Source organism: Pan paniscus, chromosome 4 (assembly GCF_029289425.2).
Source record: "Pan paniscus chromosome 4, NHGRI_mPanPan1-v2.0_pri, whole genome shotgun sequence".
In the NCBI taxonomy this organism is placed as follows: Eukaryota; Metazoa; Chordata; class Mammalia; order Primates; family Hominidae; genus Pan; species Pan paniscus.
This window is the reverse complement of record NC_073253.2, coordinates 65,487,250-65,559,338: the sequence shown is the minus strand read 5'-3', so window position 1 is coordinate 65,559,338 and position 72,089 is coordinate 65,487,250. Positions and strand designations below refer to the sequence as shown.

Below are 72,089 nucleotides of genomic sequence, written 5' to 3'. Positions count from 1 at the left end.
TTCAGAAAGGATCCCCTTGCCTTATCTACCACAGGCTAAAACCTTGCCTCCTCAGCTCTTGGAGAAGGTGGCAGAGAAACCTCATCTTCTTCCGTTTCTTGGCATTTAGTTTCCACAGTAGGGACACTGTGGAGAAATGAGGGTGGCGGACAAGTATTTGTGGTGGAGAGATTCTCTGACCTCACTCCGGTTTCAATTGGTCTCACCTTTTCTCCTAGCGTCCTATTCATATGATGCTTAAGTGCTACACAGACTTATTTTTTTCACCTTGCCCCAGGCTCTTTGCCTCCTCCAAAGTACAGTCTTGACTCTCTTTGACAAGTCAAAGGTACAAAATCCCCAATCCTTTCTCTAATATAAACATCTAATCACTTGACCTCTATGGCCTCTTGAGCAGCTCTGCAGCTCATCCCACACCACTGACCCCCATGGTATCCTTTCTTACACATTCCCATAACCCTAAGGGGCCCTATTTTATTCCCAGACACATTACACTATGACCCTTTGAAAACCTGAAGGTGTATCCCATTCCACCAGACCTCCAGGCCTCAGAAATCTCTATACAAGGAGAAGCACAAATATCTATGTTCAAATTGCAGAGGGTACATGTCAAGTTCTCCTAATTTTTCTCATACCTGAATAAAAGCAACCGAAGAGAATAGTGTAACATACTCTGAGATTTCACATGTTTATTCTGAGGATACTCTCATTAAAATCTTCCCTAGCATTGGCCTGAGTTGAGATTTTAGTCTCTGCATCTCAGCAAGTCTCTAGTTGAGAAAGACAAGACACCAAGCATCTCTTTCTGCAGGAATTCCCCAGTCTCTATGAAAGATTTACTTACAGTGCCTAACTTTGTTTTGGGGAGGCAAAGCAACATTGCTCATATATATTTATCAACTGAGGGGCGGCAGTAAGACTGCTTCCAATGTCTCTTGGCAAGCCCTGCAGCACTGTAGCTAGATTCTACTCTAGGCTACTTGGAGACATCTTTCTGAACCTGCAAAGTAGGGTGCTAATGACCCTTTGTTTTCAGTTTTATCCTTTCCCTACAATTTTGAAACAGAAAGAAAAGTCAAAATCAATATTTTGACTGAAAAGACAATTCACAATATAAATTACATTATGATAATCTATTCCTATTTTGTTTTGTATCATATTTTTGTTGATATTCTTATAACATACCCCAAATATTTATTGGAAAAGTGGATTACAAGAAAATTCCACCCATAAAACAGACATCTGTGTATATAGTATACATACACTATTTCTGCCCTCCTAAGTTTTCTTGTTTATCTGAGCTGCTTCTGGATTGGAGATTCACATGACAATCATAATCACAATAGTAGACCCAAGGTGGAAAACTGAGGATGAGCTAGAATACTATGTATTCCAAGTATATTTTAGATAACTTCTAGTGATTTTTTTGGTTCTCTTTAGAAGTCCTTTATTTTCCCAGGCTGCATCGATTCTCTACTCAATTTGTCGCCATAATGATGTGAAGCTTTTTCAACTCTCCTCAAACCCAGCTCAAATCCAATATTAATCACATATTGCTTCCTTCACTTATACCTCAGGATCTTTATTTTTAGTGTAAATAAGGACTACCTATGACCTTTGCTGAAATTCAGATTCACAAATCTCTGGCATATAAATTTTATTAGCTCAAGAATTTAAAAATTTTAACAGAATTTTTGCATAATTTGAATGTAAGTGATACATTGGGCCCTCTATTTCCCCACCCATATAAGGGGTGGCATTCTTCAAAGTATTATAAATACTTTGGAAGCAGCATAATCTATTAGATGAAAGTACTGGCTTTAGAGTCAGCCAGGTGTGCATTCAGATCCTGGCTCCATTATTCATTAAAGCTCTCTTCATTTTTGAAGGAAGATAGAACTTTGTTGACAGCTAAGGGCAATAGAAGGTATAATTGCCTTAAATATGATAAACAGAGTGTGAAACACTTCTGCAAAGAGTGAGATAGTAAATATTTTCAGCTTTTCAGTAAATATTTGGGCACAACTACCCAACTCTGTCGTGGTAGCATCAAAGCAGCCATAGAGAGTACATCAGCAAATGAGAGCAGCTGTGTTCCAATCAAAATTTATTTACAAAATCATGTGCTGAGCCAGATTTGGCCCACAAGCTATAGTTTGTTCACTTCTCTAAAAAAACATGAAAATGATAAAATCACATTTATGAATGCATTGATTATAAAATATAATTCAGCTATCATTTTGTAATCCTTTAAATAAGCTGTCTTAAATGATAGAAAATGAAAACAAGACTAGATTATGGGGTTATATTGTGGAGAGACTGAGCGCTACTGTGCCAGATTTTGTATCTCTAATTGCTACACATCTTTCCAATGATGTGGTGGCAGTTATTTTAAAAACGAGATTTGAGGTAGAGTGCATTACTTTTCTATCTGCAGTAATTGAATTATAAACCTATATTCTTTGGCATGTAGCTTTCAGTGCTTTCCTATAGTTTGTGGAACAAATTTTCCAACCCCTTGACTGTTTTTTTTTTTCTGTGACTTTCTTTCACCAGTGGAATATTAGCAGACGGGACATGAACAGAAGTTTATAAAGCTACTTTTGAACCTATGGTAGCACAAGAAGGATATGCTTAGACTAGTCTGCTGGTCCCACAGGAGGATATGCAACATGTGAGGCAGAGCCATGCCCAAGTGAACTCAACTGGTTCCAGAGTATGAATGAGAAGACCAGTAGAACCATCCATGCAAGACTGGCTTGGACAAATGTCAGCCAATCTGAAGATCTGTTGGATAACCGATTCAGCGTTTTAAGCCACTAAGTTTTGGGATACTTTTTAATGCAGCATTATTTTGGTCAGAGTTAAGTGGTTAAAGAGTCAATATTCTTATACATATTACACACAGTCAGATAGACAGACTGATACACACATGTGCACACACACAGAGAATAATATAGGTCTAATGGCTTAGAATTTACACTTTAATTTCCTTCTATTACTTGACACATTTTTTATTTTTCAGTTTCCATTGCTGGTTTCAGGAAATGATGCTAGAGAGGTAGGCCAGAACCAAATAAAATAGGATGTGCCAAGAAAGACAGAACACAAGTAGACATAAGAAGTCACTGAAGGATTTTAACCAACATCTCATATTTATACTGTAGTTTAAAGTTGTCATATTGTCAACCAGATATGCATAAGTAGAGTTTTATTTTTCATAAAAGAATTATTTGTACATACAGCTTCATATCTGCTAATGGAGAAAATAACTTAAACTTGGCCCTGCCAGGCAACCCATTTTCTTCCAGTTTAAAACTTAGTCTTTTTCAGGTTAGCTAGGCCAATTCCAGGTGCTCGTCCTACCTTCTTTCTCCCATTTCTACACCACCCTTCTTTTTTGTCTCTCCCTGGGAGATATCTGAGCTTAAGGAAAAATTAGTTAAGAGTGGGGATTGGAGAGACCTCTGTTCCACTAGTTGCCTTCTGGACATTTTCTGGTCTCCACTGTTGATGTATCCATCCCTTCTGGCCTTTGGTTGCACTGAGGCATCTTGCTATTGTCTGTGGTTATGCCATAGCTCCTAGTAAAAAGGCTCACATTCTTTTTTATTTATTTATTTATTTTGACAGAGTCTTGCTCTGTCACCTAGGCTAGAGTGCAGTGGCGTGATCTCAGCTTACTGCAACCTCCGCCTCCAGGGTTCAAGTGACCCCAGCCTCCCGAGTAGCTGGGATTACAGGTGCCTGCCACTGTGCCCAGCTAATTTTTAGAAACGGGGTTTTACCATCTTAGCTAGGCTAGTCTCAAACTCTTGACCTTGTGATCCACCAGCCTCGGCCTCCCAAAGTGCTAGGATTACAGGCGTAAGCCACTGCACCCGGCCAAGGCCCATGTTCTTAATACTTTCCTAGTCTCACTCCCATGTGTCTTCGGATCTGCTTTATCACATTTACATGCCCTTGGCAAATAGGAACTTATGAATGTTTCCCATTCACATGTATGCTGTAGGGAACTAGAATCAAGGGTTATCTTGAGCCCATTCTTTCTGCTTAAATACGTTGCATACATACAGGTGTTCTTTGAGATGGTACTTTCCTAAAGGTTGAAAGTAAAGGGAAATACAAACCCACTTTCAGCTGGGTTTGAAAGGTAAGAAGAAGACAGAATCTAAGGTAATGCCTCTCAAACTTTAACAACTTATGAATCATTTAGCAATCTCTTTAAAATGGAGACTTTTATTTAGTAGGTCTGTTTTGGGGCCCAGAATTCTGCATTTTGAACAAGTTTCCAGGTAGTGCTAATACTTCTAGTCCATGGACCACACAATGAGAAAAAAGGATCTCAAATTCTAAAGCACCTGAAGACTAACTGGAAAGCAGAGTTAATGTAGAAGAAAGGGCTTAGGATAGCTTACCACCCTCTCAATTGGCCTTGCCAACTCTTTAGAACTGTTCGACTTTCCTCCTCAGAAATCCTGAAACCCACCAAATTTACTTTCAAAGTTCACATTCATCACTCTGTATTGCAGCTGCTTTCTGTTACCCTATTTAAAACAGTTTTCTGTGCCTAATTCTTTTGGTACTGCTTTTGCCTAATCCAGCTGAGCACAGAAGATTCTCAATAAACGTATGAAGAATAGTCTGTACTCTCAAATTAAAAGCTATGGAAAATATTCCAGTATCTTTATCAAATATCTTCATAAGTTTAAACACAACAACAACAACAAAACTTCATCAACTAGTTTACTTGTACTGATAATGTAGAGTGAACAACCTAATCACCCACTTTCTGGTTACTAAATTTAAAAAAAAAAAAAGAAAGAAATTTATATAAACTTTGGAAAACTGAAGATATTATTGAGATTTCCCTTTCCCTCTCTTTTCTTCTCCATCCCCATCCTGTACTTCTTGCCCTATAATATCCATTGACTAAGTGTTGGAGCTCTAAAACTAAAATATTATAATCAATCTAAGATTGAATTTTGCTATATATTTATAAGATTGTAATTCATCTCACATGTTTACATACTATTCCTCTTAAATGATTAATAATATAAAGTAATATACATATAATGTGTATTATATATTGTATTCATCTGATTTACACTGCTGATAAAGACATACCCTAGACTGGGAGGAAAAAGAATTTTAATGGACTTATAGTTCCAGATGGCTGGGGAGGCCTCACAATCATGGTGGGAGGCAAGGAGGAGCAAGTCAGGTCTTACATGGATGGTGGCAGGCAGAAAGAGAGCCTACGCAGGGAAACTCCCCTTTTTAAAACCATCAGATCTCAAGAGACTTATTCACTCTCATGGGAAGAGCATGGCAAAGAATTGCCCCCATGATTTAATTACCTCCTACCAGGTCCTTCCCACAACACATGGGGATTCATGATGAGATTTTGATGGGGACACAGCCAAACCATATCATATATTATGGAAAATTTTCCAATATAATGCTTCTAGAAGTCTTTTTCAAAATATAAAAGTAATTATTATAGTATAATCTGTACAACATTCAACCAACCAGTTGGTGAGGTTGTAAATCAAATGAGAGAGGAGGAACTGATCCGGGTAGCAGGAACACATTTCCAAGTAAAATTTGCAACAGAGCATGTTGAGATCATGGTTTTAATTTATGAATGGCATTATTATCTTTAAACTATTATTTTCCAAGCTCATATATGGCCTTTTTGAAGGTTCTCTGAATGTTACATTTGATTTTAAGATCTAATCCAAAATGAAATATAGAATGTGCTTTGTTTTCTATAAAAATGCCAATGACTATCTCTTAAATTAGTCAAGGAAAGACAAATTACCAAAATTCAAACTTATTTGAATTATTTTTAAGTGATTCCAGGCAATAAATACATAGAAGCCATGGAAAGTTTTAGCTTCAAATCACAAAATTGCAAAAAAAAAATTGTAAATGGCTAAACATAAGGGGGGTTATGGAAAATATTTGGTCACCTTAATTATAGGTTTAAATGCCACAAACAATATAATAATAGTTTTAACTTACTTTTTTTGATTACTAAGCAACTAAACCAACTTTTCAAATGTTAAATTCAATAAACTCAATATCTCTTTAAAGCAGGATTTCTTTCTCTCCCTGGGCATCATTTGCTGATAGATAAAAACAGAGTAATAAATAAGTGGCTTCCTGAAGGCAGGTAAGGCAACCTCCATGCCAGACCAGTTCTCAATACAGTGACCAAAATTCCCCCCATTTTCTTGGTTTTACTCTCTATAACTGTTAATTATAATAAACCATATGGAAATGTTTTCCTTAAATGATATTCTTGCTCTATTGTATTTTCATTAATATTTTTACTTTATTTCATTTATTAATATGAGGATGAAACAGTTTGGCATCTCTTTTTCCACCACTCAGTGTTATTTTCAACAGATTGTTTTCTATTATTTGACAGTTTTCTGGAAACCACCTACTCATTCATGTTCCATGTGGTCAGACCACTGTGGTGAACTGAAGACTGAAGACCACCATTACTATTTGTTTAATGTTTACATTTTGTTTAATAGGGGTTTCCTATTTGAGACTACTTTGGGAAATGCATCTCAGATAATTATGGCAGGAAAACAGTGGACAAAAGTATAAATGATGCAACCCTAGACTGGAATTCTCAATCTTGTCTTCCAGTGAAGAAATATGTTTTTACTACATTTATGACTTTTTGTGCACTATTTCTTAAGTATAGAAATATTTTGTAAGGTAGACAAGAGAATTTATGTGTTTAGTCCTTACAGATTTTATTTTTATTGATTTCACAAGTTGTGACAATATTTTGCCTGAAGGCTCAGTTATATTATTCTTAGATTTCATTTGTTGGCAGCCACTATTAGTTTATTTATTTAAAAAATATTTTACGTAGAAAAAGGTGCTATGGCTGTATCCTGAAACCTTAGATGTTTCTCCCATTAGACTTATCTATTTTGTTTGTGACATGATAGCTTAGCAGGGCACAGTAGACCATTAGGAAAATAAGCAAATTCTTATCTGGTAGTCATTAGCTAGAATCACTCATTCTCATTTCTCTCTTGCCTGAAAGTTGGTTCTTTTCTCATCCTGGAAAATATTTTGACAGAGAAGTAAGTGCTGGTGAAAAGTGAATATGTGGCAGATGGACTGGAACGGAGAAGGGACTAAAACTACATTTGTCTATGTAATCATTGAGGGGGTTAACAAAGACAAATCAGTGACTAGCTGCTGGCATTATCATATTTCAGGGCTTAAGTTTTGATGTAGAAATAGCAAACTATGAAACACGTTCATCGTCAATCTCTTCTGCTTTTTTGAAGGGACTTCTAAGCTCTGTCAGCTAATAGCTTTAGATAACAGAGTTTTAATACACCGTATTGATAACAACTATTATTGTTATCAATCACGAGGACCTTTTATTCCTTTATCAATTTCAAGGACCTTTTATTCCTTTTACTAAAAATGTCCTAAACATTCATCATTGCTGATGTTAAGTATCTTCTGAGTGACAAAACCGGCAGAGGAGGGGTTTACAGTAGTTTCTGTTTAGTCCTGTGAATTAGAAAAATTAAGAATAACATGTTCTTTTTATAAAGTCAATATCACTGAAATTAAATTAAATTACAGAAAACTTAAAACTTAAGAAAACTAAACAAGTACTTGCTACTTACAAAAGTAATTTAAGTATTACTTGTCAAGCTTTAATAATGAGCAGATTCCTTTTAAAGGGAAAAAATGCTCTCACAGACCAGTGAATAAGAGATTCATGAATCCAAATTTGAGAGTCCTCAATTTAAGAAAATATCTTTCAGGTGTAAATTATCAAAGAGAAAGAAAATATTTTGGCTTTAAATATAACAAAACAAAGTTTTTAAAGATTAAGTTCAAAACAAAACCAGAGAAAAGTCCTATGGATCTTGTAGATCCCTAAATAAGGGCTCTAACCTGAATTTCTGGATAAAAACCTAGCAAGATACTTGGGAGCATATGACTTATTTAATAAATTGCTGAAAGAATTTATACATTTTCTAAAAATTGCCTAATTTAAAGTTGGTAATGTCACAAAGCCTGTGAGTGAATATGACTCAATCTGCATTTCGGAGAACTCAGTAATATACATAATTTGTAATAACATATTTATGTAGTAATTATGACATGTTCCAGCATCATCATTTTGACAGAGATCAGTGGGAGAAAATAATTAGATTATATTGTCAGTGTAGAGGAAATGGTCACTGAACCACAGCCAAATTTTATCGGGGCAAAGTATCATAAGATATGGGCCCAAATGATTACTTTTTATGGAAAGATTAATAAGTGTGGATATTGGCCATGGGAGGAGAGTCAGTGACTCTTTAGTTTAATAACAAAGTAATGACGAATTCGTCATCTGAATTCTTGCTGAGCTAGTTACTTAAATGCACCCATGGGAATGAAATGAGGTAATGGTGAAAGCCTTTTGAAATCCCCCAAATTGTCCTCATTTAGAAGAAAAAGTCCAGAGACCCTAATTTCAATTAACTATTTTCTAAAATACTGAGGGAAGAAGGTGTGGTTTGTTATATGGAGGTTTTTATTTTTCTCTAGCAAGTCTCAGTTTTCTGAGAGCCCCAAATTAAAAAAGAAATCCCAAGTTTAGTGTAAGAGGCAGTGAGGAGAGAAGCAAACGGATATTTAGCTACCTCCTTCCCTCATAATTCTATGTACAAACCAGAACCAAATGCTATTACCGCCACATTAAAGAAAAGAGGAAGAGTGGTTGGCCATGCTAATAGAGCTTCTATCAGACATTAACCCTGTGTGTGGTGGTTCCAGAAGCCAGTTCTCTAATTCTTGACAATTTTTTCATAAGCACTGACTAAGGAACACAGAAGGGGCCAGATATTGTGATATCACTGTAAATCCATCACTCGGTTTATTTAAACATATCTCAATTCTATGTAGACAGAAAGTACAAACATATTTGCAACCTGTTTATTAGTCATCATATTTGCTATATTTTATGGAATGCCCTTGGTATACCAGGTGCTATGCTAAAAGGCTTATATGTCTCATCTTAATTAAACCTTACACTAATGCTAGGAGCAGGTATACAGCCAAATATGTGCGATATAGTACATGAAAGATACAAGATTTGAAACCCATCTGTTTCTTATTCCTAAATTCTAAGCCACTTCATTATTCTACTCTTCCATTGTTTTTGCTTCTATATAGCCATTTAAGACTAGGTGATATATTCCAAAGGAGTTTGTTGACTCATAGGTTCATTTAGATTGTAGGTTTTAAATCTAGATGGTAATTCACACATTTGGGATTTCAAGTCCAGTCACAACTGGTCCGCTTCAGTTGTTTATTTTTAAAAATCCAGCAAATATGATTTTTCCTTTTCCTGTGCTATGAATAATCATGTGGACAGTTTCCACACGAATAAGAACTCATTGTATGAATAGTATATACAATGACTATATTATATGTTTTATATGTTTTAATACTATATATGTATAACATATATGTTTTATATATTGTATATTATTGTATAAATAGTATACTTACTATTTATACAATGAATATATACTGTAAAAATAAATATATAAATATATATGCTATAAAATATATATATTGTGTCGCAGTGGTGCGATCTTGGCTCACTGCAACCTCCACCTCCAAGGTTCAAGCGATTCTGCTGCCTCAGCCTCCCAAGTAGCTGGGACTACAAGCACGCACCACCACGCCCAGCTAATTTTTGTATTTTTCAGTAGAGACAGGGTTTCACCATGTTGGCTAGGATGGTCTTGATTTCTTGACCTCGTGATCTGCCCGCCTCGGCCTCTCAAAGTGCTGGGAATACAGGCATGAGCCACCGCGCCTGGCCGACACATTTATTTTGCTACTTAATCAGCCATAACCTAGATGTCATATCATTGCAGTTCAGTGTAAGGCTGGAGAGGTAGATTTTGGCCACACACATAAACACACACACGTGTATACACATACATGTATAAATGCACACATTCATCAGACCAGTGGGAATCTGGGTCACGGTATTTCATGGGCAAAAGGTTTGGAAAGATTTGATTAATAAAGTAGGTAATGACATTAGACTACAAAAATTATTCTGGAAATCAATGATCTCAATGTATTCTTGATTCCTCCAACTATCTGTTGTATCAAATTCCAGTTTGAGCATCATATTTTAAGACTATTGCAAGATGATGGGGACCTAAAATTAGTACTAATATTAAGATGGTGAAAAACTGAAGGTGAGTTTAAGAAAATGAAAAAGATGCTTAGTTAAATGACAATTTTCAACAAGTATTTAAAAGGTTGTTATGTAGAAGCAGGAAAGAACTTAGCTCTATGTGGTTCTTAAGAGCAGAACTAGGACCAATGGCTAAAAGCTACAGGGAAGCTTTTAGACATCAAGTTCAACTCAGGAAAAACTTTCTAGCAATTAATACTTTTCAATAGTTAAACAGGTGAACCTAAATTCTCACAGAATGGGAAAAAATGAAAAGTACCCTAGAACTCTTTTAGTCTTGTTTCTTAATTTTATGGATGAGGAAACTGGGGTTTGGCAATAAGTGATTTGATGAAGGTGATGAAAACTAACTGTGGATCCAGAGTTATAACTCTTTCTCTCTTGTTGTACAAACTAATGTTTTGGGATTTTTTCCTTTTTTTAATACTCCATGCCATCTCTAAAGCAGTGAACTTGTCGTTGTTTTTCATTTATTCATAAAATGTTTAATAACTAATCACATGCAGTCCAGTAGGGGCTTTGTAAAAACATGATAACTTTGAGCAGATTTTGTTGAAGGAGACTTACTCAATTTTTCAATTAGAGATGACTAACACAGAAACTGGCATGTAGCTATTGTTAAATCAATTGAACAAGACTGAATAAAATGGAGGATTATTCCGTACACTCCCCAAATCCTTCTGACTCTCAGCCTAATAGCATATGAACTAGAAAACAGAATTGGTTCAGAAACAGAGGTCTAAGAGTGAGACTATGGTATAGGCAGGGTCAGTAGAAGAGAAATGAGGGGAAAGAGAAGGACTCTAGAGAAAGCAGGAGGAGTAAAAAGCAAAATCATAACAGAGTCAGAGTTATGGGATCTGCTTTGGAAATCAAAACTTACATTAAGGAAGGTTTAAAGATAGGCATGCTGGAAAGTAGGGGGTTAACAATAGATTTCTTTCTAAGTCACATGCAAAGTAATTTTTTTAAATATTGTAGTGAAAAGGTAACAAAAAATAATTTAACACTCTCATTCCTAAGCTATTATTTGGGGATAAGACGAATTCTAGTCCTTAAAGCATCTTCTATGATGCTCTTTTTCATCTTATATTAAATCTTTTCTGGAGGAAATGTTCATTAGTTCAAATAAAGCTATTGTTCCTGGTTAAAAGAGTAATGCCAACTCGGAGTGGTTTTGTGGGTTTATTCTCCACTTGAGAATAGAGGCTTCAACTTCGTTAGCAAACCATATTGTTTTAAATTAAATTTTCAAATAAATATACTTGGGTGTGAATTCAACTGAAAATATTTTGCAAAACTAAAAAAAAATTCCCAAACTCTAAAAACATTCCAGTGGTTTTGAAAAACTGAAACATGTTGAGGTTTAGTTATTGCCAAGGATTTTAAAATAATGATTTCTAACCACACCGGCCCCACAAAACCTAGCTGCTGTTCAAGGCAACTTTCCCTCCCATACATATGTTAACAGTGACATCTTGTGGTCAGTTTTTACTTAAAAAATATACAGGCAAAGTACAGAAATACATACTTTCATCATTACAAAAATATCCAATTTCTCCTTGCTCTTCCAAATATTTCTATGGTACTTATCCATTATACAAATACTCTTTTATATTTTTAATTTTTTTAGGTACATACTAGATGTATATGTTTATGGGGTACATGAGATATTTTGGTAAAAGCATGCAATGCATAATAATCAGATCGTGGAAAATTGGTGGATAGCCATCCCCTGAAGCATTTATCTTTTGTGTACAGACAAACCAATTATATTCTTTTAGTTGTTTTAAAATGTACAATTTAATTATTATTGACCATAGTCCTCCTGTTGTGCTATCAAATACTAGGTCTTATTCATTGTTTCTATTTTTTTGTACTCATTAAACATCCTCACCTCCTCCCATTCCCCCACTATGCTTCCTAGCCTCTGGTAACCATCCTTCCATTCTCTGTCTCTGTGAGTTCAATTGTTTTGATTTTTAAATCCTATGAATGAGTGAGAACACACAATGTTTGTCTTTCTGTGCCTGGTTTATTTCACTTAAATAATGACCTCCAGTTTCATCCATGTTATTGCAAATAATCAAATCTAGTTCTTTTTTTATGACTGTACATATGTACCACATTTTCTTTATCCATGTATCTGTTGGTGGACACTTAGGTTGCTCCAAATCTTGGCTATTGTGAACAATACTGCAACAAACATGGGAGTGCAGATATCTCTTCGATATGCTGATTTCCTTTCTTTTGGGTGTATACTCAGCAGTAGGATGGCTGAATTGGATAGTAGCCCTATTTTTGGTTTTTTGAGGAAACTCCAAACTGTTCTCCATAGGGGTTGTACTAACTTACATTCCTACCAACAGTGTACAAGCGTTCCCTTTTCTCCACGTCCTTGTCAACATTTGTTATTATTGCCTGTCTTTTGGATAAATGCCATTTTAACTGGGGTCAGATGATATCTCACTGTAGTTTTGATTTACATTTCACTGACAATCAGTGATGTTGAGCAAATTTTTATATGCTTTTTTGACATTCGTATATCTTCTTTTGAGAAATGTCTATTCAAATCCTTTGTCCATTTTTAATCGATTGCTAGATTTTTTTTCCTGTAGAGTTGTTTGAGCTCCTTATATATACACTGGTTACTAACCCCTTGTTGGTTGAGGAGTTTGCAAATATTTTTTCCAGTTCTGTGAGTTGCCTCTATGTTTTACTGATAGTTTCCTTTGCTGTGCAGAAACTTTTTAACTTGATGTGATCCCATTTGTCCATTTTGACTTTGGTTGCCTGTGCTTGTGGGGCAAGAAATTTTTTCCCAGATGAATATTCTACAATGTTTACTCATAGTCGTTTCATAGTGAGAGGTCTTAGATTGAAGTGTTTAATCCATTTGATTTGATGTTTGTGTATGGTGAGAGATAGGGGTCTAGTTTCATTCTTCTGCATGTGGATCTGCCCTACAGGATATCCTTTCATAATTCTAAGTGGTATATACTGAGTGTTGTAAGTGAAAACTTTCCATACATATGAAATTGATATGTGAGTGTTGAAGGAGAGTGGGAAAATCATGTCTGTTAACCTCGTTAAGATGAATGAAGCTAAAATCTTCATTTTCCTGATCCCTTGGTATTTCTTATCCTTACAACATCACAGAGTACTAGGTAAACGTAATAAACATAATAACAGTTAAAATTTGTTGGACAGTCATGATGCATCTGTTACCCCTCTAAGCACTTTGAAGTGGTATTATTGCATTTAAACATAACAACACCCCCATCAAGCAGTTACGTCGTTATTTCCATTTTAAACATGAGTAAAGGGGACACAGAAAGGTAAAATGACTTCCCCAAGATGGCAACGCTAATCATTGGCAGAACTATCGTTTGCCCAAGGGAATCTGACTCCACTGGAGGTACTTATCCACTAATCTGAAAAAGAGATGCTGCTGGATCAGAACACATGGGTCATTATCCTCTAGCTAACCTACATTGCAGAGTGAATCATCACCTTAGGTTTTATTCCTAGTGTTCCCTGATAATCTTAAAGGCCACACTCATAAAAATTCCACCTCTCTTTTTATACGAAGTCACTGTAGTCATAGTGATATTTTCTAATTAATTCAACGTGCAACTAATTTAAGAACTTGAACGCAACAGACTGATTTCAAATCTCAAGAATGAATGAAGAAAATAAACTAGTTTTTCTCGTAGATCTCCAGGTGCTATAAATGCTAAGGATCTTTCTCATTCATTTCTTGAACTAGAAATTGAAGTCTCTTCTCTTTTGTGATGCACTAAAGTTCAATTTCTCTATATAAACACATTTTGAGGTATTAATAATTAAAAAATAATGTACAAAAGCCAATCATGAGAATGTTGAGGGCTGCCTGTGTGTGTACATATATGTGTGTGTTTGTGTGTGCATGTGTGAACTTATAAATACACACCCATAGACCCTGTTTTTATGCAACCCAAACCCCATTGTGCATTTTTCTAATAACTCAGTCTATAAACCTTACCCTCTCATCTTCTCTTGATGTTTTGCATAACCTTCTGGGATATCCCTGTCTCTTCTACTTCACTGCTGGAAAAAAAATTAAGCATTCTCTAGATTTCTGTCAGTAAATTTAAGTTTCTATACTTGGCTACCCTCTTAGCAATATCTAAACAGAGTTTAACCTAGAAATTTAGAGCAAAAAAAGTTTTAATACAGGAAATTATTTTGCTGTACAATATAGGCAGACAGTTTGCCTTCAGAAATTCAGAAATGCAGCTTTTAGAGGGAGGTCAGCATCATTGGTCTCAGCTACCTGCAATACAGAAGGAAATAATTTATTTCATAGGGAAAAACATGAAAAAGACTTATCTCACACCACACACAGAAATGAATTCCAGCTGAGCTAAAGACTAAAATGTGAAAAAAGACAAAATTATTAAAATTTTGGAAGATAATATATCATAATGTCGATTTGTGAAATATTTAACCAGGTTTTCTTAAATGAGCAAAACATAAATATGATCACATTGAAGTTTAAGAACTTCTCTTTATCAAATGTAATACTGAAGAAACTGAAAAGTCAAGCCACAAGCTGGGCAACATATTTGCAAACTATTTTTAAAAAAGATGAACAAATCCTGAACAGGCATTTCACAGCAGAGGAAATAAAAATGACCAATAATTGTACTAAAACAAGCTCAAATTCATTAGTAGGCATGGAAATGCAAATTAGAACCACAAAAAGATGTCATGTTACCCAATGAATGAAAACTTAAAAGTCTGACAAAACAATTGTTGCTGATAATAAATTGCTAGTAAGTGAAAGAGCTGTTCAAAATTGATATATAATAGTTAAAATAAAACACTTTTAGAAAACAGTTTGACATCTTACTAGAGTTGAAGATGATTCAGCCACTTTTATTCCAGCCACTCCATTTCTAGCATACACTACAGAGAAGTGTATATTTAAAGAGGCCTGTTTAAAATAGGTCAAAATGAGAAGCAATGCAAATGTTAAACAATAGGACGATTATCTACTGAGAACTATCCATGGAATGTAATACTATATAATGTAAAAATCATCAAACCACAGCTACAAAATTCAACATGGATATATCTCATAAACTTAAAGTTGAATGACCAAACCCATTACAGAAGAAAATACAAAGCATGCCTTCATTTATATAAAGTTCAAGAACATGCAAAACTAAACCATTGAAAAGCCATACAAATTGTTCACTGTGAAAGTGAAACATATGTTGAACTTTTAAAAAAGTAATAATAAACATAAAATTGAAGACAGTGGCTACCTCTGGTGGAGAAAAGGAGGGATAGGATTGGAGTAACAGCGGACGGGGAACTCTTCAAAGCAACTGGCAATGTCCTATTTCTTGTGTTGGAAGGTAGGTATGTGATTGTTTATTTTGTTTTATTCTTCAAATTTTACAAAAATTTATCAATGTCATATCTGTTCAATATTAAATTACAAAATTTAAAAGGACTCGCTGGTTCCACCTCCTCACCTGCATAGCCTGGCCTCTCCTACTATTCTTCACTACCATCTGAGTTATCTCGTATGCAAACATTTCTCTGCTCATAGTTCTACAATGGTTGCCCATCCCCTACAGGAGTGTATGTAAAATGTATGTAGCACACAAGGCTCTGCATAAAGATACAGTCATTAAAATATCATTAATTTTCCAGTTTATCCTTTCTAAATTTGAACTTGGGCACAAACTATTAAACTTCAGTGTAGAGAATCAGTACAACCAGAATTCGACTTTGGAATCTGTACATGATCAGGTTTATTCAGCAAGTAATTGTCCACTTGATGGAATAATATATAATGCATGTATTCAGATTCTGGTGAAACATTACTTTTCTTCCACATTTCTTACATCTAAATCAAGTTTTGTTCTGATTTTTAAAAGAAATAAGCTGACGGGCACGGTTGCTCATGCCTGTAATTCCAGCACTTTGGGAGGCTGAGACGGGTGGATCACCTGAGGTCCGGAGTTTGAGACCAGCCTGGCCAACATGGTGAAACCCCATCTCTACTAAAAATATACAAAATAAGCTGGGTGTGGTGGCAGATACCTGTAATCCCAGCTACTCAGGAGGCTAAGGCAGAAGAATCGCTTGAACCCAGGAGGCGGAGGTTGCAGTGAGCCGAGATCATGGCACTGCACTCCAGCCTGGGCAATGAGACCGAAACTGTGTGGAAGGGAAGGGGAAAGGGAAGGGGAAGGGGAAGGGGAAGGGGAAGGGGAATCTGTAACCAGTAAAGATAAATTAGAAATTACAAGGAGGAAAAATACCAATAATCCCATCATTTGCTTTCATCTTTTATTAATATTTTATTGCACTTCTTTCCTGGCTTTTTCCATGTCATTATGTGTGTATTTCTTATCCAATCATGTAGTTTATACATTTTTTTAATCTTGGGTTTTAAACTCATCTTTATTTCAAAACTATTTTACTATTTCAAAAATGTTATTTTAATGGTTTCATAGTAGTCTTAATTTAAATATACTACAACTTATTTTATCAGTCCTATACTATTAGGTAGATATATATCTATATATATAGATATATCTAATGTATATATATATCTATATATATAGATATATCTATATATATCTATATATATAGATATATCTAGATATATCTATATATACCCCTCACAATGATTATACAAAATCGGGCCTAGAGGAAGGGGAAGAGGCAGAGTGGTGACTCAAATGCAAGGGAGAAAGAAGTTTAGAGGAACAGGGTTTCTTTCACTAATTGTGAAGAGAGAGAGAGAAAACTATTCTGGACAGAGGACTAGGAAGCTGGATGGAAGAAACTCACCAACCAAGTGGTCATAGAAAAATGACTGCCCCCGCCTGCAGGTCAACAGCCCTGAGTACTTTCAACCCTCGTGACTAGGAAGTAGGGACTCAGATCTGCTGGAGATTGGGTGGAAATGATGGTGCCATGATTGGTGAGCTTCTAGTCCTTGCCCTGGGCAAAATTAAACTTTTTCCAGAGAGTAGAAAAGCAACCGTCACCATTAAAAGTTGAGTGTGTGTGTGTGTGTGTGTGTGTGTGTGTACTTAATATGTTAAATTATATTGAGTCACTCTGATTGACTTATAAATTTTTTCCTCAGGGTCAGAAGTAATGGACATTTTAACAGACTGAACTATATCACCAAAATACTCCCCAGAAAAGTGGTAACAATTTACTTTCCAATTGTGAATATCATACTTTTGATGCCTATTCATAAATTCTTTAAGACTATTTTAACTACTTGTGTTATTTTAGAAAAATATTAATTTTAGGCCAACTTAGATCAACATAAATTTGAAGGAAATATATTGAAGAATGAGAGGAAAATTATTGTTTTTCTCCTATGTCATCTTACAGACAAGTTTTCATTAAACTGGGATGACTTCACTTGCCAAAGACATTTGATATATCAAATGCAGCCATATGTTCTAAATATAACGGATTACTGCCATGTGCATGAGTTAAGGAACATTGTATTGTGTAAGTTGAAAGAACATTTAAAATACATGGTTAAATTTCAAATAATTCATGTTGCAGATGTGTTCATATTTTAATGACAGAGAAGTAGGAAAATACATAGCCTGGTGTTTGGGGTATAATCAGTTTGATGGTACACCTAAGCCATATTGAAATCTGGTCCTATCTCCAAAGGAGTATATTTAAATTCACAGGTAACTCCTCAGAAAGTCTTTGTTAGGGAGGAGGAAGCAGAAACTACATATGGATAGAGAGAACAGGATGCCAGGAAACTCATCGGTCTAATATTCAAGGAAGCATTGTGTGCATGACCTCTTGGTGCCTCACTTATGGACTGTGAATAGATTATGAGTGGATTAGCATTTCTATTGATCCTAATTTTATTCTGTTTTTTATGATTTTTGGCATTAATTTTGACTTTTAAATATATTATATTTTTAAATATATTTTATTTTATGTTGATTATTGAGTTTTTAAAACCCCTCCTTAAGTTTTGCACTGGTGGCAAGTAAGACACTCAAATTACTCCTGTCTCAGTAGACATGCCCCTGGCTACCTTTTTCTTCCCTTATTTGTCCAGAAGCTTAGCATAGTCATGTGGCTACTGAAAGTCAGAATTTTTTACTATATCTTCCAAGCCAGACCTTTCCCCTGTGGGCTCTTTTTTATGCTTCAAAAGGCCTCCCTCTTTCTTATCTCACAAACATGAAAAGAACTCTTAAATACATTCTACTCCTAGGTGTTCTTATCCTAGCTAGTTGTAGACAATATAATAGACAATACATTGCACGTGAATGTTGAAGGGTAATTATATTACTATTGCTAGGGTAAATGTATGTGTTAAAAAGAATCTACCTAGAGATAAACTCTCTTATCTATTTTGACAAAAATATGTATGCTTCTAGTGGTATGAAGATGGCTGTGAACAAGACATATAAGATTTCCATTCTCATGGGATTTAACTTATGGAAGATATACAAGCATAAAGATTTGATCAGGATTGATGACATCTCATGCACTTTGGCAAATAATGAGGAAGGAATAATAACAAAAATGCTGGTAACAGAGTCAGTACCCATAGGTACTGACTTGAAAAGATAGGCTTGTCTGATCTGGGTAAGATGGCAGAAAATGAGATAAATGTAAACTGTTGAATTTGAGTTTTAATGATAACTACAGAGAAGGGGCTGTAGCTTAGTCATAACTCATACACTTTGCTACACAGAAACTCAGTATGAATTGACAGTTTGAAATGGTTCCACCCCTAATTCAGATAATATGTAATATGGAGGTGGGTGTTTCCAGGGTTGTTGTTTCAGGGATGCAAAATCATTCTTAGATTTGATGATTTGCTAGGACTCACAGAACTCAGAAAAGTGGTGATATTCATGGTTATAGTTTTTTACAGTAAGTTAATACACATTAATATTAGTAAAGAAAAAATGTGCATAGGGTAGAGTCCTGGAGAAAACAGGTGCTACCTTCCAATTGTCCTCTTCTATTGGAGTTACATGGACAATGCTTACTTCTCCCAGCAATAATATGTGACAATTCATACAAAGTGTTGCCAACTGAGGAAGCTTACTTGAGCATTTGTATCCAGAGTTTTTTTTTACGGGTCAGTCACATAGGCACAGAGTGCTTGCCTGACTGACTTTAGTTACTTGTTCTCTAGTCTTTTCACAGGCCAATCTGATAATATGTGTTCCAAAGCCCCAGGTATACAAAGATACTCTCATCAAGCAGGATATACCAAGGGACTAGAAGTTATCCCTCAGAACCCCCAGGGCCAGTTATTTTATTTATTCATTCATTTATTTATTTTTGTAATGAACAGAATTTTAACACTCTGAGTCTGGTGAGTTAATCCTTTACTGCACAGTTGCTTAATTCAGCAGGACAAAAAATGTCATAAAGGAACCAGGATCATCTTTCCATTCTGTCATTCTTGGTGTTCCTGTGATGTCTCTTCGCATGATTGTAAATGGCTAAGACAATTCCAAGCATTACACGAAGATACAACAACTATTGTGGAAGATGATGGGGGTACCTCCCTTTATCAAACTGGAAAACCTATCCAAGAAGCTTCAAGAAAAATTGCCCTCAACCATTGTAACGCAGGCTAATCATGATATACCCCGTGGACTAAGGGGACTGTTACCTTTCCTGAGCACACTGGAGAGTAAATGCCTGAACACAATTCAGGTTCTACTAGTCAGGAAGAAGAGGACAAGAGAATGGTCATTGGATTCCAAAACGATTTGCCACAACCAATCCATGTTTTCACAGGAATCAAAATTGAATAAGTCAGAAGTTATAGGAATATTAAGCTCAATTTGGTGTAATGAAAAACACTAGATTCACACACTGCTTTTTATGTATTCTTAATGTAGTACCTATTACATTGTATTCAAATTATCTTTTCATGAAATGGTATTTACAGCTATGCTTTGCGGTCCTCAAGAACAGGGACAAGTCATATTTCTATGCCTAACACTTAACATACATTAAACATTAAATAAATCATTGATGAGAACATAAACGAATTAACAGAGTAGTCCAATAAATAAATAGGGATACTCTGGCAGTAGGTGACTTCATCATTCACTTGATAAGATACAAGAAAGAAGTCAGGTATTAAAATGGGTGCTGATACAAAATAACCTTTACATATGCTTCCAATACTAGATATTTTAAAAATGAAATTGCTATATCATGAGAATAAATTGGTTTCTAGTGCTAATAATGTACTTCCTCTTCTTGTATTACCACCCCCAAATAATAATATTAATAAGAACATAATGCTTAAAGAGCATTTTATTTAGTGACCCTGTGAGAAATCAGGACAGGCAATAATAATCCTACATAGATAAGAAAATTGAGGCTATGAGGCCTTAAGTAACTTCTCCAAACTCACACAACTTATTAAAGTAGAGGAGCTGTTACAGGAAAGCAGTCCTGATCCAGACCCCAAGTGAGGGTTCTGAGACTTCACACAAGAAAGAATTCAGGATGAGACCATACAGTAAAGTGAAAGCAAGTTTATTAAGAAAGTAAAGGAATAAAAGAATGGCTACTCCATAGGCACAGCAGTGGCATGGGCTGTTTGACCAAGAATATTTATAGTTATTTCTTGATTATATGCTAAACAAGGGGTGAATTATTCATGAGTTTTCTGGGAAAGGGTTGGACAATTCCAAGAACTGGGGGTTCTCCCTTTTTTACGCCATATAGGGTAATTACCTGACATAGTCATGGCATTTGTAAATCATCATGGTGCTGGTGGGAGTGTCTTTTAGCATGCTAATGCATTATAATTAGCATATAATGAGCAGTCAGGAAGACCACAGGTCACTTTCGTCACCATGTTGATTTTGGTGGGTTTGGGCTGGCTTCTCTACCACAACCTATTTTATCAGCAAGATCTTTGTGACCTGTATCTTGTGTTGACCTCCTATCTCATCCTGTGACTAAGAATGCCTAACCTCCTTTGAATGCAGCCCGGTAGGTCTCAGCATTATTTTACCCAGCCCCTATTCAAGATGGAGTCACTCTGGTTTAAACACCTCTGACAGAGCCAGGAACATAACCCAAATAACCTGATTCCAGAGTTCTTACCCCTAACCACTACACTTTACAGTATTGACTCACTCTTTCTTGCCCACGTTCTTTGCTTCCTTTCCCTGGGCCATCAAGACATACTTCCTGAAATCTTAAAGACATAATCTCTACTCTTATTTATTTATTTAGAGACAGAGTCTCACTCTTGTCACCAAGGCTGGAGTCCAATGGCATGATCTCAGCTCACAACAACCTCCGCCTTCTGGGTTCAAGCAATTCTCCTGCCTCAGCCTCCCAAGTAGCTGGGCTTACAGCAGCCACCGCCACGCTTGGCTAAGTTTTGTATTTTTAGTAGAGATGGGGCTTCACCATGTTGGCCAGGCTGGTCTCAAACTCCTGACCTCCAGTGATCCACCTGCTTCAGCCTCTCAAAGTGTTGGGATTACAGGCGTGAGCCACCACACCCAGCCTAATCTCTACTCTTAACAGATAATTATACATAAAAAGTCTTTCAAAAATCTCCACTTCACATAACTGCTAGATTAACTCACATACTCCATTATTCTGTAAGACCTACAAAACTGTAGGAGAGAAAAAAATAGTTTTCTCTAGCCTTCATAATTCTTAATTGAGACTTCCCTGTAACAAAAGACAGATTAACAAGATGTGAAAGGAAAATTAATATTGGGACCCCAAAATCTCTAGGCTAAAGGGAAAAGTCAAGCTGGGAACTGCTTAGGGCAAACCTGTTTCCTATTCTACTCAAAGCTACCTCTCTGGGCACTGAGATAAATGCATATCTATTACCTCCTTTGGTGAGGCAAATCAGAAACTCAAAAGAATGCAACCATTTGCTCTTATCTACCTATGGCCCGGAAGTCCCATCCCCGCTTCAAGTTGGCCCACCTTTTCAGATCAAAATGTTCATCTTATATACGTTGATTGATGTCTCATGTCTCCTTAAAATGTATAAAACCAAGCTGTGCTCTCGTTACCAGAAAGGGGTCTCGATCCACACCCCAAGAGAGGGTTCCTGGTTCTTGCACAAGAAAGAATTCAGGGTGAGTCCATAGTGCAAAGCAAAAGCCAGTTTATTATGAAAGTAAGGTGGTGAAAGAATGGCTACTCCATAGACAGAGTAGAGCATTCTTGAACATACCAGGACAAACATGTCCACCCTAGGTACAATATTTGTTTATATATAGGATAAAAAAGATATGGGGAGATGAGCTCTGCTACAAGAATTTGTGATAAAGGATTTATTTTCCTAATTACTATATTTTGCAAGAATTGATATTATTATCTTTAAAGCAAAATTAAGAATGCTTCTGTTCTCAATATTCGGGACATCAGGACACTCCTAAGTCTGGGTCTGTTTAGTAAATGTTATCAATCTGTTCCCTTAACCATGAACATCTAGAGGCTAGGGATATCTAACTTTTTGGGAATGCAGCCCAGCAAGTTCCAGCCTCATTTTCCTAGCCCTCACTCAAGATGGAGTTGCTCTGTTTCAAGTGCCTCTGACATATTTCCCCCCCTCCCTTTACAAGAGGACCCTTAATGCTAAGGGTTGCAGAGAGATGAAGATCTGTCTTCTCTAATTTCTTCAGGCTGAATAGGAGTGATAATATTCCTGCCTAACTACTGGGTCTCTTGCATTCAGGGTAGAGAGGGGCTCAGTCAGAAAGCATCAGTATGGTGAGGGCTATTCATAACTCTGAATTTCAACAAAAGGTGATATCTGAAAGATTAATAAGTGTTCAATTTAAGAAAACATTGAGTAAGCCTGTCTTGCATTCCTACACACAGAGTACAACCACAATACATTCCAAAATAGCAAAGCAAATTGAGTAAAAGTATCCCAAGTAAACTAAATTAGAAGGCTTTCCATGAACTGGGCAATTGTTGGAACCAAGCTGATATGGGGTTGCTAGCTGATTCCAATGTGCCCAGAATAAGGATATCAATCCAGATTTTTACATTGACTAACCCTCTTATTTCTTCTCAGTAGCAGCCAGAGATCACTGGTTGGTGCACAGGAATAAGCAGGGTTAGTCTAAATTGCAGAGAAAAACCTCAAAAACAACTGAGGAGACTAGAACCTAATAACAGGTGTATCATAGTTCTTGAAACACAATTTTTTCCTCTCTTCAGTATCCCATTTTTATTAAAGACAAATCATGATAAGACTGATTTGCTTTATTATACTTGGCCTGATTATTTGTGTAAAATATAGCAAGAATAATTATTTTTCACTTAGACTTTTTAGATTGGCTTTGATGGAACTCTCTTCCATAGAAGGAATCTCAGATAAGACTTTTTAAAAGTCAAGCCCTGATATGGGATTGTATCCTCAAATACCTATGAGTTGGGTAAATGTCTCTCCTTTTGAGGTCCCAAGATAACTTAGGGCTAATCAGCCTGTCAGAAAGTGATATTCTTTACTTAATACAGGTCAGGAATCCTGTGCAGGGACTGTGTAGACAAAGTATGAGGCCAGATTTCCTAAGGGGCTTTTGTCGCCTCTATATGTCAAGTTTAATTCCTTAAAGGAAAATACACCATTCCAGTCAAGGCCTTGGTAAAATAACCAGTTTCTCCAACTGTGTATTGTTGCAAAAGAAAATTGATTCTTATTGCACTTACACAAATAACTATACTGACATAAATTAAGAATACTCACAACTAGTTCCAAATTCTGGAGAAATCAGTTAGAGAGAAACAAATATGTTCCAAATTTTGTTCACAGGAGTATACTTTACTCAATTGCTAAAAGCTGTAAATAGCTCAAAAGAAACGCTTCCTTGACTCTGAAAAAACAAAACAAAGGATCAGCAACATTTTAAGCAAAAATATTACTTCAGTCTTCTTCAGTTCAGTCCATGCAGTTAACTCCTATTTGATATCCATGAAAATTTTGACTCTCCATGAGTCCTGAAAGTTTTTTTCTCTAATGTCATAATCTTCAAAGTCATCAGAAACTTGCATTTAAGAACATCTGTCAAAGTCCTGCAGCTGATTACAAACCACCTTTTGAAGAAGATTAAAACAAAACATCAATTGTCTGTGGATGATAAAAAGTCTTAGGATAGCCACTATCAAAGCCACAATTGATAAGAAAACTTGGTTACTTCTGTGGCATACAAAATTTTATGTAATAATTGTAATTATTAGTGATAAGCACACTAAGTTATATTAGGATTATTGGAGTTTCCCATAATTTTGGAACACATACCAATAACATATTTATACAAATATAGCCCAAAGAAAGCCAATTTTATATGTGACGATGTTTCCTTTATGATTTTTGTACTAAATAAACCAAACTTCACCTTTACATTAGCATACTGTTAATGTTAAACCCAAGTCCTAATAAAACCTTATAGACATATCTACCCAATTTTAATATTTGACAATGGGTAAGATTCTCATAAACCTCTTATAACCCTTCAAAATTTTTTGTTAAAGAGCAGATCAGTGCTCTAAGAAAAAGTATGCTTGTATTCCAATGTTTAATTTACAGAAAAACTGAATACTCCTTTAACTTTGGCCAATATGTTCACACATAGATAATTTTTTTAACAAGATTAATTTTTCACAAACCTTCCACAACTTGTTCAAACATTCAGCTTTATCCAAACTTAAAACAATCATTAACCCTTTAATCTAGGCAGAAACATCCACATTCCCATGCCCTCTTATAATCTTTTACCAAAAACACATTTCAATTTCTTTACACACCTTACATGTAGAACTGTTTCTATTTTCCAAAGATTACTTAAGTCACGTGACCTAAAAGACATTACACTTTTAACTTTCCTGACAAAATATTTGATTTAAGCTTATATTATTATTAAACCAATTAATCAAAGCTGTTTTAGATACAAATATCACACACCCAACATATATAAATATGCAGACAGAAGGTAAAGGACTCATTCCCTAAGCCAGGAATTGAACCCTGAACCCCAGCCGCCATTGTGATGAGGGAGACCAAGAGAAAGAACTGCCACGTGCTTATAAGGTCAAACTCCTGAGGACATACAAAACAGGAGGAAAACCTCATCCAGTACCCCCCCCCACCGAGGGACCTGCAGCAAAGTTTATAAATGACCAGTTTGCTGGGCTATCTTGAACAGTGGGCTTATGGGTTTCTAAGCCCGTGTTCTATCCTGAGGTACCCCTCTTTATGATAGAACACACAAGGCACACCAGATTCACTGCAGCTTAAGATAAGCCTCACAAATCCTTTTTTCCAATAATCAAAACTTAACGAAGGAGATAAACAGTAATTTTTACCATTCAATGAACCAGTTTGCACAGAGAGAAAGAGAGAGAGAGGAAGCATTGCCTTGGCAGGGTGAGGAAGGCAAAGACTCAGGGAGGTCAGAGAAAGACCCACCAATTGCTCAAAAGTTCAAGCAGCTGCTTCTCAGTTGTTGGGAACAGGCCTCCCACAATCTGGCCGTAATCTGGCCCCAAAACTGGCCATAAACAAAATCTCTGCAGCACTGTGACATATTCATGATGGCCATAATGCCCATGCTGGAAGGTTGTGGGTTTACCAGAATGAGGACAAGGAACACCTGGCCCACCCAGGACAGAAAACCACTTAAAGGCATTCTTAAACCACAAACAATAGCATGAGTGATCTGTGCCTTAAGGACATGCTCCTGCTGCAGGTATCTAGCCCAACGCATCCCTTTATTTCAGCCCATCTCTTCGTTTCCCCTAAGGGATACTTTTAATTAATCTAATATCTATAGAAACAATGCTAACGACTGGCTTGCTGTTAATAAATACGTGGGTAAATCTCTGTTCAAGGCTCTCAGCTCTGAAGGCTGTGAGACCCCGATTTCCCACTTCACACCTCTATATTTGTGTGTGTGTGTCTTTAATTCCTCTGGCACTGCTGGGTTAGGGTCTCCCTGGCTGAGCTGGTCTCGGCAAGCGGCATCCATTGTGGGGGCTCTAATCCAGGTCAAAGGGTCGTCAGAGTGACGGTTGGAGAACATGGAACTAAGCTGGAGGACACCCGAGTACTCTTAAAGCAATCCCCGTGGTAAGTAAGAAGGGGAGCTCGGAAGCATCAGGGTAACAATGGGACAAGTGTGGGGTCTGGTTCATTCTGCCTTGTAACTTTTTCACACTGATGATGAGGAGGAAGGAGAGTATAATGAAATAACAGAAGAGGTTACAGAGCAGGTTTGTTTGCCAGCTAAAGCTAAAGTGGCAAAGAAGGGAGAGATTCATCCCTACCCTTCTGCACCCCCTCATTGTTATTTTGAAGAAAAAGAGTGGCCTGACCCTCCAGATCTTTCTTTTCCGGAGGACACTGGGCGAAAAGTAGTTGCCCCAGTGACTGTTTGAGCAGTGCCTCGAGCGATCACTCTTAGTTCTATTCAGGCTGGAATTCAGCAAGCTAGACGTGAGGGTGATTCAGAGGTTTGGCAGTTCCCTGTTAGAATACACCCCCCAGATCAATAGGGAAATATTATAGCTACATTTGAGCCTTTTCCTTTTAAATTCAGGAAAGTACATTTAGTTGATTATATCAAGGCCTGTGATGATATCAGAGGTAATCTGCATAAGGCTACTCTGCTAGCACAGGCAATGGCAGGCCTGAGAGTGGATAAAGGAAATACTCCATTTCCTGGAGCTTGTTTTAACTGTGGGAAGCATGGTCATACGAAAAAAGAATGTAGAAAAAAATCAGCAAGTCAGGCCGCCAGATAGGGGAAAAAAGAAAACTGCTGAGCCCAAAATATGTCCAAAATGTAAAAAAGGAAAATATTTGGCTAATGAATGTCACTCTAGTTTGATAAAGATGGGAACCCGATTTCGGAAAATGCCGTGAGGGGCCCGTCCTGGGCCCCATTCTAAACTGGGGCATTTCCAGCTCAGGCCATTCCCTCACCCCTGTACAATATCTGTCCCCCACCACAACTGGTAGTGCCGCAGTAGATTTATGCTGCACAAAAGCTGTGAGCCTTCTGCCTGGGGAACCCCCGCAAAAGGTCCCAACATGAGTCTGTGGACCCTTGCCAGCAGGTATGATAGGATTACTTCTAAGAAGGTCTAGTTTAAATTTAAAAGGGGTACAAATGCATACAGGAGTAATTGATTCAGATTATAATGGGGAAATTCAAATTGTTATGTCTACTTCTGTTCCCTGGAAAGCAGAGCCAGGAGAGCATGTAGCACAGCTCCTGATTGTGCCATATGTGGGAATGGGGAAAAGTGAAATTAAATGAACAGGAGCATTTGGAAACACAAATAAACAAGACAATGCTGCTTATTGGGTAAATCAAATTACTGATAAACGTCCTACCTGTGAAATAACTATTCAGGGAAAGAAATTTAAAAGTTTGGTAGATACAGGAGTGGACATTTCAATCATTTCTCTACAGCACTGGCCGTCCACATGGCCAATTCAACCCACTCAATTTAACATAGTTGGAGTTGGTAAAGCCCCTGAAGTATATCAAAGTAGCTATATTTTGCATCGTGAAGGGCCAGATGGACAACCTAGGACTATTTAACCAATTATAACTTCTGTACCTATAAATTTATGGGGAAGAGATTTATTACAACAATGGGGAGCACAAGTTCTAATTCCAGAACAATTATATAGCCCTCAAAATCAACATATGATGCATGAAATGGGGTATGTCCCTGGTACGGGACTAGAAAAAAATTTGCACGGTTTGAAAGAACTGCTTCAAGCAGAAAGACAAAGTTCCCACCAAAGGTTTAAGATATCATTTTTGATGGTGCCCATTGTTAAGCCTCCAGAACCTATAACTTTAAAGTGGTTAACAGATAAGCCAATTTGGATACAACAATGGCTGCTAAGTAAAGAGAAACTGGAGGCTTAGAGGAATTAGTTACTGAACAATTAGAAAATGGGCACATGGCTCTAACATTTTCCCCTTGGAATTCTCCAGTTTTCGTAATTAAGAAAAAATCAGGTAAATGGAGAATGTTAACTGACTTAAGAGCCATCAATTCAGTTATACAACCTATGGGAGCATTACAGCTAGGATTGCCTTCTCCTGCTATAATTCCAAAAAATTGGCCTTTAGTAGTCATAGACTTAAAAGACTGCTTCTTTACTATACCTTTAGCTGAGCAAGACTGTGAATGGTTTGCATTTACAATTCCTGCAGTAAAGAACCTGCAGCCTGCTAAGCGTTTTCATTGTTTCACAGATGGGTCTAGTCATAGTAAAGCTTATTATTCTGAATCAAGAGGTAAAAAGTTTTCCAGACGCCTTATACTTCAGCTCAAAAAGTGGAGCTTGTAGCTGTAATTGAGGTATTGACTGGTTTTAATATGCCTATTAATGTGATTTCTGATTCTTCACACGTGGTTCATTCCACACAGTTAATTAAAAATGCTCAGTTACAATTTCATACAATGAACAACTGATGACAAAAACAAAAAAGGGGGAGAAACAAGGATTATGGGACAGCCCATACACAATTGAAACTAGCATTATTAACTTTAAATTTTTTTGAGCCTGCCCAAAGGCCAGACGTTATCAGCAGCTGAACAGCATCTACAGAAACCAGCTGCAAAGACAGAAGCAGAACAGGCTGGTTTGCTGGAGAGATCCAATAACAAAAAGTTTGGAAATAGGTAAAATAATAACTTGGGGTAGAGGTTGTGCTTTTATTTCTCCAGGCCAAAATCAACAGCCAATTTGGATACCATCAAGACACCTGAAAACTTATCATGAGCCAGATGCCAAGGAAGAGATTCCAGGAGGATCCCGAGGACCCCCTGGTTGCAACCATGTCAAGGCTGATGCTGAGGAGGACCCCATCTGTCATGAACAACACCCATTCAACACAGCCATCCACCTGGGGACAGATCAAGAAGCTGTCACAGATGGCGAAAGAAAACCTGAGGAAAGCAGGACAACCAGTCACAATGAGTAATTTAATGGTAGCTATGATAGCAGTTATCACTACTGCCATGAGTATTCCTTCAATAAGGGCTGACACAGAGAACAATTATACTTATCAGGCATATTTAGCAATCTTGGCTGGCAATAATGCCTAGATGTTATCACTCTATGATGCAGTTACACATGCTTTCTTATCTCAGTATTTACCATAATAAATCTGCTCCTATAATTGAGGCATACCGCCCTCAAAAACTTATTTGTAAACAAAATTAAACCTGGACAGAAAAAGTGAACGTACTTGTTTTGGAAGATTGCACTGCAGAACAGGCAGAGGTGCTGCACAATGATTCCTATGGAATCATTATTAACTGGTCCCCTAAGGGGATGTTTAGCTTGAATTGCACTGCTCAGTCTGTGTGCCATGGCCATACTATGTTCAGATGGTCTGAACAAAAAGGTCAGATGGTAGAAATGATAAGAAGTACGGCAAGAATTTCTATTATCTGGAACCATGGCGGTATAGTGGCACCTCAACCTCAAATGATATGGCCTGCTGTAGGAGCTAAATATAAGGATTTGTGGAAACTATTAATAGCTCTTAACAAGATCAAAGTTTGGGAAAGAATAAAAAAGCATCTAGAAGGACACTCTACAAACTTGTTTTTGGATATTACAAAATTAAAAGAACAAATACTTAAAGCATCCCAGGCACACCTGACCTTAACGCCAGGAATTGGAGTGCTTGAAGGAACTGCAGACAGATTAGTAGCTAGTAACTGAGTAAAATGGATAAAAACACTTGGAAGCTCTGTGATTTCAATGATGATTGTGCTTTTAATCTGTGTTGTTTGTCTTTGTATAGTCTGCAGATGCAGATCCCGACTCCTGTGAGAAATAGCTCACCGTGACAAAGTTGCTCTTGCTTTTATCACTTTGCAAATCAAAGGAGGGGGACATGTTGGGAACAGGCCCCCCCAAGATCTGGCCATAAACTGGCCCCGAAACTGGCCATAAATAAAATCTCTGCAGCACTGTGACATGTTCATGATGGCCATAACGACTACGCTGGAAGGTTGTGGGTTTACCAGAATGAGGGCAAGGAACACCTGGCCTACCCAGGGCAGAAAACCACTTAAAGGCATTCTTAAACCACAAACAACAGCATGAGTGATCTGTGCCTTAAGGATATGTTCCTGCTGCAGATAACTAGCCCAACACATCCCTTTATTTCAGCCCATCCCTTGGTTTCCCATAAGGGATACTTTCAGTTAATCTAATATCTGTAGAACAATGATAATGACTGGCTTGCTGTTAATAAATATGTGGGTAAATCTCTGTTTGGGGCTGTCACCTCTGAAGGCTGTGAGACCCCTGATTTCCCACCTCACACCTCTATATTTCTGTGTGTGTGTCTTTAATTCCTCTAGCACCACTGTGTTCAGGTCTCTCTAACTGAGCTGGTCTCTGCAGTCAGTCACAAAGTGATCTTTTCCAGGTGTTCCATCAGCTCTCAAGTTTCCCCCTATATGGAGGAAAAAGCTCCCCATGTCCCATGATCCTTTACATACCCTGTCACCCACAGCCATCAGCCAAGAGGGCAAGGCAGAATAATCCAAAGAGAATAGCAGTTAATATCCCATAGTGCAAAACCTATTCTTAGCTGAGAGAGACTTTACTGAGAGGGGCCTCTAACACCCTAAATCTTAGGATTCCTAAGTTGGCCTCGAACCCAAGTTCAGTCAAGCATCCTTGCCTTTTACTGAGAGGAGGCTTTAACCCTCTCTGTCTTAGGAAAGACTCTAACTCTACTAATTTGGGCCTCTAACCCAATTCCATCCTTTACCTGGGTACCCCACCATGTACACAAGTTGGGCAATCTGTGATGCAGTCTATTTCCTTCCTTCAGGTCAGGGAGTTTCTTCAGTATCATCCCTTCAGGGTTTGCCAGAAAGGTATTACAAAACCCCACCACTTAGCCAAATTTAGCCTTTTGATTGGGGTTTTCCTTAGTATCATTGCTTTGTAGTCACCAGGAAGATGTTACTGGAAAGGGGTCCTGACCTAGACCCCAAGAGAAGGTTCTTGGATCTTGCACAAGAAAGAATTCAGGGCGAGTCTGCAGTGCAAAAGAAAAGCAAGTTTAATAAGAAAGTAAAGTGGTGAAAGAACACTGGAGTAGGGAATCCTGAAAGTAAGAGGAGGAATGTGTCCACCCTAGGTACAATACTTGTTTACCTACAGAATATAAAAAGATCATGGGGAGATGAGCTCTGCTACAGGGTTTGTGATAAAGGATTAATTTTCTTAATTACTATATTTTGCAAGAATCAATATTATTATCCTTAAAGCAAAATTAGGAATGCTTCTGTTCTCAAGATAGTGGGATATCAGGACGCTCCTAAGTCTGGGTCTGTTTAGTCTGTTTATCAAGCTGTTCCCTTAGCTGTAAACACCTAGAGGCTAGGAATACCTAACTTTCTGGGAATGCAGCCCAGCAAGATCCAGCCTCATTTTCCTAGCCCTCACTCAAGATGGAGTCATGCTGGTTCAAACACCTCTGACACTCTGGTCACTTTGGGCATATTTCATCATGACCTCCTGAAACTGTTTCACAGGCATGCATCCTCAACCTTGGCAAAATAAACTTTCTAAATTAACTGAGACCTGTCTCAGATATTCAGGGTTCACAAAGAGAAAAACAAACAAGTTTTTTTAAACATATATATTGCAGATATATGTGAGAGAAAACCTAGAGAAATGAGTCCATTTCTAGAGTAGGTCACAAAGGGTTTAAACTTCATGCTCAAATTTCATTTGCTGAAACAAAGAAAGAAGGGTGTGGGGAAAATCCACAAAAACCCATCTATGGACAGATGGCCAGGAAAAGCACAAGGGTAAGATATGTTTTGCAGATTTAAGTCTAATCCTTCTCCGTTTATTCATTCCTCTCTTCCTGTTGCAGAGAAAGGGAGACATTCTCATAAGTGTAATTTCCTTTATAGATATAAATTTCTCTTACAAAAGGGTAACTTTTCAAAGTTAGTCCTGTGCCTGCAGTTTCTCAAAATAACTAGCTCAAAATAATCAATGTTCCAAAGAGGCATATTTTGGGGTAGTGTAACCTGAGCCCCAATAGCATAATGTAGAGCAAACACAAAGTACCTCTGCTTCCACTGCCCAGATGTGCTTATCAATTTCTTCTCAAACGTGTTATATCAACGTAATTTATTATTGAAGAATGTAGTTTAGCCAAAATAACCTAAAATGATAAAGAATGAGTATAAAAAGAAAGAAAAGCAAGCTTTAAAATTATGTAAACTAAGCTTTAAAAAATCTGAGAAGTGTGGGTTGTCCCAAAACAATTACTGTTGAATTAGATGGGTCTGAGATTGTGGTGAAATATGGGAGCGGGAGGAGAGAAATGAATAACAGTCTAGAAAAAAATCTGTATTCATATTATTTTGTGCTGCCAAGTCTGTCCCGCAGACTCTGGCTGAGCGATGGATGAAAGAAGTACGCTGACACAGGTATTTTGCCTGAGAGCACAGCTAGGGGACTGCACCCCTCTGCACCACTGACAAGAGTGCAGTGCAGCCACTGAGAGACTGCAGCCCCAATAAGCTAGCCCTGCTCGCATTTATTTAGTACAGATTTAATGACAAAGGCTTGGAGCAAAAACAATTTGTGGATAATAGCCATTGTCAACTACCCCACCCCCCCAAGTAGAGAGCAGTCCTGCATGCAAATGATCAAAGGTTGGTTTCTGGAGACAGGAGGAAACAAATTTATCTAGATAAGTCCCTTTGCATTCCCTTATCATTTACCCTTTGCTCTCAGGCTCCAGATAAGAGAACTTGGCTGCCTTCAGGCAAATTTACTTTTGAAGCTTTTGCAAAACCTCCTGGCCTTCCAAGAAGGTTTGTGTCTTTCCCTGTAACTTTTATACCTTTTCCCACCACACTGACCGATTTCCTACAGTTTTGTAAATGTAGCTCTAGTTTTACATTAAGTAAACTAAAAATGGAAATCATAGATGGTAAATTATGGGAGTGGCTTATTAAAAAAAAAAACATGGGGATCTTAATTAGGAAGCCATATTTGTAGAGGAGGGCTTGGTACTACATCAAAAACTGGCAGTAGTTCCTATAATTTTCATTTATTATTTAAGATAATTTTAATTTATTTATGTAACTACCTTTAAAACCAAGAGCCATTACAAATTCCAATCGTTGGTGAGAAAGGTATTTATGTTCTAGAGACATCTGTATTTCAACAGGAATTTCTGGAGACAGAAAAGTAAGGACTTTTCTCACAGAAGAATTTTATTTTATTTTATTTTATTTATTTATTTATTTTTATTGATCATTCTTGGGTGTTTCTCACAGAGGGGGATCTGGCAGGGTCATAGGACAATAGTGGAGGGAGGGTCAGCAGATAAACAAGTGAACAAAGGTCTCTGGTTTTCCTATGCAGAGGACCCTGCGGCCTTCCGCAGTGTTTGTGTCCCTGGGTACTTGAGATTAGGGAGTGGTGATGACTCTTAACGAGCATGCTGCCTTCAAGCATCTGTTTAACAAAGCACATCTTGCACCACCCTTAATCCATTTAACCCTGAGTGGACACAGCACATGTTTCAGAGAGCACAGGGTTGGGGGTAAGGTCACCGATCAACAGGATCACAAGGCAGAAGAATTTTTCTTAGTACAGAACAAAATGAATAGTCTCCCGTGTCTACCTCTTTCTACAGAGACATGGCAACCATCCGATTTCTCAATCCTTTCCCTGCCTTTCCCCCCTTTCTATTCCACAAAACCGCCATTGTCATCATGCCCTGTTCTCAATGAGCTGTTGGGTACACCTCCCAGACGGGGTGGTGGCTGGGCAGAGGGGCTCCTCACTTCCCAGTAGGGGTGGCCGGGCAGAGGCGCCCCTCACCTCCCAGACGGGGTGGCTGGCCGGGCGGGGGGCTGACCCCCCCACCTCCCTCCCGGACGGGGCGGCTGGCCGGGTGGGGGGCTGAACCCCCTGCCTCCCTCCCGGACGGGGCGGCTGGCCAGGAGGGGGGCTGACCCCCCCGCCTCCCTCCCGGACGGGGCGGCTGGCCGGGCGGGGGGCTGACTCCCCCGCCTCCCTCCCGCACGGGGCGGCTGGCCGGGCGGTGGGCTGACTCCCCCGCCTCCCTCCCGGATGGGGCGGCTGGCCGGGCGGGGGGCTGACCCCCCCACCTCCCTCCCGGACGGGGCGGCTGGCTGGGCAGAGGGGCTCCTCACTTCCCAGTAGGGGCGGCCAGGCAGAGGCGCCCCTCACCTCCCAGACGGGGCGGCTGGCCGGGCGGGGGGCTGAACCCCCCACCTCCCTCCCGGACAGGGCGGCTGGCCGGGTGGGGGGCTGACCCCCCCCACCTCCCTCCCGGACGGGGCGGCTGGCCGGGCAGAGGGGCTCCTCACTTCCCAGTAGGGGCGGCCGGGCAGAGGCGCCCCTCACCTCCCGGACGGGGTGGCTGGCCGGGCGGGGGGCTGACCCCCCCACCTCCCTCCCGGACGGGGCGGCTGGCTGGGCGGGGGGCTGACCCCCCCACCTCCCTCCCAGACGGGGCAGCTGGCCAGGCGGGGGGCTGACCCCCCCACCTCCCTCCCGGACGGGGCGGCTGGCCTGGCAGGGGCTGACCCCCACCTCCCTCCCGGATGGGGTGGCTGCCGGGCAGAGACGCTCCTCACTTCCCAGACGGGGTGGCTGCCGGGTGGAGGGGCTCCTCACTTCTCATATGGGGCGGTTGCTAGGCGGAGGGTCTCCTCACTTCTCAGACGGGGCGGCTGGGCAGAGACGCTCCTCACCTCCCAGACGGGGTCGCGGCCGGGTAGAGGTGCTCCTCACATCCCAGACGGGGCGGTGGGGCAGAGGCGCTCCCCACATCTCAGACGATGGGTGGCCGGGCAGAGACGCTCCTCACTTCCTAGATGGGATGGTGGCCGGGAAGAGGTGCTCCTCACTTCCTAGATGGGATGGCAGCAGGGCAGAGATGCTCCTCACTTTCCAGACTGGGTAGCCAGGCAGAGGGGCTCCTCACATCCAAGACGATGGGCGGCCAGGCAGAGACGCTCCTCACTTCCCAGACGGGGTGGCGGCCGGGCAGAGGCTGCAATCTCGGCACTTTGGGAGGCCAAGGCAGGCGGCTTGGAGGTGGAGGTTGTAGCGAGCTGAGATCACGCCACTGCACTCCAGCCTGGGCACCATTGAGCACTGAGTGAACCAGACTCCATCTGCAATCCCGGCACCTAGGGAGGCCGAGGCTGGTGGATCACTCGCAGTTAGGAGCTGGAGACCAGCCCGGCCAACACAGCGAAACCCCGTCTCCACCAAAAAAATACGAAAACCAGTCAGGCGTGGTGGCGCGCGCCTGCAATGGCAGGCACTCGGCAGGCTGAGGCAGGAGAATCAGGCAGGGAGGCTGCAGTGAGCTGAGATGGCAGCAGTACAGTCCAGCTTCGGCTCGGCATCAGTGGGAGACGGTGGAAAGAGAGGGTGAGGGAGACCGTGGGGAGGGAGAGGGAGAGGGGGGAGAGGGAGAGGGAGAGGGAGAGGACAGAAGAATTTTAAAACTAGGGAAAACGGATGGGACCATTTTAGGTCTGGAGCTTTTCGACACACTGAAACACACTGAACACACATTCACAGAGTTGCGAATCTGAATGCTTTCCTCTAGAAGATATTCAATGTGACAACGAGAGAGTGATCATTCCTTGTGAGTGGCCAGCTCTGTTTATCTCACAGGGTCCTGGCAAATGCCTGTTTTCTCTCTGAGAGAGTACAGAGTTGTGATCAGTGCAGTGGATCCCAGCAACCAGAGGTCGGGCCAGATGTTTGAAAGACAGCTTATTTTATCAAAAAGACATGGTTTCTCTTGATTTCCTTCTGGATTAAATCTACTTAACTGAATACAATACAAGCTAGAAATGTTTCAAAATGTCAAATTGCTATTAAAATGAATTCAAATGGAATATTCATAAGAATATATGCTCTTTAATTAATGTCATATTGGCTGAATATTTCCTATCTCAAATTTTTCTACCCCTTTCTAGTATCTCTAACTGAATTATGATATGCATGAATAAATGGCAGCGAAAAAAAGGACAAAACTTTTTCTAATCTTTTATTTCTCAAAGATTCAATTCTCTGTATTTCCCACCATTATCTGCTTCACAGCAGAATATCTAAATATCTATGCTTCTTGTTAAAAGTAATAGGAAGATTAATGTGCACTCGAAGACAACACAGCCTACAAGGCTCTTTCAAATGTTCAGCTCAATTAACACTTGAAATTCTACTAGACAAGTAAAAAATGTGCATGGGAGGAAAGACAAGTAGGTAGAATATTAGTCACACTAGAGAATCACTTGACAATTGAAATATTACACTTGGAGAAAAGGAATCAACTCAAATTGAGAAACAGGAGATTTTAGGTTTATTTCTTAAGCTTCCTTTAGTATAGGGCAAAAAAGTAATACAATATAGCAAATAAAATTGGTCAATATGTGAGTGTCATTAATACAGATTGCCTTTAAAGTGGAAGAGAGTTGTGAATCTGAATGCTCTCCATTAGACAATATTCAGTGTGACATCAATGACTTTATCCTGAATTGTACATTGACAAAGTGGGACATGGTTTAGGTTATAAAAGTGTAAAAAGTAGATGGAAGCTAAAAGAAGGATATGATTCTTCTGACACAAGTTCCAACATCATTGTGCTGCTGGTCAGAGGCAATGTACTTGTGGTAGCCAGAACTAAAAGGACAGTTGGAAGAAGCATTTTATCTATATACCCAAAACATATCCCGAAGCAAAATTTGAGACCAATATTTACTAAAAATCAGCATGCAGTTGATGTTGAACCATACGAAATCAAGTAAAATGATATATAGCCATACTGAGCCTATACATTAATTTTAGAGTTATTAATGCCTGAAACATCAAATGTATACATAGTCACATACACACTGAGATAGGAGTTTGTTAGGACTTGTTTCTCAAGAAGAGGTCACAAAGACGACACTGATATAACAGGATGTGGTAAAGAAACTGGCAGAAACCAGCCAGAATCAAGATGGTGATGAAAGCAATGTCTAGCTGTCCTCCCTGCTCATTATACGCCTAGCATGCTAACAGAAACACCCAAAAGTGCCATGACAGTTTACAGATGCTATGGCAATTCCCAGAAATTACACTAGATAATCTAAAAAGGGCAGGAACCCTTGGTTCTGGGAACTCCCTACTCCTTTCCTGAAAAACTCGTAATTGACCCCTTCTTTAGCATATTATCAAAAATAACCATAAAAATAGCCAACCAGCAGTCCTTAGGGTGACTCTGCTATGGGGTAGCCGCCATTTTATTCCTTCACATTTTAATAGACTTGCTTTCACTTTACTCTTGAATTCTTTCCTGCTCTAACCCAAGAACCCACATGGCCTCCCAAGCTGAATTCCAATTTTGGGGTTCATCCTGTGACAAGCTGACCTCCTCTTGCCAATTCAAAGTCAAATCTAAATCTATTTAGACCTGCATCTACTATATACCTCCAATTGTGTAATAATTGGAATGTTTCTCTTAAATTTTATCATGCATAATCCAGTTGCACTATTCTTTTGTGAACTCTAGCACATTTAAAAAAATTTAAGAACCACTGATGCAGATGGAATAAATAAAAATCTATTTTTTTTAAGTGAACGATCTTCTGTAGCAAAACAGGAAACTAGAATTATGACTCTGAATTCATAAAACTTTTGTGCAGCAAAAGACTCCAAAAACAAGTAAAAAGATACATTATAGATTACACAAAATATCTGCAACCTTTGTGACATATGTAAGGTTAACAAAACTAATATTAACAATAGACAAAGAACTTCAAGGAAAAAGGCCCCAAAATAAATGCGAATGCCAACAAATACATTAAAATAAGAGTCCTCAAACCCCAGGCCACAGACTGGTAGCAGTCTGTGACCTGTTAGGAACCAGTCTGCACAGCAGGAGGTGACTGGTGAGTAAGCAAGCATTATTGCCTGAGCTCTGCCTCCTGACCCTTGTCAGTTCAGCCAAGGCATTAGATTCTCATAGGAGTGTGAACCTTATTGTGAATTGTGCATGTGAGGGATCTAGGTTGCACACGCCTTATGAGAATCTAATGCCTGATGACCTGAGCTGGAACAGTTTCAACACAAAACCATCCGCAACCCCCACCTCAGTCCGTGGAAAAACTGTCTTCCATAAAACTGGTCCCTGGTGCCAAAAAGGTTGGGGACTGCTGCATTAAAAGATATTCAATCTCACTTGTAGACTGATAAATAAAAGTTAAAACAATTATCCAATATATTAAGTTAGGCTGAAATTATATAAGATTTTTTTTAAAACTGCCAATAGTATTGGTGAGAATGTAAGAAAATGTGCACTTTATGTAGTGTAGTAGGAATATAAGTTGTTGGTAATATGTCTACAAATAAGGGTACATAACCTACATCACAAACGTTCCACTGCTGAGAGCTCAGCCCACAAAATAAAAGCATCAGCACTTAGCATTTTTTTTCTTTTGAGATGGAGTTTCATTTTATTGCCCAGGCTGGAGTGCAGTGGCACAATCTCAGCTCACTGCAACCTCCACCTCCTGGGTTCAAGTGATTCTCTTGCCTCAGCCTCCCGAGTGGCTGAGACTACAATTGTGTACTACCACGCCTGGCTAATTTTTTATCTTTTTAGTAGGGATAGGGTTTTACCAGGTTGGCCAGACTAGTCTCAAACTCTTGACCTCAAGTGATCTGCCTGCCTCACCCTTCCAAAACGCTGGGATTACAGGCATAAGCCATTGCACACAGCCTTAAAAATGTTTTTTATAGCATTAATTGTATTGTTAAATAAATAAATGAATAAAAAAGGTAACATAATTAACGTGAATGTCCATCTAGAAAAATGTCTAAAATGTCTAAATACCTGGTGGCATTTTGATATGCAGCTATGAGAAGAAGTGAGTTAGATTTTTATCTATTGACTTGGAAGACTATCTGCAATATGTATGAGATTCTGTTTTGATTTAAAACAAATTCTCTCCAAACAACAACCAAAAAAATAAGTGTTTGGCATCCACGTAAAATATCAATAGCTTTATGAGCTTTGTGGGAAGCATTGACCATGTCTGTCTGCTACTCTGAAGCCAAGAGTAAGGGGGAAAGACTGAAGAAAAACAGAACTGTAACAGAGCAATGAACCTGAATTCTTGATTTTTTTTCTCCACACAAAACGAAAGTCTAGAAACAAGCACTAAGTCTAAAGAATGGCTTAAAGAAGACACGAGTATTTCAGATACACCCATCTTTCTGCTTCACCATTCTGAATGGGGTGTTTGTCCTGATGGCTTATGGTGTCTTGCATTTGTGTTCCAGAAAGAAAGGTAAAAGGGTGAGGGGCAAACAGCCTCCACTTGTGAGGTTTGTCATTTTATTCAGAACAGAGCGCCCTCTCCAGGGACTCAGTAAGACAAAAGGTGGGGAAACGGGTGATTTGATTGCTCAACTATTTGTATTGTTATAAAATTACAATACATGCCAGTGGGTAATCAATGCCCATACTAGAAATAAAAAAATATGACTCAAAATTTACAATAGGAAGGGTGCAGTGGCTCTTGACTAACTCCAGGGCTTTGAGAGGTCGAGGTGGAAGGATCACTTGAGGCCAGGAGTTCAAGACCAGTCTGAGTGATATAATGAGATCTACCCCTGCAAAAAATAAATAATTAGCCAGGCATGATGGTTTGTGCCTATAGTTCTAGCTACTCAGGAAGCTGAGCTGGGAGGATTGCTTGAGCCCAGGAGTTCAAGGCTGCAGTGAGCTATGATTGCACCACTGCACTCCAGCCTGGGCATATAAAAATATTTGATTCTTTGATGATTTATCTAAAATGATTTTTATAAAGAATGCAGATGTATCTCTTTTTCTCTCTCTTTCTCTCTCTCTATATATACACATATATACATATATCATATGTATTGTATATATTCCTAATTTTCTATATATGTTATCTCTCTTCAGCTCTCCTTCTCTCTTTCTAGATAGATAATAGATAGATACACAGTATATAACTATTTATGTGTTATTTTCAGCAAGAGAGCAAGAGTCCCAAAACACTAGGTGCCAATCAGTTCCATATTTCCAAGTAAGGTGCCAGACTACCCACGAAATAATTGCAAATGAGTTTTTAAATCATGGTTTATGAGATATGATTTTGTATTTCTTGACTCTCCCCTGCTTCAAAAGACATGAGGCTGAAAAAGAATACTGAGAGCCTATGCCAACCAAACCTCATTATTGAGAGGACAGAAGGAATATTTTTCCAACATCTCAAGCCTAGCTATGAAAAAGCGCCTTCCAGTAGCACCTCTGGAAGGAGCTTGGTATGGGTCTCTTGAGGACTGGGGACACAGTGGACTGGTGTCACATTCACAACATGAAACAAGGAGAAGTCAGTGACAGCCTAATGAATGGGAGAGAAGCCTAAGTAGAGAAACACAGGACGCCCATTCTAGCCTCTTCGTATAGCAGGCAACCTGTGTTAAGTAACAGTGGAGAGAAGATAGAACTTTAAAGCTAACAGCATGTTTTTTCTTATTGCACTGAATTGCACATGTAATTACTGAACTGAGATGTTTTCATGACTAGAAGATGGACCTAAGATCAACTAGTAAAGTGACAAGATTTGCCCGAGATTTTTTCCAAATGTAAGAAAGAAACAGTTCTTCAGAGCAGTTTTTAATAGGCAGTCAGTAAAAAGAATAAAGCTTGTTATTTCTTAAATAGTATCTCACATGTCCTTTTGAGGGTGTACATACATGTAAATATTCTTATACAGGAATAGAATTCTGTAGAAAGATACACAAGAGAATAGTAACAGTAATTGCCTATGGAGAAGGAAAAGAAGGGATAAGATGGAAGAGGGATCTTCACTGTCCATTCTTTGGACTCCAAATTGTTTACTTTGGGCATTTATTATTTAAGAAAAATTGATTAGGTCACTGGCATTCTGCAGCAGCTCTGATGTTTCTTTATAAACATCAATTATAAATTATGTAATCATGTTGAAAAGTAGTGAGTTCTGATTAATAGAATACTAATAAAAGGAGCTAGTTGGAAAGTTTGAAGATCCTGAATTTGCATTTTCTTTGAAACCTGAAATGTTATCTACTTTTTAATCAAACTTATCTAGGGGATTGAAAATTGGGGAAAAAAAAGTTATCATGTCACAGATTTATTTTGTGGTTGAAATTTCCTGTCATGAATACAGCTAACATATAGATTTTGCCAAAACAAGAGTTTTACTTCCACTCACTTATGCTATTACGTAACTACTACCAGTACCACCAACAGTGACAAATACAGACAGACAGATACTTTTCAGGTTTACAGGAGGATACTTTACAGATTATTTATCCTTGACTTACTCTTACTTAAACTAACAATTAACCTGAAAGTTCCATGCTGTGTTATAATCATGATACAAAATATCAGTCAGTAAGAAAAGTACCCCATGTTTTTCCTACAAACTTTTGCAAAGCACTGGGGTACAAAAATTGCTCTGAAATTGTATGAATTAATACATTTTGCAGTTTTTTTCTGTAAACATATTAAATTTAATTCATGGGAAATTTTCTGCAACATTATACTATTGATATGCACTGGGAAAATTCATCCCAATTACTGTTTTTAATTTAATGAATTACTCTTGCCATGACTATATTTTGTCGTTATTTTGTTTAGGTTTATAGGACACTAATGCCTCAGGGTTGTTCGCCCACAGTGGAGGACTCTATCTTGATTATCAAAGTTAAAATGCTCTTACTTCTTAGAGTCAAAATAATAGATAAAAATAATTTACTGATATGGCAATCAACTTTCTCCATTTATCCACAGAATCTATGTCCTTTTGAGTTGACTTTAATTTTCCTCTGGAATAATGTCCACCTCTGTTTATAAGAATTCCATGGTGATCTCCTGTGTTCCAGGGATTAGCAAACTAATAACCCTGCCTAATCATTGCTAATGTTGTCCTATTATCCCCATATCACCAAGATTTTTTTCAGCTTCCCTCATGTTGCTTATTTCTGTGAAGGAAAAATCATGGACTAGTGAAAATAATATACAAGAAATTCTGAAATATTTTCCTTTATAGCAAGTGCATATAAATGAATTCCATATTTTCCCAATTTTAATTATTACTGAATTGTGCATACAATCTTAAGATGTTGACTCATGATCTTTCAAGAGTTTTTACATCCCTTCAAGATCCAAGGTTCTAGGTTACTGAAACCACTGGTATAAAAAACATGGGCTTCATGGTCTAAGATCATGGTTTCATGCTGGTCTGGCACTTAGGAGCTTGAGCTAATGTCTTAACCTCTTATGGCCTCATTTTCTCATCTACAAAATTAGGGTCATATGCCCTGATTTAAAGTATGTTGCTGAGAGAATGAAAACCAGTGGCACGTATAAAGTATTGGTGTTCAGTAAATGTTATTTTGCATCATTTTACATATGCACCTCATTAAATCCCCATAGCAAACTTGTAAAGTGGGTACTATTAGTCTCCTAATTAAGAAAAGTGAAAGTGGCAGAGCCTGGCTGGATCTCAGTTGAGTTTATTGAGCTTTCAAATTAGTACAGAGACTAGTTTAGGAAACACAAAGAGTATACTTCCGTGGATGGATATAAGCTGTTACATGTTGAACCTGTGGGAAAATAACATTCATCTTCATTTTTTCCTCTCTAACTATAAATGTAAACTATATTGAACATTCATAATCCTATCAGATTCTATGCCCTCTTTTATAACAGTAGTTTATAGTTTGCAACACTCCCTCTAATATCCCAGAAATAAAATCTTCAGATAACAGACTGAAACCATAAATTCAAAAAGTATATCTTTATATGATACCCCACTGTAATACAAAGGATAAATTTTAAAATGTAATTATTAAAGTAATTTGTAGTTCAAGATAAAATGCTCAGGTTCCCCTATTTGTACTATTTGTAGAATCACTGTGATTGTGACAGCTACCGATGCAGACCTACTGAAGCCTACTTAACCTGAAGCATATAATGGTTTCTCCCTATGTCCAAGAACTCTACGTCATTTGCTTTTATTTTTTAATTAAAATTTTATTTTAAGATAATTATAGATTAACAAGCTTTTGCAAGAATAATACAGCTAAATCTCCTGCACCTTTCACCCAGTTTCCAGGAACATCTTGCAGAACTATAGTAAAGTAATACACCAGGATTGACATTGATACAGTTAAGATAGAGAACATTTCCATTACCACAAGAATCCCTTATGTTGCTCTTTTATAGGAATTTTCACTGCCTTCCCATCTCACTGACTCCTTAATCTCTACCAACTATTAATCTGTGTTCCATTTCGATAATTTTGTTACCTCAAGAGTGTTATATAAATGAAATCTTACCACATGTAACCTTTTGGTATTGGCTTTTTGTAAATCCAGTGTAATACTCTAGAGATTTATCCTACCGTATTAATTGTAACCACGCACCTGTTCAAGAACATCTGCTTGTTTGTTTCCGATGTTGGGCTATAATGAATAAGACTGTATCATGAAGAGGTTTTTGCTTGAAAATAAATTTTCATTTTTCTGGGATAAATGCCCCAAGAGTGCAATTGCTGGTCAAAACTTACCAAGTTTTACTTTTATGGATCATGCTTTTGGTATCAACTCTAGGAACTCCTTGCCTAGTCCTATATCCTGCAGTTTTTTTCTCTTATTTTTTGGTAATAATTTTATGCTTACATTGAAATTTGTAATCATTTTAATTTAATTTTTCCAAAAGGTGTAAGAGATAGATTGAAGTTTATTTATTTATTTATTTATTTATTGTCCAATGGATGTCCTATTGTCCCAACACAATTTGTCAAAGAGTCTATCCTTCTCCATTGATTACTGTAGCTATACATTAAGGCTTGAAATCAAGTAGACCTATCCTCCTATTTTATTCTTCTTTTTCAAAATTGTTTTAGCTAATCTTCATCTGTTGATGTGTACAAGTTTTACGACTTTCCAGACAAAAAAAGTGGGGAGAGAGGGAAGACAATATTTACTTTGAAAGGTGATTGTGACTATGTGATTATGCAGGAGATTTAAATACATATGAAGTTCTTAATACAGTAGCTGGCATATAATGTAGACACTTAGCTTCCTTCCTATTATTTCCGAACCAACTATCAGAAACCCTTCAAAAACAAACCAAGCACAAAACTGCACCTTTCTTTCCCCAAAATATTTTGTTCTCAGTTTTACATAAATTTGTTATATATACAACTGGGCAAGATATCTGCCTTACGTAGGAAATATATGTGAAAGAAACAAAGCTCAAAAAGAACCAGCTGCAACTCCCACTACATCTGTTGGTAGGAAATAGTTTCTGTTTCCTTCTCACCTCATCAATTTGATAGTGAAAAAGCTCTGGTAAAAACTACAGTTGATTGGGAAAGCTTGGTCTTATTCAAACATCAACAGAACTGTCTGATGCCCAACTAAAATTGATCAAGACAGATATTCAATACCAAAAACTACTGTGGTTACAAATATTATCCCACTCATCAGAACCTGTTTCTGAAGATGGTAATTGTGATTATTGGAAAAGTGTTCCATTCCACCTTAGCTGTACTGGCTTCCTTGTTAATCCTTTATCCCCTTCAGGTGTTATTCAAATGTCATCTTCTCAAGAAGGCCTTGTGTGATTAGTTTATTGAAATTATTCCACTCAATTCCTATGTCTAACACTATTCAGTCTCCTTTCCTCCTTCAATTTTCTTCTTGGCTCCTAGCACCATCTAACTTGGAACATGTATATGTGACATATTTGGCTAGATTACTTCACCCATTAGCATGTAAACTCCATGAAGGCTTTTATTTTACTGCAGTATTTTCTGCACCTAGAACAGTATTGGTATATAGCAGTCACTTAAATATTTGTTGAATGAGTGATGTAGAGAGGGTTCAAAAAGCCATTGGAGAATGTCATGGCTTGACCGGTTTGAATTGTAATACTTTAAATCAAAGATCAATGGAAACATTAATAGGAAAGATCTTAACATCAATTTTCTTCCAGGAGAATTTAAACATAAACACATACAAATAGATAAGCACATGCTTTAGAAATTCTCCCATTCCCTTCTCTAAACCTCAACCCACTCTCTCTACCACCCTTCCCTAAAAAAATGAGAGATTAAAGAAAAAGTAAACACACTGTGTCCATGGGCCTTTTTCTCTCATCCGACTGCTCAGATCCTAAATTTTAGAGTCTTTCTCGAATCATCTTTTTCTCATTGCTTCCCATTGTCTCCACTGCTATTATCCCTTTAAGCCACAATCAGTTCTTGCCTAAAATATGGCCAATTGTCTGCTAACTGGTTTCCCTCTTCCAAATTTGACCTGCGACAATCTTTATTTCCAAATCAGCTACAATGCAATGGACTGGATTGTCTCCCTACTAAATTCATATGCTGAAACCCTAACCCCTAATGTGAGATAGGGACTTTATAGAAGTAACTCCGATTTAATGAGGTCACAAGGGGAGGGCCCTGATCTGATAAGATCCTTATGAGAAGACACAGCAAAGATGTTGTTTTCTCTCCACCCTATGAGGACACAGGGAGAAGGTGGCTGTCTGCAAGCCAGGAAGAAAGCCCTCACCAGATTCTGACCATATTGGCATACTCATCTTGGACTTCCAGCTTCCAGAACTATGAGAAAATAAATGTCTGTTGTTCAAGCCACCCAGTATGTAGCATTTTGTTATGGAAGCCCAAGCCAACTAACATGCTGAGAAATTCTTTTAAAAACCTAAGTCACACCATGACAACCTTCTGAGTAGAAGCCTCCAATGGCTCTCCAGTCTTAATCCTAGCAATTGCCTTCAGGAGCCTTTAGTTTCTGGCTCTTTTCCTTTGTAGCCGCATTTCCTACTACGTTCCCCACCCATCATTCCTTTCAACCACACTGGCCAATGACCTAATTCTTGAACCCATCAGGCATGTTTCCATCTCAGGGCCCTGTACTAGCTGCACTTTCTAGAATACCATTCACTGATACTGGTATGGTTCACTCCTCACTTCCTTCAAACCTTTGCTAGAAGAATGTAATCCTTTCAATAAGCATTGCAAACAACACTCCTCACCTGCCCCCACCCCCACCAAATACATTGCACTGATGATCTTCACTTCTCCAGCTGTTTTTTTTCCCCGTGTGCTTATCCCCTTCTAACACATCATATAATTTACTACTATGATTATATTTTATTGTCTGTCTCCCTGTTAGAGTGCAAACTTTTGTTTGCTTTGTTCACTAAGTATCCTGAGCACTTAGAACACAGCCTAACATATAAAAGGCAATCAATAAAATTCATCAAGTAAAACTGACTGAGACGCCAGCAGCCTGGATTCCAGTCCCAATACTGCCCCTACCATGCTATATAACTTTGGCTTTATGTCTGTTTCCTCGTGTGTAATATAAAAGCTTTGGATCATATTAGATAGCTTACTTTCCATGGCTCTGACTCAGTCCTTTCTCATCCGTAGGCTGTTTTGTTCATTGCCAGTCTTACTCCACCTTTCCTCTGGCCCAGACTGCTCCACCCTTGATTAAGTATACTCTCTTTCCCACAGCCTCCTTCCTTGGGTCATAATGTTGATGATCAGTAAGTACTGAATAAATTGAAGTTATTTTGATTCACTCACAAAAAACCATAAAGGCACTTTCTGACAGGATTATGTCTTTTGGTGTTAATTGGTCTCTAGCTCTAATTTCTAATCCTAAAATCTATGCTGTAATACTATAAGAATTTAAAAAATATCAACCTAGGATTTCTATGATACATTCTCAAACAGTGTATTTATTACTTATTTACACAAAAAACTGTCACTTCAACTTAGATAAAATTGAGCACCTCACTTTTTAAATATTGAATATCAGTTTAAAGATCTCAAGTTTTTATATCCTCCTTTTGTTAACAATGTAGAAAGGATATTTTAGATTCCACTAGCAACTTCTCACAGAAGATATTATTAATGAAGCTGAAGTATTGCATTTTATTTCTAAAGGTCAGTTTAATAGACTTGCAATTTCAAAGTTTAACCGTACCATCTGTTTTAACTTAAAAATATACAGTTATAAATTCTTTTTAGCAACATTTGTGTTTTAATACCCTGAAGAATTATCACAATAAATCCAAATTAATATTCTAGTCCCTAATTACAGAAGAGTGAATCAATAAATTAGATTACCCGAAATGAGACTTTGGTGACTTTTTAGCAGATATTTAGTGAGCACCCATTATGCACAAGTATTGATTTGTTGCTGAAGATTAAAAATTAAATCAGTCCCTTTTTAAGAGGCTCACAGATTAGTAAGAACAACTCGTGTTTAATTTATAATGGGTTTTAATACAAGGCAAAATTTAAACACACTTCTTTGATAGTTTTATTTCCCTTTTCTTTCTGTCTTCCCCAGTTAAATCCAAGTAAAAATACACCCCCCTTTCAAAATAAATATCATTAAACAAATTGTCTGTATTTAGCACAGATAAATATATGGAATTATTTTCCCAAAGATGAATAGTAGGTCACGAGTGATGCTTGCATAATTTTTAAATATAATCAAATATACTGAAAAACATGCTAGTACTGTATTTCCAAAAGTAAGTTTCTATTCCTAGAACTAAAACAGAAAAGAAGTGTTGTGAGATACATAAATGAAGCCAATAAATTTAACCAAGGGCTTACCATTTTCCTGCAGGATGTTTCTAAATAGTTCCTGGCAAAGGAGGTTGCCGTATAGGGTCCTACAAGTAACCTAGGTGGCAGCATCTCCTCCCAGCGTCAGGTCTAAGCACACAAGTTCTTCCTTCCATCTACAAACGCAGGAAACCACGACTGGAGAAGTTATATGATTGGCTAAACCATGAATGACGCAACATAACCCACGCCCACTGAGAATCGTCCTTTCCCAGACTGGCTCAGATTCCGCTTTCCGATTGGTCCCTACAGCAAGAGGGCAAGGACAATTGCTTAAGTTGACCTCTGGGTCCGGAATCGCGGGCAAAGATGGCGGCGGCCAGGTGTTGGAGGCCTTTGCTACGCGGTCCGAGGCTTTCATTGCACATCGCGGCTAATGCCGCCGCCACGGCTACAGAAACGACCTGCCAAGACGTCGCGGCGACCCCCGTCGCGCGGTACCCGCCGATTGTGGCCTCCATGACAGCCGACAGCAAGGCTGCACGGCTGCGGCGGATCGAGCGCTGGCAGGCGACGGTGCACGCTGCGGAGTCGGTAGACGAGAAGCTGCGAATCCTCACCAAGATGCAGTTTATGAAGTACATGGTTTACCCGCAGACCTTCGCGCTGAATGCCGACCGCTGGTACCAGTACTTCACCAAGACCGTGTTCCTGTCGGGTCTGCCGCCGCCCCCAGCGGAGCCCGAGCCCGAGCCCGAACCCGAACCTGAACCTGCGCTGGACCTCGCGGCGCTGCGTGCGGTCGCCTGCGACTGCCTGCTGCAGGAGCACTTCTACCTGCGGCGCAGGCGGCGCGTGCACCGTTACGAGGAGAGCGAGGTCATATCTTTGCCCTTCCTGGATCAGCTGGTGTCAACCCTCGTGGGCCTCCTCAGCCCACACAACCCGGCCCTGGCCGCTGCCGCCCTCGGTGAGCCTTGGATTCCGCCCCAGGGCGGAAGGGAGAGATGGGGATTGTACTGGGTTACTCTGCCGCAGATTTACCCCTCGTCATTTCTTTCTCTCTGCTTCGTTCATGTTTTCCTAGTCCTTTCGCTCCTATCTGGGGTGGCCTGGTTTTGTAACAGTCACTGCGTTAGGAATCTAGAGACTAGGTGTGTGTGGCTGCGCTAACACCTACCAGCTCTTCAACTCTGAAAGCCTGAGCTCTCCAGGATTCCAGTCCTGGATTCTACTTTGTGAGTGTTCAGCCAAATGGAAGAGCAGTGGTGATGAAGAGAAACGCCACTTAAGAGAGTGGGGCGGGCCAGGTTTCCTTTTGGCTGTTCCACCACAAAGCTGTGTGACCATGTGTCACATGGCTGAGTAGTAACTTCTTTTTACCTTAATTTTAAATTTAGTATGTCTTTTCTTTTTCTTTAGTAACTTCTTTTTTGCTTAATTTTTCGCGTTTTACGGTAGTCGTTCTTTGTCGTAGAATTGTGAAGATTAAATGAAGTATTAACTAAGATACCTAACGTTTACTCAGTATTTATGTGCTAGGCCCTGTTCTAAATTTTATATGTGCCAACTTATTAATGCTCACAATAACCGTTCACGATAGGTAGCAATGTTTTGGTAAATGAAAAAAAGACAAAAACGTAACAAACTGAGGCATAGAAACGTTAAATGTGTCTGCCTGACACCCTATAGCTAAGAGATTAGGGGGGGTCAAACTTCAAACTCCCATTCCAAGTTCCTAGTAAAAAATCAGCAGCTTCCGTGTAACTGTTCAGGGCGGACATGAAAAGTAATTAACGTATAAATAATTTTAAAAATTATTGTTTTTGACGCATTCATTATATCTTCTACCAAGTGGATGTCTTAATATTTATTGAAGTAATGTTAGGACTGTAGATGTGTGCTCAACCTAGCCTTGTTGTGTGCATGTTTTTTCCCTTCCCCAGTTGAGAAAGAAGTGGTCTTGAGGAAAGCGTCATGGACTTAGACTACTCCTGATGGATGGCCTAGAAAACCTGTTTAACTTTGTCAAGACCCAGGTTCCTCTCCTATAAAATAGAGATAATGAAAAGTATACATACCTTTGGGAGTTATTGTGAAAATTGAATTGGATGTTCATAAAATAGCCCTATTTTTATTTATGGTGAATGATATTCTTGTTAATCTTATTTTCTCTTATTACCCCTAATGAGGAATCTCTTTGGTTACTGTTCATTGTAATGATGGCACAAGTAGACAATAAATGTTTGAATGTTATATTTAAGTCATAATAGTTAAATTACCACATAACCCAGACTCTTACCTCAATCATTCCTAAGTTATCATTTGCTAAGTTAGTACTCTTTAGTGTTCTAATAGTAACCAAATTTATTTAGATGATCAGATGAAAAAAATTTTGAATATCTTTTTGATAGATTATAGATGCCCAGTTCATTTTTACTGGGTGCGTGGTGAAGAAATTATTCCTCGTGGTCATCGAAGAGGTCGAATTGATGACTTGCGATACCAGATAGATGATAAACCAAACAACCAGATTCGAATATCCAAGCAACTTGCAGAGGTAAGGATTTATTGCGATTATGTATCTATTGATATCTCATGTAGGATTTGTCATAGGCAGGTTGAGTAATAGTCTTAGTAGAATAAAATGTTTCAGGTGGATCTCTTGCCTTTCAAGTCCTTTTTGAAGACATCACGTCTCAAAAATCTTTTTAGCTTTTTAAATCTGCTTTGGTATACTCCATAAAGGTCAGATAACCATTTTAACAATAACGGGTTAAAGTGTCACTTTGCCTGACCATACAGATCTATATGTTTCTCTTAATATAAAAATTCTGAAATAGTTTACGATTGTAATTTGTGATTGTAATTTACTAGACTAGTCATAAATCAAGGAAGTTTAACAGTTATCAACTGGGCCATTTTACATATTTGCAGTTCTTTTGGAGAAAAACAAGTATATTTTGAGTATTGTCTATGCTTTCATGTCAGGGGTTGACACACTTTTTCTGTAAAGATCTGGATAGTTAATATTTTGGGCTGTACAGGCCGTAAGTCTCTGTTGCAAGTGTTCAGCTCTGCTCTTAACAGTGCAAAGCACCATACACAATTTATAAATGAATATGTGTCGGCTGTGTTCCAGTAAAACTTTACTTGTAAAAACAGGTGGCTTGCTCGATTTGGCCCATCATTCAATGATAGTATTATCAAATCATTTTGTGAAACCACCTCATTTTAAGATTTTTAAATCTAATGAGTGTGAGTAAAATACATACTAATGTTGCTGTGAATTTAGTATGTCTTTTCTTTTTCTTTAAGTTTGTGCCATTGGATTATTCTGTTCCTATAGAAATCCCCACTATAAAATGTAAACCAGACAAACTTCCATTATTCAAACGGCAGTATGAAAACCACATATTTGTTGGTAAGTTTCTCTTTTGACATATTGTACCATAAATGTGTTCCAAGTGTCGTATGCAAATTTGGAGTATTGACTACAATGAGGAATTAATTCTTGAAGACCGAGAGGTTTACATAGTCTATGAGCAATATAATTCGTAATCTCAGGTTATTACAACATGCATAAACGCTGGAAAGAAAATATTAAGTTCATTATTTGAAATTTTACTTGTTTCTACCAAAATAGAAGTATTTAACTTTAGAAAATAGGCTTTGTTGACTTATTAGATAGAAAAATTAATTTGTGTTTTTATAAAAGTAAAAACTTTTAGAACTGGACTTGAGATAGCAATTGGCTTTTTTAAGTGTCCTATTTGTGCCATGCATGGTGGTAAGATGAGGAATTCACAAATTCATAATGTCTGATGTCTCCCTCCCTCATGCAGCTTATTCTTTTGCAATTTTTTCTTCCTTTGTTAATTCCTACCCAATGTGAAGAAGTCTTAAGAAGGTTTTATACCAGCCCTCCAGACCTATTTTATCAGCCTTTTCTCAGTCACTGTGGTCTTAGGGAGTGACCTGCAAGGAACTTTTTGTTGAAAAGACTACCACTAAAATAAAGAATGTCAGCATTTCATGAAATGTTGCTACTTTTTTTTTTTTTTTTTACTTAGAAAAGTAGTGTAAAAATGATTTTTAAAAATTAGGAGCAAAGTGTGTAATTATTTCATTAAATAAGTTATTAAAGTCTTGAAGTGGTTGTATCCTCTTAGTTAATATGACAAGGAGACAACCATAGCTAATCATGACTAAGGGATTTGAGAAAACAGATCATAGAAATTTTAAATAACTTGTCTATATATTCTTTCAACTTCTTCCATGTTATTATGGGCTTTATGATAGCTAGCAGATTGAGAAATTATGCTTTCCTGTGAAATTTAATTTTATTATGATCCATAAGATATATAAGTAAACTAATATTCCTACTTATGTATTTAGAGTACTGAGAATATGATGTATAAAGAAGGAAAAAAAAGGCTCAAATACTAAAACATGTGCTCCAGATATTCTACATGTTTGTTTCATCTGAAATGTTTTTATTTTGCTCTTCAGGCTCAAAAACTGCAGATCCTTGCTGTTATGGTCACACCCAGTTTCATCTGTTACCTGACAAATTAAGAAGGGAAAGGCTTTTGAGACAAAACTGTGCTGATCAGATAGAAGTTGTTTTTAGAGCTAATGCTATTGCAAGCCTTTTTGCTTGGACTGGAGCACAAGCTATGTATCAAGGTAAAAACTAATTTTATAGCATTTTCTTTGAAGGTATTTGTAACATTCTAAGAATATAATGGTTAAAATTTTTTCTTTGGGTTAAAACATAGGTTGAATCTTAACATTTTTAAACTTTTGCATTGGCACAAAGTACAGTTGTTTTAAAATCCTCGTTTAAATACTATACATTTGAAATCTGACACTGAGGTAGTTGTTTTTGTCTTTTACTTTGACCATCTTCTGTGTGAATGTACTTTTGCACACATTTCAAAGACTGTAGCCAACTAAGTCAACCCTTTCTAGATAATAGCTTTCTGCAGGTAGAAAAGGTAATGATTTTGTGGATTAAATATTTATATTACATCAATGGCTATCCTATATAATTTCTTTAAAGGTTATATCCAGGATTTGGATTAGGGGATTGTTCATTCATTCAGTAAACAGTAACTGCTTTTTTATATGCTATACTCTGTTCAAGATGCAGTGTTGAGTGAAACAGATCCTGCTTTCTTAGAACTTACATTATAGTGGGGATGTGGGGTGGTAAAAGATAATAAGCATGTAATGTTTATAACTAGTGGTAATACTATGGGGAAAATACTTTAGCCTAAAGAGTAGAATGATTTATAGGGGGGCAGGTATAAATGAGGTATGGAGAAGAATCTATTTTTAAAAAGTCATTCAGGGGAGGTCCCTAAAAATGACTTACTCTAAGACCTGAATGGCGAGGAGCTGCCTATGCACAAATCTGGGTAAAGACACTTCCAGGCAAAAGGATCATCAAGTAAAAGTCCCTGAGGTGGGAACAGGCCTGAAATATTTAGGAACAACATGAAGGGTAATGAAGAGTGGGACAAGGAGAATGATGTAGAAGGAGATAGTGGAAGCCAGAGGCTATATCTTCCAGGACTATTAGAGCTCATTGTGGGGCATTTGGATTTTATTCTAAAACCTGAAGTAATGTAATATGAAGTAGATTAACACTATGTGAATATCCAAGAGGAATTTTACTACATATTTGATTACTAGGCTCATCTTTTTTTAACGTATATATGTATTTTAACCTTATACTCAAAATTGACTTAGATTTATATAATAGAATTGAATAGAGGAAGTGGGAGTAGGAGTAGATGGAATTAGACAAAGTAAGAAGTAACTTTCTTGAAGATGGTAGAATGGCACTTTTTACTTTTGAAAGATAAAGTACTTCTTTTTACAATAAAATAAATTCCATATGTCAACAGTATTACTCATTTGCTATCTCCATTAAACATGACATAAAATACGTGTGGAGAAATAGTTACTACTTGGCTTTGGTAGTTGGGTAATGACATAGTACCAGATGTAGAAAGCATCAGTGTAGATAGAGCTTGCCGCTCTTAGATGAAGTAAATAAGACTGATGTTGTTGAAAAAGATTAATCATGAGATTGAGGATACTAGAAGGGAGGAAAATATTATTTGTGCAGAAATAAAATATAGGGTTAGAATAGAGATGATAAGGAAACTTTGAGGTCTTCAGGGATTTTGTTACATAAAGTATGTAAGTTGTAGGAGGTATTTGATACCCTCTCATGTCTAATGTGTTTGTTTTGTTTGGGTAAGATATATTCTATGTGTAAATTTCAGCATAACTTTCTTCTACAGGATTCTGGAGTGAAGCAGATGTTACTCGACCTTTTGTCTCCCAGGCTGTGATCACAGATGGAAAATACTTTTCCTTTTTCTGCTACCAGCTAAATACTTTGGCACTGACTACACAAGCTGATCAAAATAACCCTCGTAAAAATATATGTTGGGGTACACAAAGTAAGCCTCTTTATGAAACAATTGAGGATAATGATGTGAAAGGTTTTAATGATGATGTTCTACTTCAGATAGTTCACTTTCTACTGAATAGACCAAAAGAAGAAAAATCACAGCTGTTGGAAAACTGAAAAAGCATATTTGATTGAGAACTGTGGGAATATTTAAATTTTACTGAAGGAACAATAATGATGAGATTTGTAACTGTCAACTATTAAATACATTGATTTTTGAGACAAATATTTCTTACGTCAACCTGTTATTAGATCTCTTACTCTGCTCAAATTCATCACTGAACGATTTAATTTTAGTTACCTTTTGTTGATTTAAAAATAATTGCATTTGTATATTGCTAACTGATAAGACGAATTGAGTTATTGAGCTATTAAATGCACATTTTAATATAAATGCAGAAATCCCAAATAAAATGCTAACATACTGAATTCAGTAATTAAAAGAACCCACTGCAGCTGGGTGCAATGGCTCAAGCCTGTAATCGCAACACTTTGGGAGGCCAAGGTGGGTGGATCGCTTGAGTCCAGGAGTTTGAGACCAGCCTGGGCAACATGGCAAAACCCCATCTCTAGTAAAAATACAAAAATTAGCCTGTCCTGGTGGTGCATGCCTGTAATCCCAGCTACTCCGGAGGCTGAGGCACAAGAATCACTGGAACCCAGGAGGCAGAGTTTGCAGTGAACGTAGATTGTGCCACTGCACTCCAGCCTGGGTGACAGAGCAAGACTCCTGTCTCAAAACAAACAGAAGAACCCACTACAGCAGGGTAGAACTAATCCATTCAGTAATGGACTAATGTTAGGAAGTAATGCTAATACAGAACATTAGTTGTTCAAAGGAGAAAAATAAGGCTTTGATAGAATTCTCAATCTTGGTTTTAAAAGAAAAGAAAAGATAGATATTAATAGGACAGTATAATGGTGAAATGTAAGGGATAACCCCATTGAAATCAAATTAAGCTTTGAACTTTATATGCTTTATTTGCTAATCCATTCCAAGTGCCTAGATTCATAGAAGTAAGAAATCAATAAATGTTTGTTGAATGGATGTGAATTAATGAATTTAAGGTAGTCAACCTTTTTAGTTTGAGATCTAGTATATCTTCTTATTTATTTACTTTTTTTTTTTTTTTGAAACAGTTTTTGCTCTTGTTGCCCAGGCTAGAGTGCAATGGCACAGTCTCAGCTCACTATGACCTCCACCTCCTGGGTTCAAGCAATTCTCCTGCCTCAGCCTCCTAAGTAGCTGAGATTAATTACAGGCATGCACCACCATGCCCGGCTAATTTTTTGTATTTAATAGAGATGGGGTTTTGCCATGTTGGTTAGGCTGGTCTCGAACTCCTGACCTCAGGTGATCCACCCACCCCGGCTTCCCAAAGTGCTAGGATTACAGGTATGAGCCACTGCACCCGGCCTATTTACATCTTTTATTTCTTAGCAACGTTTAGAGTTTCTTTTATCTCCATGCATTTCCTATGTATGCCTACATTTTTGTGTAATTGGAAATGGACTTTTTCTTTCCAATTATATACTTCTTTATAGTTTTTAAAAGTGGCTTTTATAGGTGATACTGATAGCTATATATTTATCTTGTAAATGACCAATTTAAGTTGTTCATTAAAGCCAATAATTTGTCAGCTGATTCTCATGAGGTGTATATAACCAATCTGATTTGCATTCTTCTGAAACTGCTTATCAAATAGATGGCCATTAGCCCCTAAATGGCAAAATCCACTGGACAGTTTTCTGTATTGTACTCAGTAAGGTCTGACATATTTTGCATGTTTGACCACTCCTTCATTTTTAAAATAGTTTTTTTATTGCCTTCAGTGGAACATGCTCTTGGTTTTCCTCCTATCTCATTTGCTGTTCTGTCATATTTCTGTTTGCTGTTCTTCCTCTCACTTTTCTTCAAATATTGGTGTACTTTTTTTTTCTTTTCTAGACTCCATTTTTGTTTAACCACACTCTCCCTAGATGATTTTATCAAATTCCATGGATTTAAATATATTTGAAGCACATTCAAAATTAGTTTGATTTCAACTTTGTGTTTTGTATTTGAATGATAAGCATCAGCATTATAACTAAACAGACTGTGTGGTTAAGATTATGGACAATTTTTCCCTCTAGTTATCTAATTTTCATAATTACCCCCAGAACGTGAGAACATTATTTTTATGATCAGAAAGTATTTTAAGAAACTAGTTGAGTGGACTCTAATATGGAACCATCAACATGTATCAAATTCCACTTAATTATAAGCAAATTCACTGTGAAATTATATTTAAAAAGGCATTTCATGATTACATTTGTTATTTAAGAAAATGTTATTTAAAGAAATTTACATAAGTTTCATTATACATGTATTTTAGCTTACTCATTCTGGAAATGGAAAACTTAGATACTAGGCAAGAGGGCTTTAGATTTTTTTTATGAGATATTTTAATAGACCAGTACTTAGGTCTTAATATTTGTGTTTTTCAAAAATTTATGTTAAAATCCTAACCCCCATGACTATAGTATTAGGAGATAGGGCCTTTTGGAAGGTGACTGCAGAGGGGCAGCACCTTCAGGAATAGAATTAGTGCCCTTATAAAATAGACCCAAGGGAACTTTTTCATCCCTTACACCCTGTGAGAATATGATGAGAAGGCACCATCTATGAGCCAGAGAATAGATCCTCACCACACACTGAATCTGCTGGTGCCTTGATCTTGGACTTTCTAGCCTCCAGAACTGTGAGAAACAAATTTCTGCTGTTTATAAGCTGTCCAGTTAATGGAATTTTGTTATTGTAGCCCAAATATACTAAGACAACAACCAATATAGTTAAAATTACTATGCATGTTCTACTTTATATTAAGTTCTAGTGTACGTTGTATAATGCTTACATCAAATAAAAGGTAAGGTTAATATACATAAAACATGTTTAGGTAAGATAATTGTAAAAATTATTTATTAGAGAAATTGGTAAAATTGTGGCTTTGCGTAGAGGCAGGAGAAAGAAAAGAGCAAGGCACTAGTGAGAAAAATTGCTATGGAGAATATTGAGAATCGATACAAGGAGACCTACAGGTTTACAACATTAATATTAGCCAATACTTGATTGGACAGTTTAAATTTTTCAACCTGAAAGGCCTTTGTGCCCCAAAGTTTGGTAAGGAGATTTTGTAAAAACAAACAACAATAGCAATAAAAAATCAGGGAAGATTAAGAGATTTCATAAGGAGCAAGAATTTATAGGTAATACTTAAAAGGTATAGGTATGATTACTATTTTGGTGAATAATAGGCACATGGTAGACTGAAATTCGGCAACAGCTACTGTGCAAATAAGCATATCTGTGATTATGGCTTATATCGGGTTGGGGACCCCTGTTGTAAGCCATTCTTTTTAGTACAGGTTAAGCTCCATTTCTCAATCACAGTTCTGTTCATCTGTGGGAAATAATGAATTCTGTTTCAGATTTTGATTGTCTTTTGTGTTCTTTGTCATCCAACAGAATTGCACATTTCACTTTGTAAAATTTTTATAACTGGCGTTTGACACTTGAAACTGGCTTTTGAGTCTTCTATAATAGTTTGTGCAGAAGTCTGAGGTTTAATGTTATGATGGCCTTATTCATACTGTAGAAATATATACTGCAGCAATATGCACCCAAATGGTCAATAAGCTTTTTAAATGAACTAGCTAGATTTTTAGTTTTGATTTTAATTCTTGGTTTGAATTGCTAAAAGCTATCTTGACCTTAGGAAAATGAAAGCTTACATGAGGTTTAGCCACTTAAAACAAAGTATTTCTTTGTGTCTCCAGTTCATGTGAAACCTGACTTTTATTTACAATATTTATGTTAGGAGCACTTTTATTAGGATCTTTTGAAGCCTTTCAAGAGTTTTCTTTCAGTTATTATTAATAGTACTAATAAAGAAGGTGAGCAGGATTTAAAGCTGAAAGGAGCATCAGAGATAATTGAACTTTGTTTATGCCATTCATTGTTACCCTATGCAATGTCTTTTGTTTGTTTTTAATTAATTGCCAATATTTAAGAAGAGGGTCATAGAACAGTCATTATTCCACATTCTCTTGAAAAACTGGAAGATCTGGCAACTACAGGTTTATGTTCTTGCATGTTAACAATATACAGGGGCTGGAATTACCTGCTCTGAGTCCCTTTAGATGTGCATACTCTCTCCGATTTGCCACAGTTCCCACCAATTCTCATTTCTCCTCTCTTTACTTGGCCTATCTCATTAATTTCTATTAAATATTTTATTACTGAGGCCGTTAGTTTATGACCCCTGAGGCCAAGACAGCTGTTAAGAACTTGCATTACTGGTGGCAAAATTATACCTTTACGATTACTTACTAAGTTTTAGAAATCTCACTTTTCTAACAAGAGGTATTATGGTAATCATAAGTTCAAAAGAATTAAAGTTCATTTGAGATAATTAAATCAAAACCTCTAGTCTGGGTTGGAGGGTGATAAAGTTATCTGGCGAAATATATGAACTTCTGTTACCTTCCTCTTCTGCTAAATGAATGGTAAAATGAATCCTGATTTGTTTAGGCAGTTTACTTATGAAGTTGGGAGAATTTTTTTTTTTCTTTAAAGGACTGAGTCTGGCTCTGTTGCCTAGGCTCAAGTACTGTGGATCTTGGCTCACTGCAGCCTCCACCTCTTGGATTCAAGCAGTTCTCCTGCCTCAGCCTCCCGAGTAGCTGGGAGCCACCGTGTCCAGCTGATTTTTGTATTTTTAGTAAATGAGTTTTCACCATGTTGGCCAGGCTGGTCTTGAACTCCTGACCTCAAGTGAGCTGCCCACCTGGCCTCCCAAAGCTCTGGGATTATAGGTGTGAGCCACTGTGCCAGGCCTGAGGTTGGGAGAAATTTTGTCCATTTCTCTAGAACCAAAATTGGCAAGCAGAGAGTATTTGGATGTTACACAAAATATTTAGTTTCCCTTTCTAGCCTAAATTGGGTTGTTTATAGCACCCCTCTCTCCATTTGAGAAAAATGGTTAGGATGAGGCCTTATTAAAACAGAGAAGGTACCCAAATAGTGGTTCAAACACAGGCTGGCTAATAAGCTGTGAGGTGACTTACCAAAAAACAACAACAACAAAAACCCTTGAACTTCTGCTTTCAACTTCTACTTTATGCTAGATTATTTGGTCCAATCTTCCTGGTCTAACACCTGGCTACATATAACAACAAACATCTGCTTGAATGTGTTGGAAAGGTGATGAGTAATTGCCAGGCTGATATATTAAATAAAATGGAAATCTCAAAAGTTGAACTTGCTATTCAGTCTGCTTTTGCTCTGGAGGGGGGATTTGTTAGCCAAGAAGAGGCTGAAAACATGAGTAGTGTACTTTGGGAAACTAGAAGGACGAATGTTAAAAGTATACGACCTCCAAGGTTGTGACTCTGGTAGAATTCTTTGGTTAGAGATCCTGAAGGACAGCATCCTAGGGATAATGGTGAAACAGAAGTAGACCATTCACATAGAGTGTAGTTTAGCATTAAATCATCAAGGTGGCTTAGTAAATTGCGAGATTTTGAAAGTGGACTAAGGTGACCTTAGGTTTCTAATGCCCCTAGGAACCTGAAAGATACAAACCTGGAGGAAGAATATTTTCCTAGGCCTCAAATTATTTGGGTACTTTTTCAAATACAGTATCTCCACATACCCTGGATACAGGAGGAGAAAGACGGAATGAAAACTGGCAGAAACAGTAGACCCAAAGGGGCACCAAATAATTGCATTGTGAGGTAGACTTTAAGTATGTTTACTGTATTCAAGGAGATAAAAGATGGAAATTTTTCATATAGAATTGGAAACTATAAAAAAGTCAATGCAGATTTGTTAAAAAAAAAAAAGCCAAATATAAATTTGAAAACTTGAAAAACCAAACAGTGAAAATTAAGAACTCCAAATGTGTTAGTTATCTATTGCTGTGTAACATACTGCTCAAACTTGACTTAACATACGTTTATTATCTCAGTTTTTGTTGGTCAGGAATCCAAGCATGGCCTAAGTGGGTTCTCCGCTTTAGGCTGCAATCAAAGCATTGGTCGGGGTAGGGTCTCCTCTGGAGGCTGAGCTGGGGAAGGATCTGCTTCAGATTTATGTAGTTGCTAGCAGGTTCTTGGACTGAGGACCTCAGTAGCTTCCTGGCTGTTGGATGAAAGCATTCTTCAGTTCCTTGTCCCATAGACCTCTCCTTTAGGACAGCTTACAACCTGGCAGCTTGCCAGAGGGAACCTATAGAGCCCATAGAGTGAGTCTGCTAACAAGACAACTGAAGAGAGAAATAACCAAACTGAAAATGAGAAAAAAATATTTAGAATTAATGTCTTTGTAAACTTTGACTCTATTACTCTGCCATCACCTATAAGGGGGAATTGAAATATACCCATGCTGGGAAACAATGGAAGTAGTGTGGAGAAAAGTATTAATAAGGATATATTTTAATTGAATGTAGGAGCTTAGAAATAAGGACAGTATTAGGGAAGAATGGATTATTAAACTAGATATTTAGGAATCCTCTTCATACTTATTCAGGACACCAGTGGGTACCCAATCTGTACTGTTTTTACTGATCTTTGTGCAATTTGCTGCTCAGCAGATATTTTCAATGCTGATTGGTAATATGTCAGTGGATAACCAGTGGAAATGCATGTCTATTAATTACTATTGCACATAATATTTATCTTGTTTTTATATTTTGCACAGGATTTTCAAGGTGCTGGTATATTTCTGAGCACTGTAAAGTTTTCTTTGAGAAATAAGTGTTTATTTTTAAATTGCGTTGTCTCATGGGAGGGTAACATTTGTAAATATACTTCAAATTAGTGTTGTTCCCTTTGCTTTCTTTTTCCTGACTCAGAAACAGAGTGCTTTGACTGCTCTATGTTGGGGCCATGTTTTCCGCAGACTTGAACCCAAGCCAGGCCCTTGAATGTTCCCAGGCACGGATAAACTTGTTTAGACTGCCTGAAACACCAAAACATCAAACGTGTTGCTGAACATGTAAATACTAGCCCCAACCCTGAACCCGATTCCTTAAGCCCCCATATAAACTCCATATCCGATTCCCCATATCTAGGTTAGAACGTCTCTTTTCTCCCTGTCAATCATGAGGACTAATGCAGCACACAATGTATACAGTACTAATAAAGGCTTTGGACTTACCACTTCCTTCTTTGAAATCCCAACTGGTCGCATCTTAGGTTGGTTTGGGGCAGTCCCTTGTGGGAACTCTCCTGCTATTCTGTCTGGTTTTGGGCCTTACTGCAGTTGTGGTTTTGGGTGGTTGGAACAAGCATATATTTCAATAAGTACGTTTTTTAAATGTCCAAAAAACAACATGACACAACTGCAGGTCGAGAGCCAGTTTTAGTTTGTCCCATAAGCTTTCTGTCTTTGTTCAGTTTAGTTATAATGGAGAAAACGTCTTTAATGTTGACAGGATTTCTTTAGAAAAAAACCATTGCTATATCTGAAAGTCCAGTTTCAACTGGCAAAATTGGACAAAAGCAGCAATTTGAAAAACCAAGCTACTTATAACTTGATAAAGTCCTCTATAAACTAAGTCATTATATTTCTCCTTTTAAATAAACCATTGTAAATTTAATGTTCATATCAGTTGAGTATTAGTTTCCAGCTGGATTCATGCTGAATAAAGTCCAGAAACTTTCTTTGTGATTCGAATAGATGCGCAGGAAGCTGGGAAGGAAAAGAAAAGCATATGGTGAGTAAATTTCTTAATGCCAGGTATTACATTAACATGAAAGCAGCCAACATTCAGCATTCCTATTCATTTGGAACTCAATGAGAACGTTCAGTTACTTATCACTGACTACTTAAGGGGACATTTGCCTATTTATTTACAATGCTCTGCAGAAGTATCCAGTAACATTTATGAATTTATTTGTATATATCAAATATTATCTTATGTTCTAATGAATTTTATCCATTTCAGGTAGAGAATGGATTATTCTGAAAACTAGATTTTCATATAATTTTGTTTTTAGTTTCATTTTTCATTTTTAAAATATAAGATTTTTGTTATTGCTATAAAATACATGATCATTACAGAAAATCTGAAAAACAGTAGGGAAGATAATCTCATGCTGTTAACATTTTGGTATATCTTTTATCTATAGATTTTTGTTGATATTTTGTTTTTCAGGTCATACTATAGATAAAGGTTTTTACATTTGTATTTCATAATCACTTTTCCTCATTATACATTTCAGTATTCCATAAGTAGTCTTTGGGGGTATTTTGTAGATAATTGAATATAAAATTATTGTAAAATTAAACACTAACAGAAATACATAAACATGAAATTTTCATCAGTTCACACTCATTACAGGGAGAAAAGGAATCACAACTTTTTTCTATTATTAAAAAAACCCAAGCATGATAATTATATAAGATTAGCTAATGTGGGTGTAAATATATTTCATGTTGGAATAGTTCACAAGTACACAGATGATTAAATCCTGACTTCCAATATATTTGCAAGATTTCCATATCTTACCACCTGGGTGTGATTCATAATCAGATAAATAAAGGATCTGTGTATTTGGAAAGCCTTAAAAGAAGGAAAAAATATCTATATAATTATCCTCTGGTAAAGTATACTTTGTTTCAACCTAGAGTTTTAAATGCCATTTGAAAGAACAATTCTAGAAGAGTTCTATCAGTCTAATTCTCATGTTACCTGAAAATATAAACAAGTTTAAAGTCAGTTTGACAGTTGAATCTGAAAGTCTAGATTGAAGTCGTGCTTTAGTCATTAGCTAAGTGACTTAGGAGCAATAAATTTTTATTGAGTTTAGTTTCTTCATCGAATATATTGAGTGGATTGGATAAGAAGATATTCTAAATCCCTCCTAACATGATGAATCATTCCTTCTAAGCTTCTCACTGCAGATGTAATTTGCCATTAACACTATTTTTTTAGCTTTCTTTTTTAAAACTCCTGTTTCCAAATGACAAAATAATAATATTCTTAAAGAGCTAGAGAATTAAGAGAGGTTAGCTTGCCCTTTCGCTGAATTTCCTCAGTTGCGATATTTTTCTTTCATACTGTTTTCCACCATAACAATATCCCCTGAGGCTAGACTCATATACTTTTAGAATAAAAAGAAATTTCATTATCAAGTGGAACGAATGATTCAATGCTCAAATGTCCTCTCAAACACTTGCACCAAATATTCAGTTCCCTCTGTGCTTGAAAGATAAAGGTTTATTACCTCCCAAAGCTGCTACTTTTCCGGTTTGAACTATACTGATTATTAGACAATGCTTACTGTGAGTTGAAATCTGTTTTCTGGTAGCTTCTCCTTCATCTTAGCTATACCTCTTTTTTTGTTGTTGTTTTTTAATTAAGTTTTAGGGTACATGCGCGCAACGTGCAGGTTAGTTACATATGTATACATGTGCCATGTTGGTGTGCTGCACCCATCAACTTGTCATTTAACATTAGGTATATGTCCTAATGCTATCCCTTCCCCCTTCCCCCACCCCACAACAGGACCAGTGTGTGATGTTCCCCTTCCTGTGTCCATGTGTTCTCATTGTTCAATTCCCACCTATGAGTGAGAACATGCGGTGTTTGGTTTTTTGTCCTTGCGATAGTTTGCTGAGAATGATGGTTTCCAGCTTCATCCATGTCCCTACAAAGGACAAGAACTCATCATTTTTTATGACTGCATAGTATTCCATGGTGTATATGTGCCACATTTTCTTAATCCAGTCTATCATTGTTGGACATTTGGCTTGGTTCCAAGTCTTTGCTATTGTGAATAGTGCCGCTATAAACATAGGTGTGCATATGTCTTTATAGCAGCATGATTTATAATCCTTTGGGTATATACCCAGTAATGGGATGGCTAGGTCAAATGGTATTTCTAGTTCTAGATCCCTGAGGAATCACCACACTGACTCCCACATTGGTTGAACTAGTTTACAGTCCCACCAACAGTGTAAAAGTGTTCCTATTTCCCCACATCCTCTCCAGCACCTGTTGTTTCCTGATTTTTTACTGATCACCATTCTAACTGGTGTGAGATGGTATCTCATTGTGGTTTTGATTTGCATTTCTCTGATGGCCAGTGATGATGAGCATTTTTTCATGTGTCATTTGGCTGCATAAATGTCTTTTGAGAAGTGTCTGTTCATATCCTTTGCCCACTTTTTGATGGGGTTGTTTTTTTCTTGTAAATTTGTTTGAGTTCATTGTAGATTCTGGATATTAGCCCTTTGTCAGATGAGTAGATGGCAAAAATTTTCTCTCATTCTGTAGGTTGCCTGTTCACTCTGATAGTAGTTTCTTTTGCTGTGCAGAGGCTCTTTAGTTTAATTAGATCCCATTTGTCAATTTTGGCTTTTGTTGCCATTGCTTTTGGTGTTTTAGACATGAAGTCCTTGCCCATGCCTATGTCCTGAATGGTATTGCCTAGGTTTTTATGGTTTTAGGTCTAACATTTAAGTCTTTAATCCATCTTGAATTGATTTTTGTATCAGGTGTAAAGAAGGGATCCAGTTTCAGCTTTCTACATATGGCTAGCCAGTTTTCCCTGTACCATTTATTAAATAGGGAATCGTTTTGCCATTTCTTGTTTTTGTCAGGTTTGTCAAAGATCAGATAGTTGTAGATATGTGGCATTATTTCTGAGGGCTCTGTTCTGTTCCATTGATCTATATCTCTGTTTTGGTACCAGTACCATGCTGTTTTGGTTACTTTAGCCTTGTAATACAGTTTGAAGTCAGGTAGCGTGATGCCTCCAGCTTTGTTCTTTTGGCTTAGGATTGACTTGGCAATGCGGGCTCTTTTTTGGTTCCATATGAACTTTAAAGTAGTTTTTTCCAGTTCTGTGAAGAAAGTCGTTGGTAGCTTGATGGGGATGGCATTGAATCTATAAATTACCTTGGGCAGTATGGCCATTTTCAGGATATTGATTCTTCCTACCCATGAGCATGGAATGTTCTTCCATTTGTTTGTATCCTCTTTTATTTCGTTGAGCAGTGGTTTGTAGTTCTCCTTGAAGAGGTCCTTCACGTCCCTTGTAAGTTGGAATCCTAGGTATTTTATTCTTTTTGAAGCAATTGTGAATGGGAGTTCACTCATGATTTGGCTCTCAGTTTGTGTTATTGGTGTATAAGAATGCTTGTGATTTTTGTACATTGATTTTGTATCCTGAGACTTTGCTAAAGTTGCTGAAGGAGATTTTGGGCTGAGACAATGGGGTTTTCTAGATATACAATCATGTCATCTGCAAACAGGGACAATTTGATTTCCTCTTATCCTAATTGAATACCCTAAGTATTTAGGAATCTTCTCCATTTCTTTTTATCAGGTCAAAGTACATAAGTACATATTTTAGGGTCTTCTGTTCTTGAGGGTTTTTGTTTTTTGTTTTTTGTTTTTTCTTTTCCTATTGGAGGTTTGACACCTATATTTTTCTCTGACATTTTGGAAATTTGCTTCCCAAAGTCAAAAACATAATGCCTAACTTTTCCCGATTTGGCCAACATCAACTTTAAGATTCTGTGGTTATCTTTTTACCAAGAGATTTGTCAGTTTTACTGCCCCAATCATTTCCTTTTTACTGATTAGAATTAGGCCTTTGTGTAGCTGTTCACCTAATTACTTCCTCTACCTTGTGAAAAAGAGCAGGGACACTAACATTTGCTGGGTACCTACTACATGCCAAAAGTACTTAATCGTATGCAGTAATGTCATTTAATCTTCAAAACAACTCTCCAAAGGAAGTGTCACTCTCCTTGTTTGATTTCTTGCTTCCCAAATGGAAGGTCCTTTGTATTAATAGTATCTGTCAAATTTCATACAATACTTAAATATGTTCTTGATACGTACTTCAATATAACCAACAGGATGAGGCAGTATTTGATAAAGTAAAAAATAAGATGAATATTTCTAGTGATTTATAAGTTACTTGAGGAAATCATGCTGTTTATGCTTTTCCTTTTTAGGTATTCTTTGTGAATTTGCTATTTGTGTGTGAATATATCTGTTTCGATAATGAATAACCATATGAAATGGATAATTGTATGAAAATTCATTTGTAATTCAATAGATTGCCAGGGATTTTAGGTTGGTTATGAAGGTTTGTTTTTTTTTTTTCTTTTGGAGAGTGGGGAGATTGGCATACAGTTTCAAATTGTTTATGTGGAAGTTGGAAGTGTGACTAAGCTCGAAGAAAGGAAGAGAGGGACAAAGAAAGGGAGGAGGTACCCCTAAGTGGGAACCTACCAGGACATTCAAAGCAAGAGCAGTAAGTTCTGAATGTGCTGGGACAACCTGGGTGATATGCATGGATATGGGCTATGGAGGCTGAGCATTTTAATGATAACTTAGGGAAAGGAGGCATGGCCATGGTGTAAAACTCTCAAATCCCAACCCCTAATCCAACCTTAAAATCCAAGTCTTCTAAAGGTCTGTTTTAACCATGAAAGGACCATAAGAAAGGCAATTCACAGAAAATGAGGCCATGTGGCCAAGAAATATAAGAAAAACAGTAAAAGCCCTTAATCTCAATAGCAATAGATTGGATGCAAGTGAATATAATGAGTTGCCATGTCATTCTTACTGGATTGGAAAAGAAATTAGAATGTCTAAATAACATGTATCATCCAGGATGCGGGGAAATGGGAGCTCTTGTACCCTGCAGGCAGGCATTTAAATTGGTGCAACCGCTTTGGATTGCTGCTTTGTAGTATCTGGTGCAACTGAAGATGAACATGCCCTGTGACACAGCAACCGCACTTCTAGGTCAATACCCTAATTATATTCTTACTGTGGTTCACAAGAAGGTATGTAAGAGGTCATTGCCTGAGCACTGTTTAGAATAGGGGCAAACTGGAAATCCTCTAAATGTCTATCAATGAAGGAATAGATAAATTGTAATATGTTCATATAAAATACTGCATAAATAAGTGAAATTTATAAATATACTAACGAATGAATCTTGAAAACAGAGTTGGGAGATAAAAGCAAGCTGTTGAAGAACATGGTCAGTATCCTCTCACTTATGTAAGTTAAAAACTCCAAAGAACATTATCTATATTGGTAATGGCATAGACGTGTGGTAAAATATAAAAATATTAACTAAAAGTTCTATACGCTTCAGGATATTGTTAGTATAATAAGGCAGGAAGTGGATAGCATTGGGGTGAGACAGTGGTTTGGTGGTTATGTTTGGTTACTTTAGTTATGTTAGTAACATTTTTTTTTTAAAGAAGGATCCGGAATAATTATGGTAAAATAATAGTATTTGCTAAGACTAGATGATTGGTGTACTGGATTTCATCCACTATTTTCTAAGTTTGTTATGAACGCTTAAAATATATATGTATGTAGTAAAATTAATGTAAATTTGTACAAATAAAAATAAATGGCATGTGATATATGGCAGAAGCTGTGTGTGTGTATGAAAAGCAAAGGCAGGCAGGGCAAGTTTCTGGGTAGCATAAACATGGAACAATCCTAGGAATATGAAGTTGACCTAAATATACCAGCTTTCTGGAGATTCCACAGTCCCAGATGATTGATGATCTAATACAATTTTCTAGTTTTATTGATAATAGGAGCAAGAAGGGTTAAGTGACTTTCTCCAAGTTGCACATACATAAGTGGTAGAGCTCGTTCTAGAATCCAAGTGTTCTGAGTCCTGTCCAGTGTTCTTCTTCCTACATTGCTGCAAATGAGTCCTTCATGTATAGCTCATGACTTGCATAAGGTAGATAATTTTGTGAGCTGTTCTTTACAGATTCCCTTTTATTTTATATTCTACTAGGTCTATCTATAGCAAAAGGCATTTAGAAGTGGTGTTAATATTAGCATGCCCAAAGTAACTCTGAGATGATATCATTTACTTCCATATGGGAATTTTCCAGTTAGTATCAAGCTTGAGATTCAAGTGGAAATTAGCTTTCAGGAATTTTTGCAATATAAAATTTATTATGTGTTGACCTAGTTCTGTGTACCAAGCCAGGCTCAAAGTAGTAGTACAAATATGTTGCTATTACACCCAAAAATAAGTTATCTAAAAGTTCTGCTGTTGTCTGTATTAACTACCTGATCTTTTGGATTAAAAGATTGATAGACAGTATTGTTTCTTTCTAACTATAGTTAGGAAAAAAGGAAGTGTTCAAATTAGTTTATTACAATCCAGATCATCTTATCTCTTCCTGACAACCTAGATAAATCTATTTATGACTAGCAAAATGGAACATTTTTAGTGCTGTCAGATATTTTGTAGAACCACATAAATTTTGTGGAGAAGTGGTTATATTTTTAGTAAGGGAATTATTTCCTCTGGAAAAAAGCACTGAACATGGAAGCATTAAAACAAGTGACAAGGAATGGAGGTCATTTATTGTACCCATCCTCTCTGTCCTATATAATCACTAAGCATTCCTAGGGGATAGAGTACAAATCTGGGTATTGGGAAATAGATTCTTGCTATTTTGATAATTCCACCTATATCAGTTATTTACAATATGTTATTTCTGCATCTGAAAAAAATGATTTTAATAGTAAATAATCCAGAGATACAGAGTGAGTTATTAATTAATGTTTATTAAATATAGTATCTACAAGTCTTCAGTATTAATGTTTCACAATTTATAATGGTAAGATGTCTGCAATGGAGAGACATTGGACATGGGGGAAAGTAACAAAACATTTAGGAACTGGCTTTAGTGGGTAATTGGGATCAGTATTGAACCTATACAGTGGAAGAGTGACATAGCTTGAATGATATGATTTGGAGGATACAAAGGCCTCTTGAAGGAATAGTTTGTTTCTGTTCCATAATGTCTGGGGTCTCAACTGGTGAAACTCAAATGCTGGGAGTGACTCCATACCTAGGGGCTGGGATCATCTGGAGCCATCTTCATTCACAGGTCTCCTATTGATACTGGCTCTTGGCTGGAATCTCAGCTAGGGCTAGTTGACCAGAGAACATACATGTGTCCTCTCCATATGGCCTGGGCTTTCTTACAGGATGGTGGTATTAGGGTAGTTGGACTTTTTACATGGTGGCTTAAGACTCCAAAAGCCAATGCGTAAAAAGATCTAATGGGGGTTGCAAGGCCTTTTCTGACTTAGCCTCAGAAGTTTCGTAGCATCTCTATTGTAATCAATTCGTCAAAGCAATTACAAGCCCACCAAGATCCAAGAGAAGGGATATAGACCCCACTTCTTGATGGCAAGAATATCAGAGAATTTTGGATGCATGTTTAAACCAACATAAGCTACGTGGGTTGAAAGTCACCAAAATCAGAAAGGCACTGTCTGTGAAAATCACTGCCTGTGAAAGGAACTTAGCTCTAACTAAACCGTGGCTGCTGCTGGCAATCCAAGTGTTGCTCTAGAGATTTATCTGAGGTTCTGGCTCTTGTTTCGGGAAGCCCTCCTGAAACATTGGTACCATTACATTAGCAGGGACAATAAGGACCCTCACCTCAGGCTCATTACAGGCTTTCCATTACCACCTAAAAGAGAGCAGCAAAAATTAGGGGCTTCCTGCAAGCTTACTTGCTTGTCATCACATCAATCTACTAAAATATTCAATGTCAAACTACTCAATTATCAATGTATGAAAAAATTTTTCAGGTGTAAACACTACTTTTAGTACAATTTTAAGGAATCTCCTTCCTTAATGTAAGTCTTGTTATATAATATGGTCTTCTAGGAGTACTATTTTTGCTTATATATATACCAATGTCTTCATGCTTGGCAGTAGGAGAAGAGAAGGGAAGTTGGGGCGGAAAAGAGTAGTGATAAGAGAAGATATAAAGCTATTTTTAGTTTTAAATTAAATCCACAAAGACTAAATTTGATGAAGGTGATGGGGTGTTTGGAAAAATCCAAGACATAATGGTTTTTCAGAGGATGGTTTTCATATTCTTTATATTCAAGTTTACTTTTTCCTAATAATAAAAAACATAAAGGAGTCAAATATTTTTAGATGCCTGTGGATTTTGAGAATCTTACCTCACTCCAGGTTTATTTCTGAGCTCTATTATTCTTTTCATGTATATGAGGCAAATACAATTAAAATTTAAACATAAAATACAGTGTTGCTGCTTTTGCTGTAACACATAAAGTAAGCATAAATGAGTCTCAGTTACACAAACATAAAAATAATCATCCATCCAGGAAAGTAATTTAAAACAAATTATAGTCAGGGAACTGCAACTGATACTTTTAACTGTTGATATAAAATGTGAATTAGATTGTAAAAAATCAAGAAAGTAATTATTATAAACTAGGTATATATGTGTGTATCTGGAATGAAAATTTGTAGAAATAGATAAAAAGCCACAAAATCCTTTTAGTCTTAAAAATAATAATCTTAAAATGCTAAATTACAAAGCTTTTGTTGTCAAAAAGTACTACAGTCTGATTAGGAATTACATTTTCTGTGATCTATGCCATAGACCTCTCCACATGTGCTAACTTTTCCTGAAACGTAAATGAGCAATGTTTATGAAAATAGCTTATTTTATTAATATTTGAAGTTATAAAATTCATAATTTCTCAGTTTCTTGAATTTGAACAAAAATATATAAAACAACACATCAGCATGGGATCATGGAATTTTCTGTTGCTAAAATATTTATTTAAGTAGTCATGTTCACTGGGGATATGCTTTCCTTTTAATCGTTGGTAATCTGTGGATAGAGAAGTCAGAGTTAGCTGAGGATTCGTTTCAAACCGTAGCCTCCAAAGTTTTGAAACTGCGCCATCTCTGAGCTTGTCTGCAAGATTGAAAATCCTGCTGTTCTAAGCTTTTGATACCTGCTAGGAGTATGTCACATTTCTGAGATGTTTTAGAAGAGGAAAAATGTTTTACGAACCATTGCTTTTAACAAACCCTCATATGTTAAAATCTAGATTTACATTACAGACAGATAGGGGTACTAGCTTTGTTAAGATATTCCAAACATTTTGCATGTTATTACAAGGCTTCAATGGACATGTGTACCTGAACAATATTTCAGCCTCTCTCTTCAGCCAGAATTTGCTCCTGAGAGGCAAATTCATATCTCCAGACATCTCTACCTGAACATCCCAAATATGCTCATAATCAACATGCCCCAAACTGCATCATCCCATTCATCAGCTTTTTGTCCTTTTCAATATTCCCAAACCAAGGGTTGGCACTACTACTTGCATAGTCTTTCAATCTAGACACCTGGGAGTCATTTTTTACTTTCATTCTTCCCTTCCCATACTCAGTCAGTCACCAAGTCTTGCAGATTCCCAAAGATGTTTCCAACTCACCATTCATTTCTTCCCTTATCAATATTTAACTTATTTCAGATCCCCATCATGGCTCCCCTGGACAATTCCAAGGGTCTTCTAAGGTTCCTTACGCACAGGCTCATTACCCTCTAGTCAGCCTTCACAATGCAATCAGAAAGATCCTTGTGGCATACAAACCTTTTCCCCCTGAATGAAATCCATGCTTCTAACCAAGCCATGCAAGACTTCTTGT

At 37.5% G+C, this 72,089-nt stretch overlaps 1 protein-coding gene across 1 annotated transcript; it reads left to right on the top strand.

The window, feature by feature from the left end:
• The first annotated feature begins 48,289 nt into the window (after positions 1–48,289).
• On the top strand, positions 48,290–67,991 carry MRPS30 (mitochondrial ribosomal protein S30). Its single transcript, XM_003811012.4, has 5 exons — positions 48,290–49,022; positions 50,467–50,612; positions 51,371–51,476; positions 52,565–52,741; positions 54,370–67,991. Exons 1-5 carry the CDS (start codon positions 48,422–48,424, stop codon positions 54,657–54,659), a joined length of 1,320 nt encoding a protein of 439 aa, XP_003811060.1. The 5' UTR covers positions 48,290–48,421; the 3' UTR covers positions 54,660–67,991.
• The last annotated feature ends 4,098 nt before the right edge of the window (positions 67,992–72,089 follow it).

Coding starts and splice junctions, on each gene's coding strand:
- MRPS30 (XM_003811012.4), top strand. CDS start 48,422: ATGGCGGCGGCCAGGTGTTGGAGGCCTTTGCTACGCGGTCCGAGGCTT. Junction 50,613..51,370: donor TATCCAAGCAACTTGCAGAG/GTAAGGATTTAT, acceptor TTTTTCTTTAAG/TTTGTGCCATTGGATTATTC. Junction 52,742..54,369: donor AGCACAAGCTATGTATCAAG/GTAAAAACTAAT, acceptor TTTCTTCTACAG/GATTCTGGAGTGAAGCAGAT.